The 65014-nt window shown below is 69.6% G+C and overlaps 5 protein-coding genes and 1 long non-coding RNA gene across 7 annotated transcripts; 2 read left to right on the top strand and 4 right to left on the bottom strand.

Annotated features, from left to right (window-relative positions):
- Positions 1–7570: 7570 nt before the first annotated feature.
- ELF3 (E74 like ETS transcription factor 3) lies at positions 7571–11259 on the bottom strand. The gene is given in 16 exon segments (XM_028531135.2): positions 7571–8259; positions 8666–8710; positions 8712–8812; positions 8814–8860; positions 9227–9245; positions 9247–9330; positions 9332–9345; positions 9427–9454; positions 9456–9517; positions 9674–9714; positions 9716–9791; positions 9924–9961; positions 9963–10017; positions 10158–10379; positions 10575–10741; positions 11132–11259. Coding segments are annotated over 15 exon segments (1227 nt in total). The 5' UTR covers positions 10738–10741; positions 11132–11259; the 3' UTR covers positions 7571–8027.
- A 3038-nt stretch (positions 11260–14297) lies between these two features.
- On the bottom strand, positions 14298–26005 carry LOC114512248 (arginyl aminopeptidase). Its single transcript, XM_028531115.2, has 11 exons — positions 25557–26005; positions 22566–22706; positions 21962–22110; positions 20541–20657; positions 19780–20015; positions 18297–18410; positions 17595–17707; positions 17381–17489; positions 16360–16584; positions 15497–15639; positions 14298–14816 (listed from the first exon to the last, which is right to left on the bottom strand). The coding sequence occupies exons 1-11, from the start codon at positions 25965–25967 to the stop codon at positions 14658–14660; spliced, it is 1917 nt and encodes a 638-aa protein (XP_028386916.1). The 5' UTR covers positions 25968–26005; the 3' UTR covers positions 14298–14657.
- Positions 26006–27375: 1370 nt separating this feature from the next.
- LOC118498268 lies at positions 27376–39545 on the top strand. The gene is made up of 3 exons (XR_004900792.1): positions 27376–28049; positions 39439–39444; positions 39535–39545. It is a non-coding gene; the product is annotated as an uncharacterized LOC118498268 (long non-coding RNA).
- On the bottom strand, positions 27961–35956 carry TIMM17A (translocase of inner mitochondrial membrane 17A). Of its 2 annotated transcripts, XM_028531123.2 has the most exons (6): positions 35858–35955; positions 32408–32507; positions 32248–32311; positions 30300–30428; positions 29491–29601; positions 27961–28340 (listed from the first exon to the last, which is right to left on the bottom strand). In XM_028531123.2, exons 1-6 carry the CDS (start codon positions 35881–35883, stop codon positions 28255–28257), a joined length of 516 nt encoding a protein of 171 aa, XP_028386924.1. In that variant the 5' UTR covers positions 35884–35955; the 3' UTR covers positions 27961–28254. The 2 variants fall into 2 exon arrangements, with proteins under 2 accessions (XP_028386924.1, XP_035871909.1); XM_036016016.1 differs by having other exon boundaries at positions 28066–28340; positions 32248–32507; positions 35858–35956.
- Positions 39546–40199: 654 nt separating the features above from the next.
- On the top strand, positions 40200–60061 carry LMOD1 (leiomodin 1). Its single transcript, XM_036016010.1, has 3 exons — positions 40200–40970; positions 57450–58910; positions 59488–60061. The coding sequence occupies exons 1-3, from the start codon at positions 40374–40376 to the stop codon at positions 59512–59514; spliced, it is 2085 nt and encodes a 694-aa protein (XP_035871903.1). The 5' UTR covers positions 40200–40373; the 3' UTR covers positions 59515–60061.
- Positions 60062–60738: 677 nt separating this feature from the next.
- On the bottom strand, positions 60739–64576 carry SHISA4 (shisa family member 4). Its single transcript, XM_028531124.2, has 5 exons — positions 64137–64576; positions 63638–63809; positions 63196–63329; positions 62621–62737; positions 60739–62377 (listed from the first exon to the last, which is right to left on the bottom strand). The coding sequence occupies exons 1-4, from the start codon at positions 64180–64182 to the stop codon at positions 62628–62630; spliced, it is 462 nt and encodes a 153-aa protein (XP_028386925.1). The 5' UTR covers positions 64183–64576; the 3' UTR covers positions 60739–62377; positions 62621–62627.
- Positions 64577–65014: the final 438 nt, after the last annotated feature.

The raw sequence follows: 65014 nt of genomic DNA, 5'->3' as shown, positions 1-65014 counted from the left end.
TGCACCCCGCACCTGCCCCGGCCCTCCCTTGGCCTCTCCTACCAGCCCCTGCATGCCCCGAGCCCGGCCAGCTCTCCAGAGTGAGGCCACGGTGACTGGGGCCCCCGCCAGCCCAGGATGCGCCCTTTCACCCTCAGTTATTGCTGGGGGTCTCGGCCTCGCCAGAGGCCACCGGGAGGGCACCAGCACACCCCCAGCTCTGTCCCCCCGCCAGTGACGTCACACAACACGTCACTCCCTCTCGTCTTTCACGGACCGTGGGTTCGCCGGGCTCGGCTCAGTGGTCCGCATGCTGGCCTCTCACACCCTGGCGGTCGGGCGGCGTCCGAGCTGAAGGCCCCTTGAACACTCGCTCCGGGGAGCCGTCCTCGGCATCGCCCCCCCCTCCCCGCCCCCGTCACGGCCACTCCGGCGGCAGCGGGGAGTTTGCTGGCAGCAGCCCGAGCTCCGGCTCCGTGTGTCCCTGGGGACCCCCCCAAAGCCTTTCTCCCCCGAGGGGCCATGGGCCTCGTTTCTGCCACCCCCGCCCGGGAGGCCGTGCTCCGGCCCCAGCCGACTCCTCACACGCTCTGCACCAGCACGGCCGTCTCACGCTGCTCTGCCCTCACCCACGGTGTTCTTTCTGCCTGAACGGCACCCCACTCCGAGCCTGGGGGGGTCCCCACACCTTCCCCACGCCGGGCTCCACCATGCTGCGGGTTCCAAGCCTCTGGCGCACCCTCTCTCCACACTGCTAACCCCGGTGAGTGCCCAGCATCTGCTGGCACACTCCCGGCAGCTCCCGGGGGAGGGTCCCGTTTCCATTCTTGGGGGGAGGGTCCCGTCCCCGCTCCCCCAGCACCGGTGGTGCCGCGAACAGCGGCGTCCTGGAGGCAGAGCCCCCGGCGTCCGAGTGCACCGCTCACACTTTGCTTCCTGTACCCCCTGTAACGGACGTGTGTTTTCCTTGTTTGAGTCACGAACGTGTCTTTTTCACAATAGAAAACGTGGTTGTCTCCTGTTATGTTTTAAGGGCAACACCAGCGTTTTGTAAGAGAAACTCCGGCGGCCCGGAGAGACGTGAGAACCGACAGCTCCATCCGGCGCCCACCCACGCCGCCTTGGTTGCCGGGCTTCCCCCTGGGCTGGCGCCCAGGCGCCCGGACACGGCGACTCGCCCCCACGCCACAGACCAACACGGACACACGGCTACACACTGCCGTCCAGCCGGCCTCCTGGCTGACCCGCGCGCCACAGACGGCACCCCCGGCACCAGAGACCTCGCTCCTCCTGACCGGGGAGCCGCGCTGCGGCTGCAGGTCTGTCTAACAAACCCCGTCCCCGGCACGACCTCGACGCATGAGTCTCCTTGCAGACACACCTCTGCACACTCACCTGCTCCCCCGCTCCCAACCTGCTCCCCGACGCCGAGTCCCTGGGTCCGAAACGGCCCACTTCCCACGGCCTGGCTGTGGACGGTTGTCTCAGACGCACGGGCTCTGATTCCCGGAGCGGCGGGGCCTGCGGCCGGCTCACCAACATGAGGGGGTGTTCCAGGCCGGCCCGGGCAGGCGGCTGGGAGGGTCAGCGCTGGCACATGGAAAATGCCAGCAACACCCGGCCCGAAAGAACCTCTCGATAGAGCGACTTAGTTTTAACTTTTTCCAGCACTTTATTATTTCCAAAGAGTGTGGCTGTGATGGTATCCGCACCCGCAGGAGAGTGTATCTGGAGGGAAAGGCACCGGCAAGGAGTCGGAGGCACCTGGAGGGGGAGCCCTGAATGGCAAGATTACGGGCCAAACTCCGGGCGTAAGTGCGCGCTGGCGACGGGACAGGAGGGTCGTTTCTCCAGACTGTCCGGAGGTCTGGAAGCCCCCCAAGAGCCGGTCCGCTCAGCACGGGATGGGAGGCCCCTCGCTGTGGGCGCGGAACCGAGGTGTGGGACGCTGGAAGGGGCCTCGCTCCCCCCAAAACCAAAGACGTCAGATAAACTACAGAATCACACTGTGTCTCGAACCCATCAGAGAGCTGGGGTCGCAGGGCAGCCAAGTCACCTGGGCGCCACGGAAAGGCAGGCCCCCAGAGGAGAGCTAAACTGACACCGAGGGGGGAGGGGACAGGAGCCAGCCCAGGGGGCGAGAAGCATCGAGCTGCTGTCTCTTAACAAACCCTCAACAGCTGGAGACTGGGGCGGGGGCTGGCAGGACCGGAGAGCAGGAGAGGGTCCCCGGGGGCAGCGTGGTCATGAGTGGACTTGGGAGCCTGGAGAGAGCCTCCCTGGGGGTGGAGGGGGCGGTGCCCAGGGAAGGCCGGCAGCCCCTCTCCAGAAGAAGCAGAAAGGAGGAGGGGGAGGAAGGGGGGGAGGGGGGAGGAAGCGGGGAGGAAGGGGGGAGGAAGGGGGGAGGAAGAGGGGGAGGCAAGGACCTTCAGCTGCTGGGGCAGGTGTGGCCCATGCTGGTGTCTCAAGGCCTCAGTAGGGGGCCGTGAAAGAAAAAGCTCTTCCCCCAAGGTCCCCGTAGAGCAGGGGTCCAGGGGATGGGACGTGCTGGTCCCCAGGGGACATTCTCAGTGTCACCACACGAGCAGGGGTGTGCTGTGGACCTTGGGTGGGCAGAGTCCGGAGAGGCTGCTGGGCGTCCCTCGAAGCCCAGGAGGCCCCACGGCAGACAGCGGCCCTGCCCCGGTGGCAGCGCTGGGGAGGCACCGAGAAACCCCACGGCACAGGTCTGCGGGGTGCGGACGGGCTGGGACTCTGCCCACGTGGGACCTGCCACCAACCCAGGCGGAGTGGTGCCACGGGGGAGGCACAGGGCCGCACCCTGAGACCCAGGCACCCGACGTGCCTGAGATGCAGCCTGGACCGGGGCAGGAGAACCCCGGCCTGCCCGGTAACAAGCAGCCACTGTGCGCCTCTGGCGGAGGGAGATGAGCGTGAGAGAGCCACACGCTCACACGCACACACATGCATGCTCACATACTCGTGCACGCACACCACGCACACCACACGCATGCACTGCTGGCCCAGCGGAAGAGGCATGCCCACTTCCAGCCGTGGGTACTGTTTATCTCACGCTTACTGTTCCACACAGGTGCCCAGCATTTATTTGATGAGAAATTCTGAGACATACAAAAAAATCCCACTGTCGCCCTGGCTGGTGTGGCTCAGCGGACTGAGCGCCGGCCTTTGAACCGAAGGGCCACAGGTTCGAGTCCCAGTCAGGGCACATGCCTGGGTTGCGGGCCAGGTCCCATAATTCTCCTGGGGAACGTATTTCTCAGACGTGAAATTGCTGTGTGAAAAGATACACGTGCTTTTTTTATGTAGCCATACTTTTTATTGTTTTTCCCGCTACCCTTTATCCCCCTTGCGCCCCCACATGCTTTCTAAGGCTTCTCAACAGCGCGCCGCACCGCTCTGAGCGGGGGTCTCCTAGCGCAGGCCGAGCCAGGGCACGGGCTCCGGGGCGCCCGAGCGCCTTCCCTCCCGTCCTCCGCCGCTGCAGGCGGCGAGCCGTTCCTCTCGTCCCTCCCCGTGTGATGCTCGCAGCGGCTCCCGCTGCAAACGGTTCTCCCGGACGAGCTCCCCGCCCGAGCCCAGCCCGCGGCTCTGCCTCGGGGCGGGGCGAGAAACCGCGCCCGGAGCCCAGGCCGGTGACGTCAGCGCGCCGCGTCCCAGCATGCCTTGCGAACGCACGGGGTGGGTGGTGAAGGCGGACAGAGGATCCTGGGACTTCCCCGGGTGCCGCGCCTGGGTCACGGCGGGGTGGCAGGTGTGGAGCCGGGCAGGTGAGGCCTGAGTCATGCGGGGCCGCTGGGCGTGGCCTCTTGGACCGGCTCCAGAGTTGACAGGAAGGTTCCAGTAACCGGTGGCGAGCCTGAGCCGGGCTAATTGCTGCGGCTGCTGCCCTGGCCCAGCCCTGCACGTCCCAGCAGGGGGGAGGGGACCGGGACGGGGGAGTGGGGAGGGGAGGGGGGCAGGCCCCCAGGAGACGGCTCTCTGCCGATCTCCGGAACGAAAGCCCCTCCCGCCCCCGAAGGCTCCGAGGAGCCCCCGTGAATCCAATCGACCGGGACCGGCGCCCCAGGCACATTCTGTCTGTCTGTCCGTCTGTGTGTGGGGGGGGGACTTCTCAAAGGCACCGCGGGTGCTGGGTCCCAGACGCTGGGCAGCAGGGGGCCCTGGCGCTGCCTCGCTGTGCAGAGCCCCGCGGGGCAGGGGCAGCGGCGGGGCTGAGCCGCCAGGGTTCGAGTCCAGGAGTCCTGCAGGGACCAGCTCTGACCCCCGAGCTGCTTCCCGCACCCTGCAGAGCCCCGTCCCCTCGTCCCGGAGGTCAGTGGCCTCGTGAGGAGGTCTACACGGACATCTTCAGGACGTCCCCGGCTCCGGCCGAGTCTCCCTGCCCCCTCCATGACCTCTGCCCTCCCGGCGGCCCCCCTGCACCGCAGACATGCGAGGAAGGCTCTCAGAGGGGACCGGCGGAGTGATGCTCGGTCCCTGGCCTGGCACATTGCTTGGCACCGAGCAGGGGCTCCGTGCAGGGGCCTGCGTGTGGCCTTGAGCACGTCCCCCGACCTCCTCTGAGCCTCCGTTTGCTCACCTATAAAATGGCTCCTTCGTTGGCCCCACTGGTGGTCTGACCCACAGCCCACGGGTGGACGGTAAAGGGCTGACTGCGGTCTGCCCCTCCCGCAGACAGACGGGGGAAGGAAGATGCGCAGGAAGGGCCGTCGCCCAGGTGCCCAGCTTCTGCCGAGGACGGCGGTGGCTGGATGGGACTGGGCTGGGGGCGGGTGGGCGGTGGGCCTCAGGGTCCACCAGGAGACTGCCATGCTGCGGCAGCGCCGAAGTGCCTGTGGTGGCCCCACACTGCAGGGGGCCACGGGAGTCCAGCAGGGCCGGGTGGCAGGGGCTCTGGCCCCGTCCAGCCCTCCCTGTGGAAGGGGCTGACCAGGTTCCAGGTTTCATAGTTCGAGAGAAGACCACAAATCCAAGTCATTCCCTGAGACTTTTCCTGATTTTTAAAAACGTCCGCGCCTGACTGTCCCTGTTTGGTGGCTGCCCAGGTTCCTGCAGAAGAAGGTGCTGGGGGCAGGTGGACTCAGTGAGCTCTGAAAGGCCAGCAGCCAGAGACAGCAGGCTGGCCCTCGGGGGTCAGGAGGCGGCCTGGGCCCTCACTCAGGACGTGCTCGGAGGGCCCCCGGGCCTGGTGTGCAGTTCCAGAGTTTTCATCTCTCACAGGGCTCACCACGATTTTCATGTGCACCAGGTCCTGGCAGGAGGGGTACGGCCAGGACACGGCCCCTGGGAGGGGACGAGCAGGTCAGTAAGGCCAGTGGGCCTGGGAGGAGGCTGTGTGTGTGAGTGTGCACTGTGGTGTGCCTGTGTGGTGCAGGAGTGTGTGTATAGCATGAGTCTGCGTGACTGTGGTGGTGGACTGTGAAGTGTGAGGGGTGTGTGTGAGTGTGTGCACAGGGAGAGGGTGGTAGCCGGTGGATAGCCTGTTTAACAAATATTTGCCGAGCGCTCACTCCGGGCCAGGCACTGGCGAGGGGACGGGGGTGAGCGAGCCCCGTGTGGGCCCAGCACCACGGACGGCTGGTCAGGGAGAGAGCCGGTAGGACAGGTCACTGGAATAATAGGACAGGTTGAAATAAGCCCTCACAAAATACCACCACCCTTGCCCACCTCGCCCGGGAGAGAGAGCAGGTGAAGCCAGTTTCCTGGAATTGGGTGGAGGGCTTGGGTGGGGGGGGGTAGCGGATCTCCGGGAACTGTCCCGGGAGGCCGGGGCGGGCACACCCAACCCGGGCGGGGCCCTCCCTGGGGCCTGCCCAGCAGCACCCGATTCCAGAGAAGCAAGCAGATAAGGTGACCAGCTGCTCCAGGCAGGACCGAAACAGCTCGGCCACACCCAGGGAGAGGCCGTCCCCGGAGGGGGGCCGAGCCTGTGTGAACTCCTGAGCTGGTGGCAGTTGAGACCGGGTGGCCGACGCCCAGCAGAGCGGGCACCCTGGACAGGGTGAGAAAAGCCAGCCCACAGGCGGGTGCTGGCTCAACATGGTGGCACAGGGCACCACTGAGCAGAGACACCTCAGGCAGGAGCACGTCCCCTGGGGGGGGCCGAGGACCGCCCCCCCCGTGATGCCCGGGGGCCTCAGGTCCCCTCCGGGAGCCCTGGCAAGGTGCTGCCCCTGTCTGCCCACCTGAGGCAGGAGTCCTGGGCTCCAGTCCCCTCTTCACCTGCCTGGTGACCTTGGACCGGCCCCACCGGGGACGTGGGTCCCCCTCTCCTCTGGGGCTGTGATGTGGACCGAAGCGATAACAGGGCGAGGAGAACAGCTTGTAAACTGCAACAGGACGAAGGTCGGCGGGGAGCAGGTGGCGCCTCCCTCCAGCCGATCGCCCGGACCCCGAGCCCTCCTTCCCACACAGACCCGGTGGCCTCACGCCGGCACCTCAGAGCAGACGACCAGGGACAGGGTCTGGCCAGCCGGCAGCAGGGGTGTCTGGGGCGGAGCCCACACCCTCGCCCATCATCACCTCGCCCATCGCGCTCCAGAGGGTCACGCCTCCCCGACGGCCGCAGGCGGCCCCTCTGAGCCCGTGCACCAGCCCCACTGCTCTGTCCGGCGGCTCCGTTTCTGCAGAGCGAGCCCCTCCACACGTCACACTTGTGGTCTCCTAAGAGCCCTTCCTGTCCCACATGCCTGCAGCCAGCGTCTGGCGTTTCTGAGACGACTGAGTGGCATTTCAGACTTCCGAAACCTGACAATGCAAACCTCTGGAACTTCCCCGGGAAGCCGTCCTCAGAGGGGCCTACGTGCTGGAAGGGCCTGGTGCGCAGCCTGGGGGCACTGTCTCGCTGCTCCGGGACCTGCTGAGCGTGAGGTCCCGGAGGCTGAGCCCTGAGCCGTCCCCAGGGAGCTGCAGGAGCACAAGGCTCGGCCTGTGTGGCCTTGGCAGGCCCTGGCCCCGGGCCTCCCCTCCCGCATCTGGGAAGTGGGCACAGTACAGCCCCTCGTTGCGTCCTGGGAGGACCGCCTAGGGGCCCACTGCCTGGAACACTCGAGGTTCCCAACGCCGGCACCTCCTGTCCCTCCTCCTCCTGCTGGAGTCTCCTCTGCCTGTGTTTGCTACTCCCGCGTGGGACCCTCACTCCGACTCCACCTCAGACGACAGGAACGGGTCGTGTCTCGGGCATTCAGCTCCCGGCCAGAATGTGGAAGCGCCTCATCCACTGGCTGGACATGCACACGGACCAGACATGCACACGGACCAGACACGCACACTGGGCCGTCACGACGAGCTCTGTGCCGTGACAGCCCCACTCGGCCCATGGGGCTCACGCCCCTGCCAGCGTGCAGCTGCATAGCCCCTTGGTCACCGCAGGGTCCCCCTCTCCTGTGCTCCCAGCCCCCGCCAGGGTGTTCCTAACCCCGCCTCACAGCTCCAGGATCCCCACCCTCCACGCTGGCTTCCACCCCTGCTCTGAGCCACAGGCTGACCCACAGACCTCAGTCCCTCCCCCCCCCCCCCACCCGCCCTCCCTGCCCCAAGCCCTGGCCTTATCCGATGCAGGAGCTAAGACAAGGTTACGAACAGCCCAGGAGGCACTTTATTGGAGGTAGATCTCTGCCTCCACTCGGGAGGAAGGAGCCGGAGCCCCGCCCTGAGCGTCCCGGCACCCCCTCGCCCCCCGCTGGCCCGGTCCAGGGCTGGGAATGGTCAGGGGAAGGTCCTAGAAAAAATAGATCTCTATGTACATCTGCCGTCTTTGTGGCACATAAGTTAGGGGGCGCTCTGGCCCCCGCCTGCGGAGCCCAGGCCTCGGTGGGGGGTGGAAGCCAGTCCAGCCACGAGGCGCAGGGCCTGTCCTCTCGCTCACGGCGCCCCGGGCCTCCCGGGCCTGCTGGCCTCCGTCCAGGCCCCCGTGGTTCGACGGTGGTGCCCGCAGCAGGGTCTACATCGGGCGTCAGGAGGTGCCGGAGGAGCCCCACGTGTAGCGTCGCCGGTGGGCGAGTCCCCTCGAACCCTGGGCTTGTAATTCACGGGGAGGCGGCGGCGGAGGCCGAGGAGCCCTCGCTTCCCCCACAACCCAGCGGTCCTCGCGCGAGGGGCCACCGGCCCCAAGCCCACGCATCTGTCTCGGCCCCCTCGGCCCTCAGTTCCGACTCCCCGGCCACCTCCTCCTCCTTCCAGCCACTGGAGTTCCTGCCGAACTTGTAGACCAGCCGCCGGCCGTCCACCCGCTCCAGGATCTCCCGCTTGTAGTAGTACCTGAGGGGACGTGGGGGGTCAGGGGGGTCAGAGGGGCCGCAGGCAGCCGTGCCCCCCGGGGTTCGGGCCCCACCACCCTGAGCCTGGCCCGCCGTCTGGCCTGGAGCTGTGCCGCCTCCCTGGGACCCACGTGCCTTTCCTCTCTGAGTCTCAGGCTGCGGCCCAGGGCTTGTCCCAGGGCTTGTCCCAGGGGGCTACAGGACTTCAGGGAGGGAAGGGGCCTTAGTGACCGGGAAGGGGAAACTGAGGCCAGGAGATAAGCAGCCTGACTCGGCAGGGGTGGCGGTGGGGCGTGCTGAGACGTGGTCCTTGGCCACGGACGGCCTTTGCTGGGACATCCCTGGGGCCCCCCGCTCCCCCGCCCCCCTGCCCCTGGGCAGGCCCGCGGCCCCCACTGGGCCCTCACCTCATGGCCCGGCTGAGCTTCTCGTAGGTCATGCTGCTGTTCTTTCTTCTGGCCCCACAGCTGGGCCACGGCCTCGGAGCGCAGGAACTTGAACACGCCCTCCTGCCGGTCCTCCCACTTCATCAGGCCTCATTCCGCTCGGGGGCAGGAGGAGGATGTCCCGGATGAACTCCCACAGGTGGGTGCCCCTGGGGGCTGCGGGGCCGGCCGTCAGCAGCAGCCAGGGCCGTGCCCCCGGTGCCCCGCCCCCGCCCGACAGCAGGCCCTGCCGCTCAGCACACGCCTGCGACGCCGCGTGGGGGGCCGGCTCCCGGCACAGACACGGGGCGCAGCGCGACTGCCGGTCAGTGGGGCCGCAGTCAGAAGGCAGATATGCCAACTGCTGGTGACCGTCAGCACAGGGAGCCCGGAGCCGCCAGACGGGGCCGTGTGGGAAGCACAGGCTCGGCGGGGCCTGCCCCCACGGCCCCGGTCTCTCGGGGGCGACCCGCAGCCCCCAGCCCCCAGCCTGCCCCCACCACCCGCCGGTCCCCCGGCCTCAGCCCAGGGCCCGGCGCCCACCGTGCTTGCTCTTCCTGCTGGTCCAGGCTCTCCCGGGACTCGCGGCTCAGCTTCCGGGGCCGGCCCCGCTTCCTCTTCCCGTGCTTGGGGTCCCCCTTCCTGCAGTTCAGGGAAGCCGTCTGCGGGCAACGGGAGGGTCAGGAGGGAGAGGAGTGGGGTGCGGGGAGGGCAGCGCCCCTGTGGTGACACCCCCCACTCACCCCTGGAGAAGAGCTTGCTGTCGGGGGGGGTCAAGGTCCACGTCGCTTCCCCCAGAGTCCGAGCAGGGGGAGCTCTGAGAAGCACCTGTGCCTAGGGAGGTGGGTCTCGGTGAGTCCCCGGCAGCCCCCACCGGCTGCCCACCACGGGCTGCTGGCCAGCTTCCACTCCCCCCCTCCCCCACCACCAGAGCCGGAGGCCAGGGGCCCGGTGGCGCTGGGGGTAGGCGGTGGGAAGGCGCGCCCTCACCTGTGGCGGAGGCTTCCGAGCAGCCCGGGGACGGGGCCCCTGGCCGTAGTGCCCGGGTGTAGGGGCTGGGCTGCTGCGCGGCCCTCGGGCGTCTCCTGGCTGAAGGGGCTGCCCTGGTCTGGAAGAGGAGGCGAGCACTCAGACTGGGCGGGGGCGGGGACAGCCACCCAGACGTGGGATGGAGGCCCTGCAGACCTCTCTAGCTGGGCGACAGGCGGGGCGGGGGGGGCGCGAGAACTCGGGTGCTCACCGAAGGGGCCGGGGTCCCCCAGGCTCTCCTGGAGGCGTGCTGTCCTGCTCCAGCAGGTCGATGATCCAGCTGAGCTCGTCGGGGAAGCTGGAGGCTGAGGAGGGAGCAGGAGTCGGTCGGTGGATGCCCTGCTGCCCGGCCCTCCTGGCCCTGGCCCTCAGGGGCTCCAGTCCCTCCCGCTACCTCGCTGGCCCCGGACAGCGGGGCCGAGCCGGGGCCCCGGGGCGCACTCACTGAGGTCCCACAGCTGGGCGTAGAGCTGGTCGCCCAGGGGCCCGAAGACCAGCCGCAGCTCCTCGGGGGCACAGCTGCAGAGCGCCGCCCCGTCCATGTCGCAGCGCGAGAAGTCGATGGTGCTGGCGTCGAACTTGTTCTTCTCCACCTGGTAGCTGATCCAGTCCAGAACCTGGGCCTTGGACCAGAACTGGGGCTGCTCCCGGGACCAGCTGGCCTTCTCTGGAAAGGGCCGGCACAGCGGGGTCAGCCGGCCGCAGCCGGCCCTCCGGGACCAGGCTCCCTGCCCCGCGCCCGGCGCCCAGCCCCTCGACCTCCAGCAGGTCCCCACCGGGCCCGGACCCCCTCCCGCCCGACCCCCCGGCTCCCTGGCCTCCTAGGTGCCCCTCCCCTGCCGCCGCTCCCCGGGAGACCCACCAGGGCCCTCCAGCGGCGTCTGGGCGTTGCTCAGGGACAGCACGAGGTCGTCGGCCCCAAAGGAGGCGGCGGCGGGCACGGGGGCGAGCGTGGGCTCCTCAGGGCTGTACATGGTGCTGAAGTAGTTGCTGAACACGTTGCTGATCTCGTAGGTCGCGGCCATGGGGCTGCCTGCAGGGAGAGGGGCCGATGGAGGGCCGCCGGCAGGCACTCGCCCAAAGCCACTCTGCTCCTGAGGCGGGCGGGCGTGCCCGGGGCACAGAGCTCCCCGCGTCTCCAGACTCCCCACATCTCCAGACTCCCCGCCTCTGAGACGGACCGGTCCTCAGAACCCCGGGGGCACCCCTGGCCTCCTGCTGGGCTCCCCGCTCCGGCGCCTGGGCCCTTGCGTGGGGCTGGCTGGGGCTCGGCCACCCTGTCGCTCCCAGGGACGGTCCTCGGCTCCCGGACCCTCAGGACGCCCCCATCGCCACACACCCCCGCAGGACACTTCGGAGCAGCAACCCCCGCTGCTGCAGCCGGGCCCAGGCGCGCGGCGGGGCGGCGGGGCGGGGTGCCTACCCAAGTGGCGGCGCGGGCGTGGCAGTCGAACCGGCAGGACTAAGGGGCAGCGGGCGCCAGAGACCCAGGCGGCGAGCTCTGCCTCCCCTCGCACGCCGCCCGCCCTAAATAGGCCCCGGAGCTCCTCCCGTTAGGCCTTTATAGCCGGAACCTGAGCTGGCGGCTCATTGGACGGAGGGGGTTTCCTGGCCTTCAGACTGGCTCCCAGGCCCAGGTGATTTGCATATTTTGTGCCACTTGGCCCGGGTCCTACCTGGGGTGCTGGGAAATCAGGCCCAGCTGGTTTAATGATTGTCAGATGGCCCGCCCGCACCCTCTGGGGCCGGGCACCTGGCGCTGGCCGGGGCAGGCGGCGGGAGGGCCGCTGGGCGGATGGGCCCTGTGTTTCCCACCACCCGCGGGCTCAGAAAATTCCTCCCGGGGGTGGGGGCAGGTCAGGGAGGGGCCGGCTCGGGGGAGGGTGCTGGGGGTGCGAGCACCTGGAGATCTGGGGACAAGGGGGCCTGGCGGGGAGACGACCCCGCATGCGGCCCGGGTGTCTGGGACCCTGGCTGGAGGGCTCTCCCCACGGCAACGCCCACGGGGCCTGGTCCCCCTGGTCCCCCTGGTCCCCCTGGTCCCCCAGGTCCCCGTGTACTCAGCCTTAGTCCCAGTCAGCTGGCACCTGCTGGGGTGGCAAGGTCTTGGCATTCTCTGCCCGTGGGACCTCATCCAAGCGCCAGGGTTGCCGGAGGGCCTCTGGACAGACGGGGCTCCCCACAGCGCGCCCTGCCGCCCAGGCGCTGGTGGCGTGGAAACCCACAGGCTGTGTCTGCCCCTCCATGTGGTCCGCCTGGTCCACCTGGTCTACCAGCCCTTCTCCGCTCACCGCCGCTCACCCGCGCCCCCCAGTGGTCAGAGCCCAGCTGCCTTCCAGCAAAGGGGGAGGCCCAGTGCCCACCTCCCATCTCCCACACCCGTGAACCCCGGCGAAGCCCTGCACACAGGCACGGGACCCCCACTCTGCAGACGAGACGCTGCAGCTGGAAGCCTGGGCCCCACGGGGCTGGGTGAGTGGCGGGGCGGGGGGGGGGGGGTTGGGGATGTACAGCCACTGACCACCCTGCACCTGAGTGATGTCCTCAGGACTGGGGGCCTCTCTAGGGACTCAGCCCCAAACACAGACCCTGGGGGGGGGGGGTAGGGGTAGGGACGTCTCTCTCCAACTGTGTGGTTCTGTACCTCAGTTTCCCCACCTGTACTAGCCAGGACGTCCGACTAAGCCACCCCCAGCCCCAGAGGGCTCTTCCAGACCCAAGTCCTCCTGCACTGGGGTGGAGGCCGGACGCCTGGTCTCCCCACCTCCTCGGTCAGGGCCCCGGCCCCGGGCGGCTTGCGGCCAAGGGCAGCCTCTGGCGGCGAAGTTACTGGGAGGGAAGGTGACCCCACCTCCACCCCCAGAGTCACCCCCTCTAACTCTGCAGCCCGAGGTCAGGGAGTCCAGCCCAGGGGACCTGCTTCTCACCCTTCCTGGGGTGGAAGCTGTGGGCGCCCAGGGGAGGGGCAGGGTCCGCTGCCCCCACGGGCTCCGGGTTTTCCCAGCCCCGCGGGGCCTCCCCCACGGAGCCCGCCCGGGGGCCAGACACACCCTGCACCGAGTCACTCGGCCTGGAATGCGGGAGAACCGGCTCCCAGCCCCGGCCGCTCACGTGCTCCGCGCAGGGAGGGCGGAAGGACAGAGGGAAGGAGAGGGGAACGTCGGCGCCCTTGCCTTCAAGGGGCTTCGAGGGAGAAGCCGGCTGCGGGAAGGGGCCGGATGGGCTGGCTCCCGGCCTCCGGGCACCGGCGCCTCGCCGGCCCATGTCCCGCAGCTGCGGGGGAGACGCGGGCTGGACGGCGGTCAGTGCCTCGCAGGGCAGGGCAGGGCAGGGCAGGGGGAGAAGCTCCCGGGGTGGGGGCCAGAGGAGCTGTGGGGCGGGGGCCGCACAGGACGTCTCTTTCTGGGGACAGGGACTGTTTGCAGCACGGTCCCCGCCCTGACCCGGCAGGCACAGCCAGAGGAGGGGGGCGGCCGGCCTGCCTGGGGCAGGAGACACCTCCCGGACGCCCCACTGGGACTGCAGACGCCGGGACCCGGCGCTGCCCTCAGAGGAAGAGCTTCCGTGACCCGTGACCGTGGGGCTCCCCAATACCAGAGGGTTCACACCAGCGAGGAGCCACCCTCGCAGGTCAACGGGCGGGACCCCAGTTGGGGAGCAGGGAGGAGCCCAGCCGCTGCTGCTCACCGCCCCAAGGAGGCCCAGGCCCCTCGCCTCCAGCCAGGCTGCGTGCAGGGCAGAGGCGCCGCCGGCCTGTGACGTCACGTGGCCGCACGCCTCGCTCGAGTTCGCTCGGAGTGGGAACAAGTGTGTGTGTGGGGCTGGGCTGTGCCCGCCCCTGGCAGGCAGGCCCGTGCAGGTGGCCGGGGCCAGGGACAGCTCCACAGCAGGGGACAGCGCGGGCTCAGGGCGCCCCGTGTATGAGAAAGGCAACCTATGTGTATTTAGATGTTTTTTAAAATATATTTCATTGGCCCTGGCTGGTAGGACTCACTGGTTGAGCATGGGCCTGCTCGCCAAAGGGTCGCTGGTTCGATTCCCAGTTGCAGCACAAGCCTGGGTTGCAGGCCAGGTCCCCAGCAGGGGGCGTGCAAGAGGCAACCACCTGCCTCTCGCAGGTGGAGAGGTTTCTCTCCCTTTCTCCACCCTTCCCCTCTAAGAAATGAATACAGCCTTTAAAAACATATAGCTGTGTGCTTTATTGGTCACACTATTCCAGCTGTCCCGATCGTTCCCCACAGCGGACTTGTGAGCAGCCCAGACCCCCTCACGGAGGCCAGGGCGTGCCTGGGAGCTGCACTGTGAGTGGTGTCCCAGTTTGGGGGGCGGGCGAGGCCGGGAGAAGGCCCCAGAGAGCCGGACAGAACACACCCACACTCCGCCCTGGGGAGGACGAGGGGGGAAACGGCGCCGGTCGGGTGGGCCTGTGCACACTTCTCCCCGAGGCCGTGGGGCCCGTGCCCCCTGCAGCCAGGAGCGCCCGAAGGGCAGGGCACACGCGTGCTCTGGGTGCCCGTGACCATCTCAGCACATGTGCGCGGGGGCCACCTGGGGGAGGAAGCCCGCCACTCAGTCCACGAGTCACTCCTTTCAGGTAAAAATGTTTATTAAAACAGAGATGAGACCTGAGGAGAGAACCGCCCGAGTGAGCGCAGCCGCTGGCGCCGCCCTTCAGGACGGAGCCGGGAAAGCGGAAGGACCCAGCATCCCCCAACCGACGCCCGGGTGGAGGGCAGGGCGGCCCTGCCCCACTGAGCCAGGGCTGAGGGCCGGGGTGGGGTCCCCTGCTCTGGGGGGCCCAGAGGGCTCCCGGGAGCCACAGACACCACGTGGGGGACAGGCCCCTGAGGGACGCAAGCTTGGGGAGCGGGGCGCCGGCACGTGGCCGAGCACCCCGAGAGCCTGTGCCGCGCGGAGGGACAGAGGCCAGGCCGTGGGCAGGCCCCTAGCTGCCCGTGGGCGCCAGGATCTGCTGGACGTAGCGGACCACGTTGCTGTGCAGCTGGGCGGCGGTGGCCGCGAAGGTCTCCTCCGCGAGGGCCCGGGCCGCCGGGCTGCCGGCCACCATGGCGCGGTACAGCGGCAGAGTGTACTTCTGCTTCCCCTGCAAGAGACAGGCGTGGCCCCTGCAGCCCTCCGGGGTGCGTGCAGCCCTCGCCCGGGACCGTCCCGGGGCGGTGGGCCGGTGCCCAGAGTCCCCCTGGAGGTGCCAGTGCTGCCCCGGCCCAGGGCAGGACAGGGCGCACGCCCGACGGAACAGGTGGCTCCAGCCACTCGGAAAGCCACCGGGGCTGGCCACCAGGTGTCCGCAGAGGCTCAGCGCTCAGCCAAGGACACAGAGACCCAACCGCCACTGCGCAGAAGCCAGCCCAGGCCCCCGACACGCACCCGCACGAGTCCCCCAGTCCCGGAAACCCAGAGGCTTGGCAGAGCTTCCGAGGGCTGGGACCTCCATGCTGGGGTGCTGGCCCGACCCCAGCAGGGCAGCTCCCGGGGGTGACAGGAGACACAGTGGCCGCCAGACCCTCTCCAGGGCACAGACTCCCCGGGGAGCAGGCTCCATGACCGCACGGTCACTGCGTCTCGTCCTCTGGCCGCACTCCCAGGCCAGCACCCACGTCACCCCTTCCCCAGTTCAGGGTGAGCTCCGGCTGGCCGCCCCGCCCAGGGAGGCATGGCCACACTTCCCCCGCCCTGTGCTCCGGGGACAGGTGCGAGGCCCCGCTCACCCGCACCCGCACGCAGGACCCCAGGCGGGCCGAGGACGGAGGGGGAGCCACCCACCTGGCTCTGCAGGAAGCTCTTCACCTTCCCGAAGTCCTCCTGGTAGTCGTTCTTCAGGACGATCTGGCCCCAGCGCAGCCGCAGCTCCGCGTTGCTGGCGCCCGAGATCTTCGGGTACGTCTCTCCCAGCGTCTTCACGTTCCCTGGGGGAGGAGGGGGTGGCCGTCGGGCCCACTGGCTCCCCATTTCCCGAGGACAGCAGACGTCCACTGCCTGCTCCCCGGCTGCAGCTCGGCGGCGACTGGGCGTCCGTACCCCACGCAGTGCCCCCGCCCCCGCTCCTGCCCCCCGCCCCCCGGTCGGTCTGGGACAGAGATGGCTGTCCACCACGGTGCCGGCCGAGCCCGGATCCCCGACCCGGGCGCGTGTCAGCCCCCAGCTCAGGGAGCACCTTTGGGGGGGTCCCACTGCTGCGAGGGGATCACGGTGTCCTGTCCTGGCCGTGCCCTCGTCCCCGGAGGGTGCACCCCGAGCTCCGCCCCGCCCCGCTCCTCCTGCAGCCCGAGTCTCTGCAGCCTCTCCCACGCCTCCCCCACCCGGCGTGTCAGCTCGGCCTCTCTGGCGGTCACCTGTCTGCGCCCGGGGACCAGAGTGAGGGCGCCCGCCCCCCAGAGCACGAGGACCAGCGGGTCGGCAGGCGCACCAGCAGGGAACAGCCGGCAGGGCGCGCCGCCTAGACGCACGCACGCAGGCTCAAGGCCCCGCCCCCCGCTTGAGGCCCCGCCCCCAGGGGTGCCGTGTCCACCAGCCGCCCTCCTGGACCCCTGGCTGTTCCCCGGGGCAAGAGTCCCCGCCTCTCCCCCCACCCCCGCCCCCCGCCCCCCGCAGAGCCGCGCCCTCGGGCCCCGTCCGCGCCGTCTCACCGGGCGGCAGCGGGGACTTCTGCAGGAGCTTGTCCAGGAAGTACACCAGCTGGTAGGTCTTCCAGGCGGAGACGTCCACAGCCCCGATGGCCTCCATGTCCAGCTCCTCGGCCGCCCACAGCTGGGCCAGCTCGTCCGCCGGCTTCATGAGCGAGTCCCCGGGGGACAGGTCCGGGAGGTACGGGGGCCAGCCCGGGGTGTCCAGCCACCGGTCGAACTCAAACCCTGGAGGGGAGGCCCGGTGGGAACCTCAGCGCCGCACCCGGCACACTTCCCCGCCAGCCCCCCACGGCCCCGCACCCAGCGCGGAGCACCCGAGCGCCCTGTGCTGACGGCGGGGTCAGAGGGCGGTCAGAGGGCAGTGCCCCGGTTCCACCGAGCGCCCCCTGCTGCTCGTCACCCCGAGCTGTCGCGGCCACACGGACCAGTGCGGCCACAGCCCGGGGCCGAGACCCCCGGGCTCCGGGCTGCGCCGTCCACCGCCTGGGGGCCGGGGCTCGGCGCCGCGCCGCTGGGCACCCCTGCTCCACTGGAATGGGCGCGGTGGGGAGGGGGCGCTGCACTGACACAGGCCGGGGGCCAGCACACGGCGGGGTGGACGTTACTGTTTGTGGTCATTACTCCCTCTGTTGGCTACAGAGGCTCACGGCCTCGGAGTGCGGGCCCGCGAGCCGAGCGCGGGACCAGACCCGGGAAGGGGCTCAGGGCCTGGGGCACGAAGGGAGCCGTGCCCAGCGAGCCCTCATCCGTGACGGGGTGGTCTCCACTCCCCCGGGCAGCGCTGGGGCTTCCCTTGGCTCAGAGCCGCACGAGGCGACTCTGTCCCCCCCACCCCCGCCCCCGGGGGCTCCAGGGTCCAGCCAGGGTGTGAGCCTGGGGTCCAGGTTCAAGGACGACCAGGAGGGAGGAGGCGGCGGCGGCAGCAGCGCTCTGTGGCCCGGAGCCTGGGCCCTGGGTCTGCTCCCGAGAGGCCACGCCCCCCAGCGGCCCCTCGAGCCTGGGGGCCCGCCCCTCTGCTCACCGGGAGTGGAGGCCACGCCCCTCTGCTTCAGCTCGGGGAAGTACTCCAGGTAGAAGTCCAGCAGGTCGTCCGCCAAGATACTCTGGAACTTGAACTCGTTGACGTAGGCCTGTGCGGAGGGAGGTCTCCTCAGCCCCCCCCGCCCCCCGCACCAGCACCCACCTGTGCTCGCCCCCCGCCCCTCCCCTCCCCTCCCCCGCTGGGCGGCCCATACCCTGAGAAACTCGTCAAACCGATGCTGGTCGCCCACCAGGTGGGCCAGGTAGGAGACGAAGCAGAAGCCTTTCTCGTAGGGGGTCTCGTTGTAGGTGTCGTCCGGGTCCACGCCTGGTGGCGGAGCGGACGCCCGTCACCTCCACAGCGGGCCCCCGGCCCAGGCTCACCGAGTAACGGGGGGATTGGTGCAGCTGCCCCAGGGCTGCAGGCCGGACGCTGGGCCGGCCCAGGCCTCCCTCGGGGCCCCTCCCAGGGGACTGGGCAGGAGGGCCAAGACGCCAGCCCTCCGGCTCCCCGCTCGGGACCAGGCACGGGCGCCGGCTCTGCCTCCCCAGCCCCCTGTCCGCCTGCCCTCCCGGGACGCGGGCCAGTCCCATCCAGGGGAAGTCCGCCCTTGCAGCCCGGGGCACCGAGGACCGTGAACTTCAGCTCCACTGGGGCCGGCATCGGTCCCCCGTGGGGCTGAGGGACTCGAACTCAAGCCATCGGCCAGCTCGGTGCTCACTCCTGCCCCCGCAAGGCGCGGCTGACCCCCAGTGCAGGAGCCCCGAGTGGTGGGCGTCCCCGAGGACGGATACACGGACACACGGGGACACACACACACACACTCGGAGCCGGGCGGCGGCCTCAGGGCCCACCCACCCACCAACCGCCCGCCGCCCCCTTGGGGGCGGGGCGTCGCCCAGAGCGGCCTCCGCACCTGGCTCGATCTTCACGCGCAGCTTGTTGAGGGGGTTCTCCTCGCCGCTGACGTCCATGTGCTGGCGCAGCAGCGCCCGCCCCGTGGCCGCCTCCAGGCAGGTGTACTCAGGCCCTGGGCAGAGGGAAACCGGAGGCCCCAGAACCGTCGGCACCTCGGGGCCGCTGTCCCCACAGGCGGCGCCCCCTGGTGGCCACCAGAGGAAGGACGACAGACGCCGGAGCCGGGGCCGGCCGGCCGGGGAACCCGGGACAGACCTGACCGGGCCAGCTGACCGTCCAGCTCCCACTGGACGCTCTGGGCCCTGGCCCGCAGCTCGGGCCGGGGAACCACCCCTGGTCCTGTGACGCGCACCCTCCCCTATCAGCGCACGTTATCCTCAGAGACAGTAACTGGATCTCCCGTGAGAACAGTCTCGTCACCCGACGGCCCCCCCGGACCAGAGAGGCTGTCACGGCACACTTCTCCGAGGGTTCCCTGCCTCTCGGGCTGTGGCAGCGCCGGCGGGGAGGGCGGCCGGCAGGGCACCGGTGTCGCCCTGCACGCGCTCCCAGGCCCTCCCAGCCTCAGTTTCCCCCGCCCACGCAGCGGGCCAGTCACACGCGCTTGCAGGGCCCCTGGGGTCCGGCTGAGCACGCACCGCGGGCCCCGGCTCCACGCGGCCTGGGGGAAGGAGCGGCCCTGCACCAACCCTGGGGGGGCGGGGGGGGCGCACCCCAGGAGCACCTGGAGGACGTCCGGGCGCAGGAGCTACGGCCCTCGCAGCGTGCGGGCACCGCCCGAGGGGAGCGTGTGCTCGCACCCAGGTGTCTGCCAGCACGCCCTCTCCCTGGGGACCGGGGACCACGTCGGGGCGGGGCCGCCACCGCAGGGTGTCACCAGCGAGGTAAGAGCCCTGGTGGGGGGGGGGGGCGCTGAGAGAGGTGGCGGCAGGCCTCCCGCAGGGGCTGAGGGCCCAGCGCAGAAAACCGTGCGGGTCCCGCCGGCCGCCTCCGAGCACAGAGCTCAGGCACCAACGTCTCCTCTGCCTCCCTGCACCCGCCCAGGCGGGCTGCCGTCAGAGACCGGAGAGTGACGCGTGTTATCTTTTACAGCGTCCGGCGCGTGGGGGTTTTCTGAAACGAGGCCTTGGGGGGGGGGTGTTTCACCTGCTCTCGGGCCCAGTTCAGGACCCCCCGAGCCTGCTCCGAGTCAGAACCACCCCCTCCCCCGACAACAGGCCGCTGCGACGCTGCTGGCAGGTGCGTCCCCTCCACGTGCCCCCTCCACGTGCCCCGTGCGGAGCGGCGGTGTGGGTGTGCAGGGGTGGGCGGCGGCTGGGACGGCGAGGGCTTCGCTCGGGAGTCGGAGCAGCCCCCTGGGTGCACGGCCTGGGCGCGTCCCCCCAGAGCAGCAGGTGTGGCTGCAGCCGCTCCTCCCGAGACCTCCTCCTCGTGCGCCCCTCGGACCCCGAGGCCCCGGGGGCGCCCCCCGGGCGGCTCACCGAACAGGGCGGTGGAGATCCTCCTCTGGGCGTACATGGTGAATCCCTCGTTGAGCCAGAACTCGCCCCAGTTGGCGTTGGTGACCAGGTTCCCGAACCAGCTGTGCGAGATCTCGTGGATGATGACGTCGGCCAGGGAGCGGTCCCCGGCCAGCAGGCAGGGCGTGACGAAGGTCAGGCACGGGTTCTCCATGCCCCCGAAGGGGAAGGACGGCGGCATGAAGAGCACGTCGTACCTGGGGACGGCGGAGGGTCGCAGGCCTGCCCGGCAGAGCCCGCCTCACTCCCGCCTCCCTCCCCCCCTCCCCGCCCGGAGATGGGGACACCGGACAGGCAGCCGAGGACCTGGCCAGCCGGCGCTGAGAGGGCTCCTCGGTCCCGGCCCACTCGCCGGGTCTCCCTTCCCAGGTTTGCTCCCCAAAACCTCTGTCCCCTGTTCTGCTTCCAAGCAGCACCAGTGGGTCTCCCTGGGGTCACGGAGACCCAAGGGGCCCATCTCTCTAAGGGGCCTGTGGTCTGAAGATGCCGAAGGGGACCTGGGGGTGGGCGGGGGGGGGGGGGGGCGGTGGCAGCCAGAGACGACCCCACCCAGCGAAGGTCCTGACCTCCAGCCTCAGCGACCATGGGGCCGTTCCCGTCACTTTGGTGACTGTCGCCAGGTCCCCTTCTCACCAGTGGGGAACCCGGCGGGGCTCAGGCCTCCCCCCACCCCCGGGATGGGGGGCTCTGCTCCAGGGCACAGGGGGAGACCCATGCCGCACCTCCCCCAGACGTAGGGTCCGAAAAGCTTCTCTCCCATGGCCAGGAACTCCTCGACCACGCCGTCGTACTCCTGCCTGGCGGCCTCGAGCAGGCACGGCTCGGCCCACACCCGGCTCCTGGGGACGGGCGGGCACACAGAGAGAACACCCACCTGGGTCTCGTGTTGGGGCTGGCCGGACGGCACAGTGCAGTCGGGGGACAGGAGGCTGGCCCCCGCCGGGGGACACGGAGCACAGCCGGGGGGTGGGTGCGGGGACGGGGTGGACTCTGGCTCCTGGGAGACACTGGCCACGGGCCGGAGGGGGACATGAGGCTGCGCCAGAGGCCTCAGACGGCTCGGCGCCGGGGGGCGGGGGGCGGGGGGGGTCTGTGTCTCACCAGCGGGTACTCAGCGGGAGCAGGTCAGGCCGAGGGGAACGGCCCCTGAGGTGGGGGCCGCGGCAGGCGCAGGCTGGGGCTTCGCCCAGACCCGCACCCTTGCCGGGGTCCCCAGGGAAGAGGCCAGGCTGCCGCCGCCGTCACCCATCTGACAGGTGGCCAGTGCTCGGCCGGGAGGAGACCGGGTCGTCCGTGTGGAGCGAGGGTCGGGGTTCGGGTGGAAAGTGGACAGAACGGCCCAGCCCAGCCCAGCAGAAGGAGAGTGAGGCAGAGAGCGGGCAGGGACCGGCCCTGAGCACACAGCTGCAGACCCCGGAGGGAGACCTGCGACCCCGGCGCTGCCGCGTGCCCGGCTGAGGCCTGCGACTGGCAGCAGGTCCCGCCTGGGACCCCGCCGCCGCCTCCAGGGCAGGGAGGCCGGACCAGACACAGAAAGCCGGACGAAGGGCCAGCAACGGAGCCAGCGGTGGCGTCCAAGCGCTGCTGTCCCGCCTGTGCCCCCCCAGGCCGGGAGCAGCTGGGCCACAGGCGGCAGGGCAGCCAGAGACACCCAGTCCCGCCCCGCTCCCGGGGAACTCAGAGAACCCTCCCTCGTCCGGCTGCCCCAGCTCCCTGCAGAGCCCCCCGGCACTCTCCTCCCTAGAGGGAGGGGCCGAGGTCAAGGTCGTCTGGTTCAGGAACCAAGTGCTGCAGAAAGGGGGAGCCTCGGCACAAAGATGAGGCGGTGAACGCCGCTGCTGGAAGGGACTCGGAACACGCAGGCGCAGGTGGGGGCCTCTTCAGACCTGCTGCCCCAGCCCCGCCCTCGCTCTCCGGTGACCGGGTCAGCGGCCAGGACGGGGTGGGCGGCCAGCGACCCCAAGGCAGGCACAGCGCTGGGACTGGGGGAGGGAGGCAGGGAGCAGCCGGAGCCCGGCCTCCAGCTGACGCGGGCGCCCAGCGCCGCGCCCACACCCACACTGCACCCGGCAGCACCGGGCTCGGGGCCTCCGTCGTGCCGCGGGGCTCACGCCAACCCTGCCTGCGGGGCCCCGGCTCCTACCTGGGTCCCACCTCCGCGGAGGCCAGGTCCCCGACGGCCAGAGCGATGAGGTAGCAGGGGATGGGCCGGCTCATGCGGAAGAAGAACCGGTTCGGCCCCCGCGTCTCCCAGGTGTCCGCGCTCATCACGGCCGTGAAGCCCTCCGGCACCTGGCGGCGGAGAAGGCAGAGGCTTTGGTGGCAGACCCGGCGGCGCCCGAGCTTGGAGGGCAGCAGGACCGGCGACCTGCCCGGACGGCAGTGACCCGGGTCCACCTGGGCCCCGGAGGCTGCAAAAATCCAAACCCGCGCCGGACTGATGGGCTTTAGCGCAGAGGGAGTATCTGTTGCGTATTTGTTGTTTAGACCCTCGCGGAGGATGTGTTTGCTGGTTTCAGAGGAGAGACCAGGGAGCTGCCCCGCCCCCTCCCAGCGCACGCCCCGCCCCCTCCCAGCGCACGCCCCGCCGGGGTGCGAACCCGCAACCTCCCGGTGTACGGGCCGATGCTCCAACCCACGGAGCCACCCGGCCGGGGCCGGAGGAGATTTCCTGGATGGATGTCACCGTTCACCACCCGAGAGCAACACGCCCGGCCCCCCGGGCGGGCGCCCGGCGCGCCCCGTACCTGCACCGAGGCCGAGTAGGTGCTCTTGACGGCGGGCGTGTCGAAGCAGGGGAAGAAGGCCCGGTTCAGCACCGCCTGCCCCTGCGTGTACACGAAGGGCTTCTCCTTCCCGGCCGTCTGCTCGGGCGCCAGCCAGCACACCTGCGGGACGGACGCTTCAGAGACGGCCCCTCGCGCCAGCTCGGCCCCCGTGGGGGTGGGGGGGGCCTGAGAGGCTCAGGGTCACCCCCACGATGTCTGCCCACCGGTCCGGCTCTGCCGGGCCAGCCTCTCCCGCACGCCCCGGTGTGGCGTCCACTTCACCGGGCAGACACCCCAGCGGGCCCGCCCCTCCCCACTGCAGACTGGCCTCCGACCCTGTCACCCTGTGTCCCTCCCTCGCAGTTTCTCGTCAGATAAGGAAAACCGAAGTAGCCGCACATGAACTTGTGAGCGAAGACCCAGAACAGCAGGACCTGAGTGGGAGGAGCCCGCGGCTCCTGCGAGATCGCCGCTCCGCAGGCGCCCGCCCTCCCAGAGCAGACGCTCCTCACGCCCTGGGCACTGGCTGCCCCCTCCTCGCTCTCTGAGAGCCCCTCCCTCCCCCGGCAGACCGACCGGAATGGCCACAGCGAGACTGAGTTCACACACAACACGGACACAGGTAGCTGTGGGGGCGGGCGCGGGGGGCATGCCAGCCCCAAATGCCGTCCAGAGTTCAGGAGAGGGCTGAATTCCAGGAAGTTCTCAGGGAAGGTAAAACCCCGGGGCTGCGCCTCCACCCGGAGCCGGGCTCGGGACCGGGAGAGGAAGGGAGAGCCCTTCTAGGCAGCTCCACGTGCAAAGGCCTGGAGGGAAGTGGGCTCTGGGCACTGGGGTGGTCACGGCGGAGCCGGGCGCCTGCCTGGGCATGCAGGCCCTGGGGGCCTCAGGACACCAGGCAGGGCTGCCGGGCTTTTCTCTGCTGGAGTGCTTGTTTCAGCGCACGTGACAATTTCAGTGCGCCTCCCTGCAGAGTCTGGCACAGACGGACAGAGGGGGGTGAGCAAGGTCAGAGCAGAGAAACCGGTCGGCCCTCCTCCCGCCCAGTGACCAGGTCGGCACCAGCCACCGGCCATGCTCACACCGTGTCCCCTCCACGTGATGGGACGCACTCTACCGTATACAATTCCACCCAGTCTTGTCGTAAACCTGCAACTGCTCTAAAAGATTGCCTGTCTTCTCAAACCAAAACCCACAACCCAGTCCAGCCACGAGAAGAACATCAGGCAAATCCCCAGAGGGGGGCGCCCTGCCATACACCTGACCGATGCGCCTTCAGGCTGTCACGGCCGCCCAAAACCAGGGAAGTCTGGGAAACCGTGCCGGCAAGCACAGCAGCCAAACGCACTGTGGCTCCTGGGGCAGCGATGGACACTAAGTAACATGTCCCCCACCGAGGCAGCTGCAGCCTCCCGCTGGCAACAACGTATCCGCGCTGGAGCCCCGACTGGGCCAAACGGACCACGCTGGCCCACAGCTCAGAGGCGAAACTGTGTGGAGCGGGTATGTGCAAACTACGTCTGCTCCATTTTTCTGTTCATCTAAACTGTTTCATTTTTTTCAAAAAGTAAGTAAACCCTATTAATGACACAACGGAAGGAGCTGACCCCACAAGCTCAGGCCGAGCACCCAGTGGGAACGGACAGAGACGACCCACGGAACCGCCCCCTCTCGGCACTCGGACTGGGCCCTGGCACATGGCGCAAAGGTGGGCGCCCACCCCTCCCGCCTCGTCTTTGCCGGCGTGTTTTCAGTGACACCACGAAAGGGAACGAAGGAGCAGGCCTCGCTCGCACTATGAGAAGAGCCTGCCGTGGGTCCGTGTGGGAGGGGCACCGCCCAGGAGCTGCGGGGGGGGGGGGGGGGGGAGGGGCCTCTCTGGGAGTAAACAAACACAATTGCTGCCCTTGGGGGCCCCCTGGTGCTGCCGAGGGGGGTCCTTCACGAAGCAGGGGAGCGCAAATCTCGGTCCCTTATGGCATTTCATTTTGACATGTAATCCCAGGTGCCACTCTCAGTAGGTGAATTCAGGGAGGGTTTACTTCTTCTAGCTCCCCTGTTTGATGTCTGGTTCCTGCCAGGAACCAGGAGCAGAATGCAAAAGAGAAACCAAACTCGTTCCTGGAGTGATGTTATCGCATGAGGGGGCGGGGGTGGGGGGGGCCTGGACTTTCCCTTTGCCAGGGAGGTCGGTTTGCCTTGCTTTGGAGTTTCATTTTTAAAACAAGTTGTAGCATCAAGTTCATTCACTCCCCAGGCGATTCGAGCCAGTTCTAAGAGCGAAAGGCACAGGGCTCGTGGGGCGAACCCACTTCAGGCAGCGGCCAGCATGGTCTGCAGAACTCGGGGCCCACCCATTCTAGGAAAGGGCTCTCTGCTTCCGCTGGGGTTTCTGGCTCTCACGGCCCTCGGCCACGTGACTTTCTGTCACCCTCTGATTTCCTGGACTGGCCCCCACCTTTGAGATCTAGGGGTCAACCAGGGGTGAGAAGGCTGTGTTAGTATGATGCCTCCTGCACTCTGACTACGGTTCTGACTTTTACTGAGATTCTTCTCTTAATCACAACCCAACAAACGGAACCATCTGGGCTCAGAGCTGGTGCCGCGGGTCCCACGAAGGACGCACGGAACAAAGGCCCCGGTCGGCCTGGGGCTAATCCACCTGTCGCCATAAATCACAGAAATCGATCGGACTTGGGCCTCAAGGTCCCGGAACACTCAGTTCAATTTACGGAGTTCAGATTGTGCCCACAGCCGCGCAGGGCACGGTCCCCTCCTCCGGCAGAAAGGGGAACCAGACACGTGGGTCCCGGGAGGAAGTGGGACCGAGGGACCATCTGGACGGGTCACTGCCATCGCCGGGAGGAGAGGGGCGCGCGGTGCACCGGGGCTCCGGGCCTTGGGGGAAGGGTGGCGGGGAGCTGCTCCTCTCCCTCCGCTGGGGACACCCGGCGACACCCCAGCACTCACCGCGGGCCCCTCGCCGACGCGGTAGGTGAGCAGCACCTGGAAGCGCTCGCCCGCGGGCCGGGGCTGCGGGAAGCACAGGCACAGCGCGCAGCCGTAGCGCGCGAAGGGCTGCGTGTGGAAGCTCACGGGCTCGTCGGGGCCGGAGGGGCCCCGCCGCAGCGCCGCCGCGGTGACCTGCAGGCACGGGTGCGAGTCCAGCCGCAGCTCGGCCGCGCCCGCGGGCGCCAGGCAGCGCAGATCCAGGGTCGCCGTGCCGCTCAGAGCGCGGCTCGCGAACTCGATCCGCAGGTCCAGGTGCAGGTGCAGCACCTCGAAGTCCCGGAAGTTGGACGCCGAGGCCACGTCCACCGCCCGCGCGGAGTGCAGGGCCCGCGGGGCCGCGCCGCCGGCCGGAGCCCCTCCGCCGGCCATGGCTCCTGCCGACTGCCGGGAGGCCCGCCCGCCCGCCGGCTAGCGCTGGGCCAGGCCCCGCCCCCAGCGCAGGCCACACCCCGAGCGTTTTGCGCTGCTCGAGGCCCCGCCCCCGGACGGGCCCCGCCCCCGGACAGGCCCCGCCCAGCTCCCGAAACCCGAGCGGGCCCCCCCCCCCAGCCCTGGAATGCTTCCAAAGAGGAGAGAGCAGCCCGGTATGCGTCCCTAGTTTTGCAGCGTTAAAATACTTTTTATTTGATGAAATGCTTGTTTTTTTAAAACTCCATATATGGTCAGTCTCCCTTCTCTTCTGCCTTCCTGGTTACGAAATCCGAAAGCGGGAAAACCCCTTTCCCCTTTCCCGTGGCGGGAGCACCGGGGTGGGCACCTCCCAGCGCGGCCCCCAGCCCGGCCCCCAGCCGCCGGGCGGGGCGCTCCGTCCCGCACAGTCTGCGCTCCTGGGCCCAGGGTCCGGACAGCTCCGGGGCTCGAGTGGCCCGGATGAGCAGAGTGCAACGGGGACGCAGGGCGGGACACCCGCCGGTCTTCCCCGTTACGGTTGCAGGAGGAAGGGGCCTTTGTCCTTGGCTGTGGGGCGGAACGTTTCTGAGTTGGGCTTCTCCTCGTCCGGCGTCACCTTCCTCCCGGGAACACCAGTGGCCTCGCCCCCTCATTCCCACTGGGCTTCCCGTGGGGCCGCGCCCCGGCCACTCACCCGTGGGCCCCAGGGGAACCCTCTCATGGCAGAAAGGAGAGCTGTGACCCCCACCGCCTCTGCCCCACAGGGCTTTCGTTACTACTGACTTCTGAGTGCTCAGAACGTGACACCCCTGGGAGACCGCACAATACTGGCTGGAGGCCTCCCCGCGCTGGTGACAAGCACGGGTCCATGGAGACTTCAGGGCACAAGGCCGCTATATGAAAACCAACCGTGTTTCTACTCACTGATCGACAAACTTGAAAACGATGCCGCTTAGCTAGCACTCTTGAAAATGAAACACCTAGGCTTAAGCCTAACAAACCATTACACACAGGATCTTTGTGCTAAAAAGATGGAAACTTCCAGGCATCCCAGTAAAAACCCCAGCAGGTCTCTCTGCAGACAGCAGACAGCTCCTTGTGAAGTGTGCAGGCACAGGGCAAGGGACTGGAGGGGCCACAGCGGTGGTGAGAACGCCGGACGACACACAATGGGCAGGGGCAGGGGGGATGGGGATGGGAGAGTCGCCACCGGGCTCAGGGGCGTGACCCCCATGTAGGAGCTCGAGGGATCCCAACCAGACTCATGTGCACGCCGCGCCAGGGTGGCAGGCAGCCTCTGACGCCAGGAAGGGAAGGGCGAGGTGGGTGGGCCCTTCCTGAGGGGGTATCAGCGGGACAGGGAGGGACCCACCCCGGAGGGGCCCTGGGGTCTGCTTGTCTCCCCAGGCACTTCCTTCAGGGAGTAAAACCAGCTGCCTACTTCGCCTTCGTCCTGGGCTCTACTCCAGCACACCAAAGTCAGCTTTAGAATACTCACTAAACATTGTACGTTTGCACTTTTAGGAAAATATTTACTAGACTCTAAACTATCGTTTTCTGTTATTTGCTAACTTAAGATCAGTGGAATCTAAGTGGTGGATTAAGAGTTTTCGCAGTAAAACTCAAACTTACAGGTTGAAACTTTTCATTGAAAAAACGTCAGGAAAAAGGGGGGGAGGTGAAAAACCACACAATGCGAAGCAAATGGCCACCCCCACACTGCAGGCTGACCCCCCTCCACTGCAGGCTGACGGAGGGCGGGGAGGAGGCCAAGGCCGAGCCGGGAGGCTCCAGGAGCGTCCTCCGTTCCGCGTGCCGGGGTGTCTGGCTTCAGTCCACCGAGCATCCACCAGGGGCCCCCACACACCACCCACCCACTTCCGGGGCGGTGGGCTGAGCACAGAACTCGCGCCTTCCCACAGGCCGGCCGGCGGGTCCAGTGGGCTCAAGGAGGAAGTGCAGAGTCTACGGCTCATCTTAAAAGAAGGAGCGAGTCCCAGGAGTTTTATTGTTTGGCCGCAGAACACGAAAGCAGGCGGGGCCCCCCGGTGAGAGCGGCCTGTGTCTCCTCGGCACGGCGTCTTCGTGAGGACACCGACCTCGCTCTGACCTCGGGTGCAGTCCTCGGGTAAATAAATACACGGCGGTCTCCTACGCCCCGCCCCATGCTCCTCCAAATAGAAAAAGTGCTAAATGTCTCTGCGTGGCCTGTTGGCCTCGGTCTCCCGCTCACGGTGTCAGGAACTCCGGCGCCCCTCGGAGGCGCCTACTGGTACTGCCGGTAGTCCCCGAAGGGCGAGGGGGGCAGCGGGGCCGCGGGGAGCTGCGAGGGGTCTTCGGCAAACTGCGGGCCTGCGGTGAAGAGAAAAGAGCTTCAAGAACCACTTGGAGGTTGGACGACCCAGGACAACCTCCGCAGAAAGCACGGCAGCCAGCTCGGTGAAAACACTGTGTCCGCCGGAGCTGGGACCCGGATTTCCTCACAAACCCGCCGAACCCCCACGAGGCGCCTCCGACTCGGGGTGAGCAGGGCTCCCCCTGTGGCCAGAGCCCACAGCTCTGCCGTGGTAAAAGTAAGGCAGCGGAGTGGCCAGCGTAACCGAGTCGGACCTCCGAAGTGACGGCTGCAGGGGGGTGGGGTGGGGGGACAGACCAGGTGTGCAGGGGGCCCAGCCCCCACCCACTCCACGGGCACCAACAGGCGGGGGGGCTGAACCTTGCCTGAAAGACACAGACTCTCTGGCGAGGCGCCCTGGGGAAATCGAGTCAGACTGGGCGCTGTGACCTGCTCCCAGCTCCATGTGAAGCTCCGCCAAGCCCCAGAACTCACTCTCGGCCGTCTCGCTGCTGGGCACGCTGCCCTCCCCGGGGGCCGGGTCTGGGTTTCGCTGCTGCACTCCTGCCCCCCCCCCCCACATCTGGGACATTCTCACCGAGACAGCCGAGGCGTCCACAGCTACAAGGGACTGACCCTCGTTCCACGACCACGCAAGGACGGCTCAGCACTCAGTGGGACTCGCCCCGGTGCCCCGGGTGAGAGGGACCACGAGCAGCAGAAGGCCTGTCCCTGAGACCCCGAGTGACCTCCCCAACAGGGGTCACTTCCCACCACCCTTGGGAGCAAGGGACACAGTCACACAGCCCCATCTGGCCCTGAACCTGGTGCTCTGTCCCCCTCCACCGCGGCGTCCCAGCACCTAGAGCAGGGCCCGGCCGGCACGCGGACAGCGGCGCCTTGTGGGCTGACCACCATTCTTGTGGCACGTCCTCCAGGCCCTTCCTCCCAGCACCTCTGAGACGAGCAGCAGCTTCTCGGGGTGAGCGAGTGAGCGCTGGCCGCCGAGAGCTCCGGGGGAGATCGGCAGGAAGTCACCCAACCAGCGAGCTCCGGGGACCGGGGTCGGCCCTGACAGAGCCCGCGCCCCGAGTCTCCAGCGGGACCCGGGCCTGTGCTGACCCTCGCAGCCCACCCACAGTGACCGCAGGGCGCAGACAGACTCACCGTTGGGAAACTGCGCGGAGGCAAACCTCGTGAGCAAGATGCCGGCCCCTTCGATGAGAGCCAGGAGGATGCCGCCCATCGCGGCCGAGCCGACCATGGCCACCGGTCCGTCTGGGTGCGGGAAGACAGAGCTCGTTAACAGAAACTGGGTTCAGCACAACACACAGCCAAGGGAAGAGCTGCCCGCGTGCCTACGGCCGCCGCCCCCCAAACCCTCTCTCTCGCTGGCTGAGACCGGGGTCCACAGACCGCGGCCCCAGGCCAGACGCAGCCCACGGCCCGCTCACGGCCCCAGGGCTCCGCCGGCACAGCCGTGCTCGCCCGCACACGCGCCGTCCGTGGCTGCTCTCCTGCCATGGTGGCCGGGCTGGGGAGCCGTGACCGGGACCCCATGACCCACGAGGCCCGACGCATGTGCTGCCTGGCCCTTTACAAAGTGTCTGCCACTCCGGGCGCCGCCACCACCAAGCCCAGAGGAATCCCGGCTGCCCTCGGTCCCAACGACCCAGAAGGTGGTTCTGTGAGCTTTATCCGTGACGCCTGCTCGGGACAGGCGTGACGACTAGTCCCAGAGGGCCGGGACACACACACACACACACACACACACACACACACACACGTGTGCAGCAAGCTTGCAGGGTGCCCGGGGACCTGGGGCTCGCAGGCTCCTAGCCACGGTAGTGCGCAGGGTGGAACGCCAGCCCTCGCCCTCGGAACCCCCACCGACCCTCCTGCCCCCCCCCCACAGGCACCCCAGGAGCCTACAAGCTGAGACAGAGGAGGTTCCCTCGGGAAACGATCGCACTCACTTCTGGCGGCCAGAACGGCTCCCGTGAGGGCCCCACTGGTGATGGAGTTCCAGGGGTCCTCCTTGCCTCGCACCTGGACCAGGCTGCAGTCGATCATGGAGAACAGGCCTCCCCAGACGGCGAAGCTCCCTGTTTTAACGAAGACAACACAGGTGTCAGTTTGCCACTCTACTCTTCACGTGCTACCGTAAGAAATAAGCTTGTGCCCTGGCTGGCGTAGCTCAGTGGGTTGAGCGCGGGCTGCGAACCAAAGCATCGCAGGTTCGATTCCCAGTCAGGGCACATGCCTGGGTTGCAGGCCATATTTCCAGTGGGGGCCACATGAGAGGCAACCACACATTGACGTTTCTCTCCCTCTCTTTCTCCCTCCCTCCCCCTCTAAAAATAAATAAATCTTTTAAAAAAACAAAGAAGCTTAAATAACACTACATTCTCAAAACTCCCCCCTCCCCAAACACTCGCACGCACGGTCTGGACGAGCACAGAGGTCGGGAGACCCCCCCACCCTTGCCGACGAAGCCCTGGGAACGCCCAAGCTGATGCCAACCGTGGGGCTCTGCCAGCACCGCTCCCCGCCCTGCCCCCCGACAGCTCCACCCACCTCCACCTGCCCTGTCCTGCACGAGTGTCCCTGAGCACCCGCCCCAGGAGAACCACCGTCGGGGACCCGAGAGGCCCAGCTCTCCTGGGGTGTGCCGGCCAGTGCACGCCAGCGGGCATGGGATGGCGCAGCGGGAGTGACAGAGAGCCCCACGGGGAAAGGGGCCACTGTTCCTTCTCCGCCCCACCCCCCCGCCCCGCACCCGTGAAACCAGAACAAGTCTGCATCAGGCCACTCTGCTCCCGGAGCAGACTCTCCTGAGACACGGAGACCACCGGGCCCCCCCACCCCCACCGTCCCCCGGGGCATCTGCCACACGGCCGGTGACCGTGACCCGCTCCAGCCCGCGCTGCACGCACAGCACCTCGGCTTCTGCCCCAGGGGCCACCCCCAGGGGGTCCTCCTGTCCCCTCAGGCTCCCCTGGGCCGTGACCGCTGCCTGGCCGTCCTCCACTCGCTGAAAATGCCACATGCCGGGCGCAGCCTCTCAGGAGACAGGCAGGAACCCGCCTGACCCGTGTGACCTCTGTGCACTCGAGGGGCTCGGGGTGACGTGCACTCTGACACCAACCCCGCTCCCGGCCCGCCGAGTCGGAGGGAAACCAGCCACTGCTTCCTCCCCTGTGCGCACGATTATTGCAGAGGGAAGGACAGGGAAACGGCGCCACACTGCAACCCTCGGGCCCCATTTCCGAGTCGGCAAAGCGGGGTGCCAGCACCCCCCTGGGGGGCAGCGCTGCCGGGGGCGCCCAGCAGCAGCACGGCACACCGCTGGCACTCGGTCCAGGGTGGCGTCAGCTGCCGTCTCTGCCAGGATGCTCGAGGACAAAGAGAAGACCGCCCTCTCGGACGCACGGAGTGTCTGAGGGCCGGCGGGAGGTGGCGGTGCTCCCCCAGCGTGGCTGCGTCTCTGTGAACGGACACAACTCCCGGCTTCCGGGCACACAACTGGGAACCCTGCACTGCCCCGCGGTGTCCCCCGGCCCCGGGGGGAGCCCGTCCGGCCAGTCGGGGTCTCCCTCGAAACCCCGCCCTCACCACACGCCCTCTTCAGCCTTGTCGCCCCGGCAGCGGTCCCTCCCGACCGGCGCAGCCCTGCCCCAAAGCCCACCGCTGTCCTCTGGACAGGAGGGGGGCTAAACAGGCCACTGAGCACGCGGGGGGCAGAGTCGAGATTTCCGACTGATGCGACGACTCCAGTTCCTTCTCGGGTAAGCCACCGGCCCAGGGATCCCCACTTGTGGTCACCCGGCTGCCGGGCGAACTGGCGCGGGGGCTGGTGTGATCTGAGGGGGGAGGAAGCGGAGCCCCCTCCGAGCGAACGGGAAGCGCGTCCGCGGCACGAACCTCCCAGCTGCGGGGCCCGGGTCTTCACGGCTGTCAGGCTCCCTCGCAGCCTGTGGCTGACGCCCTGTGAAGACGCAAGCAGAAACGTGTCACCGGCACCGTCACCCCCACCCGCGACCGGCCCGCGTGACCTGAGCAGACCCACAGGCCGCCCACTCACCACTGGAGAATTGCGGAAGCCTTTGATCGCCTGGAAGACTCCACCCCCGATGGTGCCCATGGTGAAGGCCCCGCCACAGTCGTCCACGATGCGCCAGGGGCTGCGAGCAGGGAGGGAGGGGCCTTATTTTCCGTCCATACACCGCAAACCCAGCGCCAGCCCCGCGCCGGGAGCAACAGGCCCCGGGCAGGGTCCTCTGCAACCAGCACACACGTGGCCCAGGACAGGCAGGCAAAGCTGCGGGGCTCCGCCTCCATCCTGGGCACTGGGCGCTGGGGGGGGGGGGGTGCGCTGCAGACCGGGCCGGCGCAGAGGACAGACGAGTCTGGGACGCTGCACTGTCACCACGAGTGTCACCCCGTCTCCCGGGGATCAAGGTGACCTTTCCAGCTGCAGGGACAGTTAAAGCGGAAGGAAGACTCAGCAGGGGCAAGGAAGACCGATCTGTGAGGCTCCTTAGGGTCTGAAACTCTCCCGGGGTTAGGGTTAGAGTCCAGTCGACGTTCAGAGCCTCAGCCCGTATCAGGTCAGTTTCACTCTCGCGGACTCCGATGCCCAGTGCCTGGAGGTTAGACCTGCACCCCGCTCCCACAGGCAGCGCCCTAACTTACGCGACACGCCGACACCCAGTACACTGACCAGGAGGCTAGTGCGACTCGTCTGACAATCTGGCCCACAAAAAAGTCTGAACACTTAAGTTCGTTTTCAATCCATTCTTTTTAAAGATTTTATTTATTTTACATTTAGAGAGAGGGGGAGAAAGGGAGAAACAGAGGAAGAGAAACATCCATGTGTGGTTGCTCTCAGGCGCCCCCTCCTGGGGACGTGGTGCACACCCCAGGCCCGTGCCCCAACTGGGAACTGAACCGGTGACCCTTTGGTTCACAGGCCTGTGCTCAATCCACTGAGCCACACCAACTGGGGCCATTTTCAATCCATTTCAAATGCAAGATTCTTCTTTCATCTAGTGTCAAGGGTTGAACGCTATAACGAGCTAGGGACGATCCACCTGCTCAGGTAAACTTGTGAATTTGGTGTATTCATGCTGCTGGGGAATTTGGATAAGGAGTAGTTTCTGGTTTCCCCAGACAGGGAAACCTTGCCGTCAAAACACCGCGTCCTCTTCCGGTACAGCACAGCTCAGGGCCTCACGCAGAAGGACCACCGCAGGCGGCAGGGCCCGCCTCTGGGGTCCTGAGAACACCCGTGGCCCCACCCGGGCCCCGCTGATCAGGGTCCACAGGCAACCTGACTGCACTTTAACAGTTTGAAAACTGGGCCACTCCTCCGGAGTGGTGGGGACGTCACTGGGAAGTAAAGGGGAGGACAGCACGAGTCCGAGGCTCCCTCCCTGGGCGCTGGGGCTGCCATGAACGAGCACCATGATCTCCCAGAGGGGTGCCCGGAGCGCATGTCCCAGGAGAGGGCGACCAACACGAGGCAGATGGGCAGACGGACGGCCCCTGACCAGGGAGCAGCCACGTCAGAATGCCCCTGCGGGGCCGTCGGTGAGGGCTGCACACAAGGGTCAAGCCAGAGCCTCCCAGGGCGGAGGCGCCAGACAAGCCCAGCTCAGAGCGCCGGGACGGTACCGGGGCCACAGGCCGTCATTTAACAGGTCCCGGCTGTCTTAGGTGCCTCGTCATGCAAACAAAGCCTACGACTTTCAAGAAAGCGAGGCTGTTCCCCATAGAGCACCTAATCTTCTAGCTTCCCAAGAGCTCTCGTCTCCTCTCCGTTTCACAGCCAAGGCTCAGAGGTGAAGGACCTGGCCCAGGAAGGGCCAGGGGAGCAACTGCGGCGCAGACCCAGCACGGCCAGGGCCCCGGACCCCTCCCACTGCAGCACAGACTGGGGGCTTCTAACGATGACGAAGTGTTCAGGGTGTCACCTCCATCTGGTGTCCCAAGAGGGGCTGGAGGGGAGGAAGGCAGCCAGGAAGCTGCGGTAAGAGGCATGGGGACCCCAGGGAAGACCCCAGCGATAGCAACTGGGAGGCAGAGGTTCCGGGGGACGGCTCAGACTGCACCGGGCGGGGAGGGCTGTGGAGGGGGGGCGGTGGGAGCCTGGGCGGGAGATGCTCCCCCGGACAGGGCCACGCAGGCCGTCCGAGCGTTCACCCACCGACGGCAGGGTTGACCGCACACCCACTGCTCTGCTTCGAAGCCAGCGAGTGCGCCCGGGGAGAGAGCCAAGGGGCACCCGGCGAGTCAGGTGAGCACTCGTCACTCCTGGGACGTCCTTCTTTCCGTGTGTGCCGGGAGGACACTGGTTAACGAAGTCCTCCAGGGTTCCGGTGCGCAGTCTGTGCCGATGCACCATCTGTGCACTGGGCCGTGCGTTCACCAGCCCAGGTCGGGCCTCCTCCCAGCACCATTTGTCCCCCCTTCACCCCCCCACCCCCGTCCCTCAGGCGGTCACCATGCTGTCTTGTTGTCTGTGTCCCTGAGGTTTCCCACCCAGCCCCCAGCGCCCGCCTCGCTGAGAGCTCTCTGTCTGTCCTCTGTATCGGGGAGTCTGTTCTCGCAACGTCTTTAACCCACAGAAGCCAGAGGACTGCCCCTCCTGCCCGCCTGTACAGGTGTGAGGGCAACCACGGGTGAGCGCAGGCGGCGCCTCGGAGCGCACTCCGGGACGGGGGCGCAGCTCCCCGGAGAACGGAAGTTCAGAGAGCTCCGAGGCACCGAAGACAGGTAGTAGCCTGCACCCCGCTTCTGGGGCGGGGGCTCAGCACAACTGAAAACAGCTTGTTTCTGCTGACGCAGGCGATCAACCCCAGTAACGAGGTCTGCCGTTTCGGCCGATGACCCCAGAAGCCTGAAAGTCGGGCCCCCGAGACCTCCGCCCGCAGCCCTGCCCTTTACCACGACCCGCACGACCCGTCTGTGGGCCCGGCTTGTGCTCCTACCGCCCGAGCCCTCCCTCCCTCCCTCAGCCGGCGCTCCACGAACGCGCGAACCGACTCCTCCCGTCCACGGCTCCGGGAGCACGCTCCCCGGACAGCTCCTGCCTCCCGCCCCCCAGGATCCGAGCACGGAAACGGGCCCCCGCCTGCGGCAGCTTCCCCACACCCGCCGGGTACCATCGCGCCCGCTCGTCACGGACGCTCCGCCCGGCGCACGCCGCGGAAAGGGCACCCGGGGGCCGGGCTTCCCCTCCTCGACGCGGGCGGCGGGCGGCGGGGGCGATGCCTGGCTCGCACAAGGTCGGGGCGCGGGCCGGCGCTGCGGGGGCAGGTCCGGGGCCGCTTCCAGCCCGAGCCCGGACCTGTCACCGTCCACGGCAAGGTCACGGGGGGCCGGGTGCGGGAGGCCGGCGCCGGGGGCCGCCGGGCCGCCGAGGCCCGCACCGCCCGCGGCCACCGCGCCCGCGTCCACGCCCTCGGGGCCTGGAGGCCGGGGAGAGCGAGGGCGGGCGGGCGGGACGGGCGACGGCGCCGCTCACACTCACCAGGGCTCCCGCGCGTACTCCTCCATCTTGCCTCCAGCGCGCGAGAGACGCCGGGCGGCGGGGCGGGGCCTGACCCGGAGGCGGAAGTCGCCCAAGAGGAGGGCGTTGGGGTCGGTGGCGATTGGCTCCCCGCTTCCGCCCACAGCCAATGGAGGCCCGACAGCGCGAGGCTGGCCTCGCCCCGCCCCCCGGGGGCGGGCCCGGCCGACGGGGCCGGGGGCTGCAGGCGGGAGGGGTCCCCGCCCCCGCCCCCGAGGCGCGGTGCCCCGCGAGGGTCCTGGTGTCGTCCCGCCGGGGTCCCCAAGTTCCCCAGGCACGCTCCTCCTCCTCCGTGCTCTGTCTGGGCTACTAACTGATGCCGCCCGGCCCGACACGACCGGGAAGCTCTCCGCGGCGACACGTGGCCCTTGGGTCCCGGCGCCTGGCTCGTGGGGGGAGGCCCCACGGACGCGGGGGAGGGGCGGGGACGGGACGGGCAGCGACCCCACCTCCCTCAGTGCCCCCAGAGGGTCTGAGCCGCCCCCCTCCGGGACGCCCTTGGGAAATGGACCGCTGCAGACGCCCGGGTTCGCCCGCACCGACTCCGGGCGTGACTGCGGCTCTGCCCCTCCCCCGCCGCCCACCACCTCTCTGTCGACAGGGCGGGCGGGCACGGCCCCCGAGCCCCCGCACGGCGGCGCTCCTCCAGTGAAGGAGCCAGGGAACGGGGAGTGTTACATGAAGCCCATCGGGAAGGGGGGACACATGTGCAGTCCTGTTCGTGTCTGTTGATACCGCGGGTTCCGTCGTCCGGAGGCGACGCCTCCATCAATGTTGCCTAGAGGAACGTGCTGGAAAACCAACCTTAAGTGACTGGAGGACCAGGAATTTCCCCCCACCCGCCCTGGGAGCAGGGGGCGTGGTCGTTTGGGACTCCGCCCCTCTGAACCTTGTCCTTCTGCCCTGCAGGTCCCCTGACCCAAGGGCACTGGGGGCCCAGAGAGGCTCCAAATCCCCGGTCCCACCTGGCCCTCTCGCCCAAAGCCCCGACTGTCGTGGGCAGATAAGGCGCATCCCACAGCCAGCTCTAGGGCCTGGGGCCCGGCTGTGTGTCTGGGGCTGTTTGCTGGGCAGGGGCTTCGGAGCAATCTCTCTTCTGCTCTCCTCACTTTGCTGTCCAGCCTTTCCGTTCCTCGGCCGGGGCTCGGTGTCAGAGCTCTCTGCCCGTGTCCACTCTTCCAGGAGGCGGGGCAGACAGCCGCTCTGTGCAGAGAAACTTCCCGCCCCACCCCCAGAAGGGAACCAGTGGGGCTCCGTTCCCAGAGGGCGCGGTGTGCCTGGTGCTGGGTTCCGCCCGGGGCACGTGCTCGCCCGCTCAACGCCTCCACTCCCGTGGGGCGTCGGTCCTCTTCTCCTCTGGGTGGGAAGGCGCCACGTCCTGGCTGCCCGTTACCGAAGACACAGAGAGGCTCCCTGAGGGGCTCACGGTCACACCTCAAGTCCTAGTCCTTGTCATGTGACTCCAGAGCCTGTGGCCTTATTTGCCACCTTGTGTTCCCGGAAATGTGACTTACCTGAGGGCGTTTAGCCCAGCGGAGAACCTCCCACAGCGGTAGCTCCCCACAGGAGCTGCGCTGCGGCTGGAGCGCGGGGTCTCCCCCCAACCCCTGTCTCCCCGACCCCGTAGCACAACAGCGCCAGCGTCTCTCTCTGTGGAGCGGGCCGTGCCAGCAACTCCTGGCCCCCAAGATGCGCCTGTTTCGGGTGGGAGTGGGGTCTGAGCTCAGATGACCTCTGCCCCTCATTGCAGGGGCTGGGAGGTGGGCATACTCCTGGGCTCCGGGCGCCCGAGCTGTCCATCCCACCATGATGGGCGTCCCTGGCGTGGTGACCGCTGAGGCCAGAAGACTCGGAGGGAAATCACAGGTGCAGAGGCTGCGGGGGGGGGGAATTGGGACAAGTCAGGCCCTGGCTCCTCTTCAGGAGGATTGAACACGTTTGGCCAAAGTCCTGAGAAGGAAGAGTCCTTGGAGGCCAGGGCGGGAGCTGTTCTCAGCTGAGAGGGAACTAGAGGTTGGGTGGGGCGGCCCCGGAGCCAGGGGCCCGGGGATGCCTCTTGTAGGAAGCTCCCCTGGGCGGGAGGGAGGCTGAGGAGGGGTGGGAGCAGGGGTTTGGTTCGGGGAACAGCAGGGGTGCAGGGAGGAGCAGGGGTGTGGGGAGCACGGGACACCCTCCGCCCAGCATGCCGAAGCCCGCTGCAGGCCAGCTCCCCCCAGAGCTCTGTGGCCCCCCCGAACTCTCACCAACAGCTTCTAGCCCTCCTGCTTCACCTGGACGTCAGTGGGATTGTTTTCACCGCACAGATCACACACTTAAAAGACAACAACCAGCCCTGACCAGTGTGGGGGGCCTGGGTGTAATCCAGCAAGACGAACGGTCACTGGTTCAATCCCTGGTCTCAGCACACGCCCGGGTTTGGTCCCCGGTCCAGGCATGTGACGACGAGAGGCGATCGGCCGCCGCTTCTCTCCCTCGCTTTCTCCCTGCCTTCCCCTCTGTCTCTAAAAATAAATAAGTAAAACCTTTAAAAATAAGGAAATAAAAGACCATGACCACGGTGTCACCACTTTTGTATCTGTCTCCCCATGGTGTGTGGCAGGGTGCTGTGCACCCACGGCGGTCTCGGAATCAGCACGGCGTGAGTGAGCGAGAGCCAGGAGAGAGCCTAGGTGTGCGAGTGCACGGAGGGTAGAGGCAAATGAGGGACAGAAGGCGGGGGTGGGGCAGGGAGGTGGGGCAGGGGCCGGGGCGAGAGCAGGTGGAGATAGTCGGGATAACCTCTGAGGACTGCCGAGTGTCTGCTGGCGTCAGGTATAACTACGACGAGTTTCCCGTGAACGCTCAGATGTAACCTTCCTCACCACCGTGCCAGGTGGGCACACCTGCTGTTCACACTCCACAGCCCGTGAGGCCGAGTCACACAGGAGACGGAGCCTGGCCCAGAGTCTCCGGGCCGGCGAGTCGCAGGGGGAGGAGCCCACACGGGCCTGTCGGCCTGGAGAGCCCAGGCCACTGCTTCTTGTCCCGTCGAGATTGGCGTGTGCGATTACACACCCCTCCGGTGTGCAACACTGTGTGTAATTCGGTGTGTGTGTCCTCTCTGAACGGCGTCCACCATCCCTCCGTGGGTCCTGCCTGCCGCCCACTTCTCCCTCCCACAGCCTCGCCCCCCGCCGCCTGTTCCCCGAATCCGCACGCCGGTCAGACTCCATGCACGTGCTCCCCCACGCGCCTGTCTCCAGGGGGCTTCCAGGCTTTGGTGACTTTTGTGACGTTGCTGGTCGGTTGACTGTCCCCAGCGCTCGCAGGCCGAGCCACGCAGACTTTCGGATCTGGTGCAGCCCCGGCCGTCGGAGCGGGGCTGCCGCTCGGTGATTCCACTTCCAGACTCGGGGCACACGTGCCGTGGAAGCCCTCCCCCCACCCCCCCACGCGTCCCCCCAGCCCCCCCCCCCCGCCTGGTCCCCATGCTGCAGGCCCACCTGCCCGCGCCCTCCCCGAGGAGCCTGCCCCCCGGAGCTGGCCGGGGGCTCGAAACACAGGGCCCAGTCTTGTCCCAGATGATCCCTGGACGCGGCCGGTGCTGATCAAGTGACCGCCTCTGGCCCGGGGTGGACAGATGCCAGGAAAGATCGAAGCGTCTGCCCCGATGGGTTACACCAGGGCTCCGCGCAGCGGCGGCGCGGCGGCGGGCGGGAGGGGCCGGAGATCGAGTGTCCTGCGTCTGTGCGGCGGCGTGCCGGGCCGGCGGCGGGAGGCCCTCGATGGACACACACGCCCGAGCCGCCGCGCCAGCCTGCCCCCCGAGGCCCGGAGTCACGTTTCCCTGGAGGCTTGGGGATCGTGCTCTGGACCGGGATGCCCGCGGCCGCCCGCCGGCTGCCCCCCCCCCCCCTCCGTGCTCCGCGCTCCCCGCCCAACACTGGAAGACCCAGACGCGGGGGGAGGGAGCGAGGGAGCGAGGGAGGGAGGGAGGCTCGAACTCCCTTCCCAGGAGCCTGGGTGCTTCCTGGGCACGGGCAGCCCCTCAGGACTTCCCCGGCTGCCCCCCAGCCCACCTTCCTCCCGATCAGCCAGCCAGCTCCGGGCTCCAGACAGGGGCTCAAGTCCCCAGAGGCCGAGGTGCTCAGCGCCAGGCTCCCAGGGGCGCAGCCCTCACTGGTGACGTGTTTCCTGGGCTGTGAAGGGCTGGAAGCCCCCCACCCCATCCCCCACCGCAGGGCCAAACACAGGAGAAAGGGGTCAGCGGCCACGCACGGGCCACAGGACGCACGGGGAGGGGCTGGGGTGGGGGTGAGGTTTGCACTTGGACCGGCACCGACCCGGGCCGCCCGGCTCCCCTGGCTCTGCCTGGCTCCCATCCGCTGCCGCGGCCTCTGCATTTTTGCGTCTTTTTCTCATCGCGTGGCCCCTTGTCTTTAAAAGGCTAAATGCTCTGCACTAAATTTGGTCACACCGCGCTCCAAGATTCCCTGGAATGTCCTCAAGTTTCAAGCCACTCAGACGGCGGGGGCAGACCCGCCCCCGCTGGGGGATTGGCTTCTCCTCTCGGGGCCGGGCAGCGGCTCCGTCTTATTGGCCGTCGGGCGGACCGGCCGGGCCCACTAGCCCCGCGCCTGGGGAGGCCTCGCTCCCAGTCCACAGCCCAGCACCTGCGGCGCTCGCGGGCCCGGGAGCCCGTCCTCAGCAGCCGAGGGTCGGGGTTGCTCCCAAGCCCACTGAGCCGCGTCCACACCCGCCCGTCCCTCCCCCTGCCCCCACCGGCCAGGACCGCCGCAGCCCCTGCCGGAGCCGCAGCCGCTGCTTCGCCAAGATGTCCAAGGTAGCCAAGTACCGCCGGCAGGTGAGCGAGGACCCCGACATCGACAGCCTGCTGTCCACCCTGTCGCCCGAGGAGATGGAGGAGCTGGAGAAGGAGCTGGACGTGGTGGACCCCGACAGCAGCGTCCCCGTGGGGCTGCGGCAGCGGAACCAGACGGAGAAGCCGTCCACCGGCGCCTACAACCGGGAGGCCATGCTCAGCTTCTGCGAAAAGGAGACCAAGAAGCTCCTGCAGAAGGAGCTCTCCCTGGACGTGAGTGAGCGGGCCTGGAGGGCCTGGGGGGTGGCAGCCGGGGCTCATGCCTCCCGGGACCGGGGCGGGGACCCGACTCCCTGCCCGAGCCGGCGCTGTGCCCGTGTCCCCCAGTTTCTGGTGGGAGCAGGCTGAGAGACGCTGGCGGGACGCAGGTCAGAGGGGCCGGCTGTGGGCAGACCAGGGGGCCGGGAGCAAGGACGAGGATGCTCCCCGTCTCGGGCAGCCAGGCAGGGAGGGAGGGCGGTGCCCGCCCCACAGAGAGCGGCTCGTGTCCAGTCCCTCCGGCTCTCCGCTCTCGGAGGGTGCTGGGGCCGGCGGGTCTCCCGCGGCAGTGGGAGGCGGGAGGGTGCAGCCTCAGGTCATTCCCAGGAGTGGGGGCTGCGCCCTGGGGGAGCCTCCAGAGGAGCGCCCCCCCCCACCCCACAGTCAGGGCTCCATCAGCCCCAGGGCCCCTCTGCTGGTCCAGGCAGCATGTCCCCCAGGAGGGGGTGGCCACTGGCTGGTGGGCTCAAGCAGAGCCGGTCCCCATCATCCGGGGCTGGTGTGCGGTTCTCTTTCTCCGTCCGCCTGTGACATTTCCGGGGACGCCAGGCTCGCTCCGCCTGGGGGGGAGGACTCTGCAGGGCCCCCTGTCCTCAGGGCGACTGTCCCTCAGGGCGCTGGCCCCCGGTCTCGGCGCCGGTCCCCCACTCAGCACCTGCCGCCCGCCCCTCGCACGCTGCCCGTCGCTTGTGAATTCCGGCCGGAAAACGTTCAGCCTGCTCCGTTCTCACGGAGGCTCCGAGCTTCGGCGGCAGTCCGCCCTCACGCAGACACTGAGAGGGACCACGTCTTCCGTGGAACGTCTGTGTGGGCACGAGACTCGGACCCGGACCCTCGCCGCCCAGCAGGCTGTGGCCGCAGCCCCGGGCTCCGAGCGCGCGTAGAGATGGGGGAGTGAGTGGGGGGAGGGGAGGGAGAGGGCCCGGGCTCTGACTCTGAGCCCCCCCCCACCGGCCCCACCCTGGCTAGGGTTAAGCCAGGAAGTGGGGAGACTGGGGAGCTAGGAGCCCCTGTCCTCCGGGCGAGGCGGCTGCCTCTGAACACAGCGAGTGGACCCTAGAGGAGCCGGGCAGTGAGCAGGGTGGGGCCCTGCTGCGGGGGCCTGGTCAGCGAACTCGGGGAGGGAGGGAAACGCACCCAAAGGCCTCGCCGTGCTCCGGACGCCCCGCGGGGACCCCGTGCTCCCTCTGCAGCGGGGCCCTGGCTCCCCCCCACCCCCCGTCCTCGGCTCTGTGCCTGACCCCGCGGGCCCAGGGCCTTCCAGTCCCACAGGGGTGCCCCCCAGACCGAAGGCAAGCAGCCGTCACCCCTTCCCAGCGCGAGAGCCGGGGAGGGACTCCGACCTTCTGCAGGCCCCCCCCCACAAGTCTCTCTCCTGAGCCAGGCAGGACCCTGGCTCTCCACTCCTCCTGCCTGCCCTCCTCGCCGCCCACCCAGGCACACATTTGTCTGTGCGGACTGCCCGGGGCAGGGGCCTGGGGGGGTGCCCATCTGTGCAGGGAGCTGGGGGGGTACCCGTGTGTGCAGGGAGCTGGGGGGGTGCCCGTCTGTGCAGGGAGCTGGGGGGGTACCCGTGTGTGCAGGGAGCTGGGGGGGGGGTACCCGTGTGTGCAGGGAGCTGGGGAGGGGGAGTACCCGTGTGTGCAGGGAGCTGGGGGGGGTACCTGTGTGTGCAGGGAGCTGGGGAGGGGGGTACCCGTGTGTGCAGGGAGCTGGGGAGGGGGGTACCCGTGTGTGCAGGGAGCTGGGGGGGGGTACCCGTGTGTGCAGGGAGCTGGGGAGGGGGGTACCTGTGTGTGCAGGGAGCTGGGGAGGGGGGTACCCGTGTGTGCAGGGAGCTGGGGAGGGGGGTACCCGTGTGTGCACACACGTGGGGGCACCCTCCGAAGGAGAAGACACCCTCAGGGCCACTTTCCCCTCGTGGCAGCGGGCTGCCCTCCCCCCGTCCGAGGGTCCAGGAGGCAGCGAGGCTGGGGGTGCAGGGCGTGTCCGGAGCCACAGGCCTGAGACTCATCTCTGCGAAACGGTTACAACGATTAGGAGCAGGTGCGGATCAGGGGAGCGAGTCCTGCCTGGGTGCCGGGGACTGTGGTCAGCCCCTCGCAGGCCCGAGAAGGCCAGGGGGGTGCTGCACCTCGTGATGGACCCTCCTCTTGCAGACAGGACACTGCCCCGTCCCTGGGACGCCGAGGGGACTGGGGCTCGGCTGTGGGTGGGCTGGGGCCGGGGGAGGGGCCTGTCCCCTGCTGGGGGTGGGCAGGGCGGGGAAACAGGCCACTGTCCCCACTCCCTGGGTGTCTGACACTCTCTGTGCTCCCTCTTACACAGACTTCATGTGTTTACGTTAGACAGAGGGGCAGGGAGGGAGAGGGAGAGGGAGGGAAACATCCATGTGTGGCTGCCTCTCGTGCGCCCCCTACTGGGGACCTGGCCTGCAACCCAGGCATGAGCCCCGACTGGGAGTCGAACCAGCGACCCTTGGTTCCCAGACCGGCACGCAGTCCCCTGAGCCCCACCGGCCAGGGCTGTTTGCGAGTTCTTTTATAAACAGAAACCAGTGTGTGTCCTAGGCCCTGGGTCTCCCTGGGGAGGGGGACCCCCGAGTTTCATGCTCCAGCTCTGGGGTGGCGGTGGGACCTCTGTCGTGAATACGTGCCCCCCCATCCCCACCCTGGGTGCCCCCGGATCAATGCCTCTCTGTCCTTGGGGTCTCAGGCCCCGCTTCCTCCCCAAGGGTCAGGACTACACCTGTCCTGAGGGCTCCCACGCCACCTGTCCCACCCACCGGGCACGAGCCTGTCACCTCTGCTTTCGTGCTCAGCCTCTTCGGGGCCTGAAGGGCAGCAGGGGTCTAGGTGGGGCGGGGTGGGGCCTGGCAGGGCTGGCCCCTGGCTCCCCTCCCCCCTTTAAAGGGGCAGCACTCTCGCCTCGGGGCAGCGGCCGCTCCACCAGGGCCCCCCCCTTGGGTGGAAGGCGGAGACACAGGGCAGGTGTGCAGCCGACGGTGCCGCCGTGAAACCCTGTCCTTGGCTCGGGTTTCGGGAACCGGATCCCCTTCGGGTCAACTCGTGTGTCCTCGTTCCTCCCCTGCCCGCCTCCCCGAGCTCCTCCCGCAGCCCTGGGGTGCAGGGGGCACTTCTGGGTGCTCCCGGGGTGAACTGGAGAAGCTCGCCAGGAGCACCCCTCCGCTCGCTGGCCTTCGGAGCCTCACCCCACCTCCCCTCCTGTCCCAGGTCCTGGCCCGGCGAACAAGGGCTCTCCGCGGGGACAGGGAGGCTGGGGAGGCCAAGGCTGCCACCTGAGCCCTCCCTCCGACCGCCCTTCGCAGGGCTGGGCCTGTGGGCGGTTGCCCGGGCAGCTCAGCCCCGACCAAGGGGATTAGCCCGGCTGGTTCACACCCACAGCGGCGCTGGAGGCCCTGGGGAGGGCAGAGAGGGTTTGCAAACTGGGGAGGCAGAAGCGGGGGCCCCGCAAGGGCCCACGTGCAGAGAGAGGGAGGCCGTGCAGGTGGAGAGGGGCGAGGACGGGGCTCACCTGGGAGGGGGCTGTCGGCGGTCGGGGGTCTGGTCTGCCTCCCACTGCATCTCGCAGGCTGGGGGCTTCGGGGTCTCCGGGCTGAGGCGGGAAGAGGCATCTGAGCAGACCCCAGGGGGGACAAAGCCCTCAGCCAGCCTGTCTGCCCGACCTTGGCCCCTCTCCTGGGAGACCGGGGTGCCTGCTGGTGGCGGAGCCTGCAGGCCGTGCCGGGAGGCCCAGAAGGGGGGCGGGGGCAGGGCTGCCGTGGTGCTGGTGAGGTCTGCACGCGTGAGCCCGAGTGGAGGGGACACGGACAGAGCCCGGGGCAGGGTGTGGGGCCAGATGCTGGCACTGGGGTGCCCGCCCGGGCAGACGGCCAGCGAGGTCCTGGGCTGTAACTCCCGGGCCCGTCCGGCTGGCCGGCTGTCCTGTTGGTCGGAGGGGAGGGTCTGGATGCAGAGCCTCCCTCGGGGCGGCGAGCGCCTGCGGTGTGGCCACCAAAAGCCCAGGGTCCAGGCCGCCTGCTGCCAGCCCTCCCTGAGCCCGCGAGCATGGGTGGGGGGGACTGTGAGTGTCTCTGGAGCCGCCCCAGGGCGGGCGGAGCTGCGGGCTCCTGGGACCCGGGACGGGGCCTGCGAGTGGGGGAAGGGTCACCGACGGTGACACTGGGGGGGAGTGGACACAAGGTTCCCGCTGCAGCCTCTGCACCTGCGTCCGCGCCAGCCGGCCGTGGTGACGGCCTCTCCGGGGGGAGAACAGTGGGACGGACGAGGGGACGCGGAGGCCGAGGAGGTGGGGGGGCCCACCCGGGGCGGGCCCTCCCCTGGCCGCACCTTCTGTGAGAGGCAGCGCCCGGCTGGCAGGCCGCTGGCCCGTGGTCCCTGGGGCCTGCTGCAGGCAGGACAGCCGGCCGTCGTCAGGGCACTGTTTACAAACAGCCGGATGGACAGACGGCCTCCTGCTTGCACAGCCCGCCCCGCCCCGCCCCTCCCCCGCCCCCTCCCCCCTCCCAGAGCCCCGGGCTCCTCAGCCTGCTGGGTCTTCAGCCCTTGCTTCTGGGGCAAGTGGGACCCCTGCCCCGGGACCCCCAAGGGAGCCAGAGGCAGAACGGGGGTGGGGGTCGGGCAGAACCCCCACGGAGCTCTGGGTGGGGATGCACCAAGTCCGGTGCTCGGAATAGTGGCCTCAGAGCCCAGGGGACCTGGGTCCGGCCCGCCCCACTGGCTGCCGGCTGTGTGACCCAAACAGGTCACTGCGCCTCCCAGAGATCCCGCGTGGCCCATGCACATGTGACACGCGTGTGTCACGAAGAAGGAGCTCGCGGTTGTGGCAGAGGGCACAGGTGGTCCGGGGGGACGCTGCCAAGTGCTGGAGCCAGGCCAGGGCCCGAGGAGCCGGCTGCCAGTCGGGCCGAGGGGACAGCAGACACAGAAGCCTCGGGGGGGGGGGCAAGGAGTGGGGTGCAGGTTTGCTCGGTCCGAGGAGGGGCCAGGCCGGCGTGGCCCCAGCCGGTGGGCCCAGGGGAGGGTTGAGGAGCTGCGGCCCCCGGGGGGCAAGCAAGGCTCAGCGATGTGGGTCTTGGGGCAGCGCGGCCGCGGGGGGGATGTTGGGGGAGGGGTCCGAGCAGGGCCCGTGTGACCCGCCAGGCCCGGAGGAGGGGGCGCAGGTGGGAGCCCAGGGAGGCCCGAGGGGTGCTCAGGTGAGGACACTCTCCTCGGGCGGGTGGGCGGGCACCCAGGCAGGCCTGGCTGACACCTGGGGCTCGAGGAGCGGGGCCCCCACCCGCCCGCCCGGGACTCCTGGAGAATCGGACGCCATCTGCTGAGGGCGGAAGCGGCAGGGGAGGGTGGGTCGGAGGAGATGAGAGCCCTGATCGGAGCGAGGGCAGCTCCCCCGAGGGCGCAGTTTGGCCCAGGGAGGCCGCAAGCCTGGGGCTCAGCAGGGAGGCCGGGCTGGAGGCTCCCGTGGGCGTTTGAGGCCCACGGGAGACTGGGCTGGGGCGAGATTGTGGGTGCCGGGGGCCGGGTCTCACTGAGGTGCTGAACCAGGCGGGGACAGGCCCCCAGCCACGTGGGTGGGAAGGGGGGGACCCTGGGACCTGAGGGACAGGGACCCGCCGAGGTGAGGTGCGACCTGGGGACGCGGGAGCCGGACAGACCAGCCTTCGTCTGAGCCTCGTCCTGGGACGCAGAGGAGTCGGGGGGGCCCAGAGGAGAGGGTGGCATCAGCAGCATTTTCACACACACACACACACACACACACACACATGTGCACACACACACGTGTGCTGGCGGGGCGAGGCAGGGCAGGGCAGCACGGAGGGAGCCCCAGCCTCCTCTCTGGCGACTCCCAGTGCCGACTCCGGCAAAGACACAAGGACCCACCCGCCCACCTTCCTGTCCAGCTCCGTCCCAGCCTCAGCCGGGCGCTCAGGCCCTGCCCCTCCAGCTGCAGGTCACGCCTGGACAGATGCCACTGTGCCTTCCGGCCCGGGCCGCCCACAAAGCCCGAGCAGGCCCCTCTCTCCCTCCCTGGGTCCCACGGGCTCCGCCGCCACCCTGAGCAGAGGCCCAGGTGCCCTGTTACACGGGGAAACCTGAGGCCCTCAGGTGAGAAGACCTTCCCGAGGCTCTTCTGCTACCCGGGAGCGGATAGGCTTCCGTGGGGCTGGCTCCCCGCCCCCTCTCGTCTCACGGAGGGGCAGCCCCCGCCCCCCCCCCGCCCCAGGCTGCCCACCGCAGGCCCCCACCCACCCCTCGAGGACTGGCGTCGGCCTGGGCCGGTGTCCGAGGACCTCACTCTCGCTGCACCCAGGGGACCCCCGTCGGTCTCCGCCTGCAGGCCGGCTCCTCCATCTCCAGCACTTCCCCCGTCTCCTCTCTCAGGGCCGCCCTCCCTCTGACCCCGAACCTGGCTGTGCGCCAGGGCCGCGCCCTCCGGCCCACGCTCAGCGGCCACCGCCACGTGCTCGCTGCCTCTGGCCTAGGTCTCTGTTGCGAGTTCTAGATCGTTCCCTCGCCTCCTGGAACCCCCGAGAGTCTCAGATTCAGCTCATCTGGAAACAAGGCAGCCGTCACCCCACCCCCACCCCCAGCCCCCCAGCCCCCCGGCCGGCTTCCCCTGCCCCTGCCCCTGCCCCCGCACCGTGGGGAGGAGAGGTTCAGCGGCGGAGGGCCCAGGCCACCACCTGGACGAACCCGCTCCGGCCCCCCCCCCAGGCTCCCCGGACTCTCCAGGTAACTGTGCCCTGACACCAGCCCTGCTCTGCGTCCCGGCTCCGTCACCGGCATCCTCTGCCCCCTGGAAGAAACCCCCGGCCCCCAGCGCCCCGCTCCACCTTGACCCAGGCTCCCCACCGCAGCCGGCGCCTCGTCCCCGAGCCTCGTGCTGGCCTTCAGCCGCCCACCAGCCCCTCGGCACGGCCGGGGGGGGGGGCCTTGCCGCTGGACGCGCCTCTCTAGCTCCTGGTCCCCTGGGCCCGGCCCTCGGCGGCTCTCTGGGCCCCCCCCCGCCTCCCCCCCCCACCCCGTGCTTCATCTCGCTCCCTCGCGCCTCCGCCCCGCCGTCCCCCCCCCCCCCCCGGGCTCCCCCTGTCGTGCCGCACGTGCTCAGCACGCTGTCTGTGCTCTCTCCACGCGAGTTGAGCGCCGGCCCGCCCGTGTCCTCCCAGGGCCCTGTGGCGAGCGTGGCGCCCGGCGCCGTGGGTGTCTGTGGAACGGACGGGGGGTGAGCAGGGGCCAGCGCCGCTCTGGTCCCGCCGGGTCGACCCCGCGGGAGTTGTGGCGTCGCCGACGCTCTTCCGAGCCTGTTTGGGACGAGGGTGTACCCAGACCCCCCAGGGGAGGCCCAGCTGGCCGGTGCCTCTGTCCGGGTCGTGGACAGCCTGTGAGGCCGGGACAAAGGCTCCCGCCAGGACCTGGTGGCCGGCCCCCCGCTGTCCGTCCAGGACGGGAGGGGCCCGCAGCACACCAGCTTGGACGGGCTCTGTCTCCCCCCTCTCCTCTGGCGCCCGTGCCCCCAGTGGTCCGGGGGCCTGAGGCCGCGGGCTGGCGTTTCCAGCCTGGCCCACGCCGGCTTGCTCTCTGGGGCCACCGCCGACGCGCCCTCAGCCAGATATTCGTAACCTGCCGAGGCCGCCGGTTCCCATCAGCTGGGTCCTCCCCCCAAATGCAGGAGACGTCCGGCAGCCTCGCCTCCAGACCTGCCAGAGGAGCACGGCCCCCTCGGGGGCCTTCCTGTGAGCAGACCCCGTGGGAGGCCGGTGCTGGAAGGGCGGGCGCGGCGGCCCACCCAGAGGCCTGCACAGGCCGGTTCCACACCCGCTGCAGCCAGAGCAGCGAGGCCGGAGGGGCCAGGGCCAAGCCCCCCACCCCCAGGGCCCTGCAGGAGCCTTAGCCCCAGACAAAGCCGCTGGGGTGACCCTCTCCTCCGTTCCCCCAAAGATGCTGACCAGCGGGTGGGTCCCAGGCCGGACAAACAGGAAGGAGGTGAATGCAGCCCCTACGCGGGCGCCTGCAGGCACCGAGGGCTCGGCGTCTCCCCGGGGCCCCCGCTGACCGGGGCCCACAGTGGAGCAGCGGTGCTCCCCCATTCTGTGCGGTGCTGGCCGGCCTGTGCCTGCCCCGTCCCTGCTCTGGGAGCAGCTGCCCCTCCTCAGTCCCCGGAGCTCGGAGCAGGCCAGTGCCCCGGGGGTCAAGGACCTTGCCGGTGGGGGGACTTCCTGCTGACCGGGACACGCGGCGCCAGGGCGGCTGCCTCAGAACTCCCCGCGGCCGCCGAGGACTCGGGCTCGTCTGGACCGCACGCCGGGCACCGGTCGGCCTCACTCGCCGGGACGCGCCGTGCGCTCCTGGGTCGGCCTCTCCTCCGAGGCCGAGACGCACGCACTCACGTCGCGTACATTTTGTCTCTTACTTTCTGGAACACCGAGTCACGGTCCTCTTCCCGTGTCCCCAAAAGCCCTCGCCAGGCACCGCGGTCAGGGGACGCTGCCGCAGCCGGGGCAGGGCTGGGTCGAGCCCTCGGCCCATATTTGGACACGGCCGGGGCTCCCAGCGGAGTGGCTGCCCGAGGCCCCGACAGACCCGCAGTGCCAGGCCCCTGGCGCCGGTCCCCGGAGAGGGAGCCGGCCCGGCCCGGGCGGGGTGAACAGAGCCCTCGGCACAGTGGCCCCCACCCAGGCGCACGGACGGGGGGGGGTGGGGGGGGAGAGACATCGACTGGACCCGGAAACGAGGAGGCGGGCGGTCACGCACCGGCCAGAGACCCCCACCCCCCGCCCAGGGCCCAGTTCCTGACGGGGGAGGGTCTGCCTGCCTCCCCCCCCCGCCCCCCTGTGGCTCCAGGAACGGTCAGTCTGTGCGGCCTTGGCCACAATGGACCGGACGTTCCTGGGTCCTTGGGGAGGGAAGAACCGGCACCACCTACGGAGAGAGCGGGCTGCGGCCCCGGGGACCCTCAGGCTCCTCCTTGAGGGGCCCCGGGGGCCTCCCTGCCCCAGCCCAGGCCCTCGCCGCCGCCGCCCTCGGCTCCCTGCACGGCCTGGGCCCAGCACCTCAGCGCCTCTCGCCTGGGCCTCGGCCGTGGCCTCCAGCAGCAGCCTCCTTCCCTCCCCCCCACCGGCCGGACACGGGTCCGTGCCCTGGACGCGCCAGGGCTCACTGTCAAGCCCAAGGCTGACGCCCGTGCTCCGGCTAAGGGCCTGGGCCGCCCCTCGGCCGTCGGCCCGCGGCAGGCCGTCCGTGGTCGCGGGCTCCCTCTCCGCCGCCCCCTCAGCCCTGGGGGACAGAGAGCTTCTCCGGCCCCGTGTGCGGCGCTCCTGGAAGTGACATGTTTCCCCCCTTCGTGCCCTCTGCCCTCGGGGGCTCCGCTGAGCCCCAGCGTCCCCGACACCCCAGGGGCAGAGGCCCCCGAGCAGGGAAGGGAAGGGCACCTGCATGCCCAGGGCCCCAGGGGCTGGGCCGGGAGCCGGAGGGGGGCCTCTGAGGCTTCGTGAACGGGGGGAGCTGAGCTCCCTGTCACCGGACGGACGCATGCAGGTGGCACAGCTGCCCCCCCACGAGTGGGGTCGTCGGGACTGACACGGTGTCACCACACACACCCCGGCAAGCTCTTGTTCCATGCACCACGCTCTGCCAGGCCCGGCGCTGGGGATGGAGGCGGGGGGGCTGGCTCCAGGCCGCAGGCCGCTCACTGTCGAGTCCAGGATGATGGGCGTGTCGCCGGCGACCAGCACACACAGGTGGCGGGGGGGGGGGGGCAGAGGGAGGGGGAGCTCCTGCTGCTGCGAGCCCATGAGGCCCCGTGAGGAGGGGCTGCCAGGAGGACTCACTCATTTTCTGGGTGACAGAACAGTGTGGCCGCTGTTGTTGGAAAACACAGAAACAGAAACAGAACAAACCCACGGGGAAGCGGTCGGGCCCAAAGGACCTGCCTGGGGCCGCAGGCCGCGGGGACGGGCAGGCCCGGGCTCGGGAGCGGGCAGCAGGGTGGCAGGCACCCCGAGGCGAGGGGACGGTGGCTGTTTCCCACGGCAGCCGGGCAGTGGAGGGGGAGCCGCTTGTTCTAAAGGCCTGAGCCACGTGTGGCCTCGAGGCAGCGAGGCGGAGGGGTGGGTGCGTGTTCCTCGTGTGACAGGACCGAGTGTGCGTGGGGGAGGCAGGGCTGCAGAGGCTGGCGCAGGCGAGGCGGGGGGGACCCCCGTGCGTGCCAGCCCTCAGGTCTGGGCTCTGTCCAGGTCAGACAGAGCGGGCGTCCCAGGAAGATCCTCTGGCTGCAGGGTGCAGACAGCCCGGAGGGAGGCAGGACAGGGGGCCAGAGGGGCGGTGGCCAGGCCAGCGGTGGCCCGGGCTGCTGAGGGGGGATCTGAGGGCGCTGGGCAGGTGGCCCAGGGGCCGGGGTGCAGAAGCAGGGAGTCAGGACCGAGTCGTCTTGGGGCCGGGCCTGGGGCTCGGGCGCCCTTTCTGAGGGGCAGGCGCTGCCGGGCAGAGGTGGGCTCCGCCCTGGCCCCCCGCTGCTGTGTCTCTAGGCCCGGGGCAGCCACAGGACCGTCGGGGCCCTGGCTCAGGGGCTGGCAGCATATTCGGCGATGACCACAGCGAGCGCAGGCCCTTTCAGCCGGGGCGGCGGGAGAGGCCGGGCAGCCCCCCGGCCTGGAGCCGGCAGAGACGGTCAGTGGCGGGGCCAGGCCTCCGCCGCAGCCCACTCGGCGCCAGCGTGAGGACGGCGCGTTCCTCCCGCCACCCGGGGACCTTGCGGACCCGGCCCTGGGGACACACGGCGTCCCCGTACGTGGCTCCTCGGGGTGGCCCGTGGCTTCTCCGAGGACGGGCACGAGCAGCAGGGAGAGGCGGCAGGCAGCCGGGGCCACAGTGCTAACGTGACTTGTTTGTTTCTGCAAAGAGATTTCCCGGTTTCTCCAAAAATGGTTTGTGCGAGCGTCCCGGGATGAGTCACCGGCCGCTGTCCCGGGATGAGTCACCGGCCGCTGGCTGCAGGGACCGCCGCCAGGCGCCCGAGCCACTGCCTGGACGCCAGCGGGTGCCCCAGAACCTCCAGGCTGGCCAGCGGCGTGGCCGGGCCTGACCACACCTCGGGCGGCGTTAGGGCCCCCTCCCACCCGGCGTTGGGGCAGCGAGGACCACACGGCGCTCCCGCGGCCAGGCGTCCCCCCCATTTGTTGGGTCCAGGCCCCCCTTTGAGTCCTCAAAGACTCAGGGGGTCTGGCTGCTGAGACGTTTCATGCCAGGGCCTCGCAGCCCAGCACACCCCCTCCCCCACTTACACTGACGTGGACGGCGTTTGCCCCCCGCGGGGGCTGGCCCGAGGACGGCACCGAAAACACCCTGGTGTCCCAGGGTCGCTGCCACCGGCCTTCTCTCGGCCGCCCCTCCGCCCCGGAGCCGGAGCCAGTCCTGGGCCGGAATGGTGGACGGGGCGTCGCAGGCCCGGCCCGAGACCCTCCAGCCTCCTGCTCGGTGCCGACACGCACCACCCGGCGCCCGGGGCCGGTGGATCCCGCCTGCCTGCCTGCCTGTCTGTCTGTCCGTCCGGGGTGTCTGTTTACTCCCGGGAAGCAGGCAGAGGGGCCGGTGCTGTGGGGCCTGGGGCACCAGGTCCGAGGGGCAGGGACAGAGCCGTGAGCGGCTGACCTCCCTGCATCCGCCTGGGGCCACGCTGCCCGCGGAGCCCTGGCCGGAGCCTGGGGGGGGGGGCGGTGGCCCCACGTGCGCCTCAGCACAAAGCCCTGGACCCGGCCTCCGGCCACCGCGGCACCGGCACCGGCGAAGGAGTGGCGTGGTCTGCCCTCGGCGGGCCGGCGGGCCGGGCTCCCACCAGTGCAGGCGCCGCCCAGGGTCGGAGGGGGAGCGGCCAGGGCGGGGTGCAGACCAGTCACCGCCGAGGACACACGGCGTTCCGTCCCGCGGGGCCCCCAACGGACAGGTCACGAGTGCACAGCCCGTCACGACGCCGTGGGTCCTGACTGCCGGACACGGGGGCGGCCCCTCGTCTATCGGTCCGTCCGTCCGAGGACGAGTGGGCCCCTGAGCCGGGGCCGTCTGCCCGCTGGCCCGCCAGCCTGCCGTGGAGAGGAAGGGCGCTCTGAGGGTGCCCCTCGGGGAGTGCGTGCACCCACAGTGACGCCGGCCGTGGTGCCGGGCGTGGGACCTGCTCGCGCATGCACCCCTCCCCCCCCCGCAGCAGGGGGCCCCGGTGACCTGGGGAGCCTGGGGGCCCGGCCTCAGTCTCTGAGGTTTCCCGGCGGCTCGGAGAGGGGCGGTGAGAGGGCCGCACCGTGCAGCGGCAGGTCTGGGGTCGCCGCTCGGGGCCTGGGCGGGAGGCAGAAGGACGGGCACTCAGCGGCCACCTGCGGCTGGTGCTCGCCGGTCAGGCCCAGGGGGGTCTCTCCACGGGCCGCCGCCTCCCCGGGCCAGCCCCGCCCCCAGCCCCCGGCGGCCACCCCACTCTGGGCTTGCCCCCCCGCACCCCGATGGCAGCGAGGCGGCGTCTCCCCACCTTTATCCCACTGGTGTCCCCCAGCCCTTTGGGGGATACACAGGCCCTTCTCTCCCTTCCTCCCTTGTTTAATTTTTTAAAAAGATTTTATTTATTTATTTCTAGGGAAATGAGAAGGGAGGGAGAAAGAGGGAGAGAAACATCCATGTGCGGTTGCCTCTTGAGCGCCCCCTACTGGGGACCCAACCCGAAACCCAGGCCTGTGCCCTGACTGGGAATCAAACCGGCGACCTTCCGCTTTGCTGGGTGATGCCCAGCCCCCCCAAGCCGCTCCACCCCGGGCCCACCAGGCCCTCTTCCGTCGAGAGTCTGTGCCAAGCCCCGTGGGAAGCTGGCGTGGGAACTCTGTGCCGCCGTGGCAGGGCCCCGTGGCAGGGCGCCGCGGCAGGGCCCCGTGGCAGGGCTGAGGAGGGAGCCCCCTGGAACGTCTGTGGGGAGCGCCTGGCGCCCCGGCGGCGGGTCCCACAAGCCCTGGGCCTCCCGCCTGTCCAGCCTGGCGAGGGGGCTGCTCTCCCAGGGACCTCGCAGAGCCAGGACCCCGGCACGCCTCAGGAGGTCCCCGGGCGGCTGCAGGGAGCGTGGCCCCGGCCCCGGCCCCGGCCCTCCTCAGAGGAGAAGCAGCAGCACGTGGTCCCGTGATGAGTTGTCTGGGGACGCCCTGGGCGGTCAGTGTCTGCAGGGACTTCAGCCGAGGTCTGGGGACGGCCCCTGCCCCTGGGCTGGGACATTCTGGCCACCTGCAGACAGGATGCTGCGGGCCCTGAGCACCCCAGTGGCACCCCCTCGGCCTCGCGCTGGGGGAAGGGCAGACACGGTCCCCTCCCCCAGGCTCTGTCCCTCCGAGCCTGTGTGGTCTCGGTGCTGCCTCCGGGAGGCGGGGTCCCCTTGCGGACCCCCAGGGCAGGCTCCCCGGCAGAGACCTTGGCTGCCACAGCGGGTCCGGCACACAGGAGAGGGACCGGTGTGGCCTGGTGTGGCCTGGTGTGGCCTGAGGCCGCAGGGCCAGTGCTTGTGGTCTGGGGACTTGGGTGGGCGGCAGTCCCTCTCCTCCGCCCCTTTGCGATGCAGGCGGTGAACGCCCTCTGGGCGGTCCGTAGACTCACGGAGCGGGTGGCCCCGGCGGCCCAAGGCCGGAAGGCCGGGCTCTGTTTCTCAGAACCTGCCAGACCCTTCCCATGGATCCCGACCCTCAGACAGATGCAGAGCCACGCCACGTGGCCACGTGGCCTGGAGGAGATGGGGAGGGCGCACAGGCCGAGGGAGGTCCCCAGGGGTCATCTCTGCACCCCCTTCAGGAGGGGCTCCGGACCCCCCGCGCTGCCCCAGCCCGGTGCCCCCCCAAGGGGAGCCCACGGCTGCTGCCTCATCTCGGCCGGAGGCCCCCGCTCCTCCGTGGAGGCCCTCAGAAGCGTCTGAGTGAGCCCCTCTCGCCACAAGGGCGAGCTGCCAGTGAGCCTGGAGGCTGGAGCCCAGGCCAAGAGCAACCTCTGGGGGCCAGCAGGACGCACCCTGGTTCTGGAGGCAGGGCCGTTGGCCCAGACTCCCGCTGGGAGGGGGAGGAGGCAGCCCCCCTCTGCTCTGCTCTGCTCCGCTCCGGACGGACGGACGGGCTGCGTCTCCTTTTAAGGCAACGTGGCCCGGCTGCAGCAGCCCCCCCGCCCCCGCCCGGCTCGCCCCGCCGTTCTGTTCTGGCTCGGAGGAGACCGATTCATCAGCCCCCCCCCCCCCCCCCCCCCCCCCCCAGCCTGTTTTCCACGAGGTTGTTTTTAAGGGCCTGGCACTGGTTCCCAAGCGCAGGCACGTGGCGGATCCCGCAGGGCCGGGGTGCACCCTGAGGGAGTGGGGGGTGGGGACCCTGCAGGGAGCCCCTCTGATGTCGGAGGGGCCGGGCTGGGGGCCCTGGAGGGAGGCAGGGCAAGGTCAGAGGAGACGGCTTGGCTGCTGCTGGTGGCAGAGGCTGAAGCAGCCCAGGTGTCCCTGAGCCTGCGGGCGGGACCAGCGAAGTTCTCGTCTCTCCGGGTCCCGGGTTCCTCTGCGCGAGGCCCGGGAGTGGCGTGGGAACTGTGCAGAGGTCGCCGGGCAGGGCGCAGGGGCCAGGGAGGCCTCGCCGCATGCGCACTGGGGACCCGGGCGAGGCAGAGCAGGGACGGCGTGGCCGGACCTGCTTGGGGGCCACTGCACCCAGCCTCCACCTCCGAGCTCCCTCAGGGCCCTGTGCCGCGACCCAGGGATGGGGAATGGGGGGGTCTGCTGGCCAGACTGCACACGGGGCCGAGGCATGTCCTGGCCTGAGAGGTGACCGGCCCCTCAGGTTCCCGTGACGGTGCGTGTCCTGTCTTCCTCGCCTTCTCTGGAGCCACGGTTCAGTCGAGCCACCGCCCCTCCTGCCCTGCGCGCCCCCTGCCGCTGCCTGCCCGGCCCAGGGGGCAGGAGGGGCGGGCACATTCCAAGGGCCTGTCTCACCAGGCCCTGTGCCCCTTGGCCGTCTGCTGGGACTCCGGCTGGGGAGCCAAGGACTTTTGCTGCTGAATAACCCCAGGCTGGTCCCAGCTGCCTGCTCTGTGCTGCAGGCACAAACTCTTCCCATGAGCCCGACCGGCACCCACCCTGTCTGGGGGCAGGGGTGTGGGGGTCCCCTATTCCCCAGCACCCCAGAAAACAGAACGCCTTCCTGACACCCGGGCCACAGCCTCTCCTCTCACCGACCTTGGGGGGAGGGCGTGCAGAGCTCCCGAGACCCCGGCTGTGCCGGGTGCTGCATCGCCTGTGGGTTCTTCTCTCCTCTGCCGTCCCTGGGGCCAGCGCCCCCGCCTCCTCCAGAGCTGGGGAGCAAGCACCGTCTGCCCGAGGCCCTGACCTCTGCACCGTCCAGTGGAGAAGTGGCCCGGGGGGTGCGGATCTGCTGCACCCCCCCACCCCCCGCCCGCGGCATGGCTCCTCAGCGAGTGTGTGTGTGTGTGTGTGTGTGTGACAGCAGTGCGGCCCTGGGACCCCAGGCCCGAGGTCGGCCGGCCCCGCCCGCTCCAGGCTCCTCACGGGCGGGTCCGGGCCTGAGCGAAGTTTCTCCTGAGGAACCAGGGAGGGTGCCGTGGGTGGTCAGACAGCCCCGTGCGCACTCGGGGTCCAGGCCTGCCGTCACTCCCGGTTTCAGCGCGGTGGGGACGGCCGACAGAGCGTAAAAACACCCTCAGGGGCAGAATAAAATGCCAGCAGTTCCGTATGCTTTCTAGAGATTTTATTTATGTGTTTTCAGAGAGAAGGGAAGGGAGGGAAAAAGAGAGAGAGAAAATCATCCATGTGTGGTGCCTCTCCTGCGCCCCCTACTGGGGACCTGGCCTGCAACCCAGTCCTGTGCCCTGACTGGGAATGGAACCGGCGGCCCTTTGGTTTGCAGGCCGGTGCTCAGTCCACTGAGCTGCACCAGCCAGGGCAAAAGTCAGCAGTTTTAGGTCAGTCCCTCCGACCTTCGTCCCCGCTCTGAAAAGGGACTGGCGTCCAGGCCGCGAGTCTGAGGACCGCGGACCTCCCTGGCAGGCAGGGCGGGGCCCAGGACGCCAGGGGCGCCGGGAAGCGTCGGGGCCGAGACGAGTGGTGTTTTCACGACAGTTGGGAGAAAACCCAACGTGATGCTGAAAGCCCCGGCGAACACAACTTCGGAGTCGTGAACAGAGACGGGTCTGGGCTCGCTGGGCCTTCCTCTCGCCCCGGGTCCCAGCCCGGCTCAGCAGGGCCTACCTGGACACACTGTGTGCGCACCGGGCTCCCCCGCCTGAGCCCGCCCCCTCTCCTGAGCCCCCCACCCCCGGGGCGGGTGCACAGGCGGGTGCCCCCAGGCCGGTCCCACCCTCGCTGCTGTCGCCTGGGGCCGCCCCTCACGTCTGCTCTTCTCTCCCAAACTCTCAGGAGACCGAGCGCCCAGAGACCAGGACGGACGCCAAGGGCGGCCGGGAGAAGGGCGGCGACGCCGGCGGAGAGGCCCCGGGCCCCCGGCGGGACCTGGGCCTGGGGCGGGAGCCCCGGCGGGGCGCCCTGAAGAAGAGCTTCTCCCGAGACCGGGAGGACACCGAGGGCAGAGGCGCCCAGCAGCCCAGGGAGGAGAAGCTGCTGAGGGGCATCGACAGGGGCCGCGTCAGGGCTGCCGTGGACAAGACGGAGGCCGGGGGGGCCGGGCGGGGGGACAGCAGGGCGGCCCCCAGGCAGGAGGACGAGCCGAGAGGCAGGGACAAGGACAAGGACAAGAAGACAGAGGGCGGGAAGGGGAAGGGCGGGGTCGAGCGCCCCAAGGCCGCCAGGCAGGAGGGCCAGGAGCTGAGACCGGAGAGCAGGGGGGCAGAGCCGGGCAAGGCCAGTGACGACGTCCAGCAGGGGGCGTCCAGCAGGGGGCGCCCTCGGGGGCCCGCAGAGAAGGAGCCCGCGGCCGCGGTCTCGGAGGAGCAGGCCCCCCGCAGCCCCGCCCAGCCCCCCGAGGCGCCAGCCCTAGCCCCGGCCACGGCCACAGCCCCGGCCCCCTCGGAGGAGGAGGCTGCGCCCAGCATCTTCGACGAGCCCCTGGAGAGAGTGCGGAGCAACGACCCCGGCATGACCGAGGTCAACGTCAACAACTCCGACTGCATCACCAACGAGATCCTGGTGCGCTTCGCCGAGGCCCTGGAGTTCAACACCACGGTGCGCGCCTTCGCCCTGGCCAACACGCGCGCCGACGACCACGTGGCCTTCGCCATCGCCATGATGCTCAGGGGCAACAGGGCCATCACCAGCCTCAACCTGGACTCCAACCACATCACGGGCAAGGGCATCCTGGCCCTCTTCCGCGCCCTGCTGCAGAACAGTACGCTGACCGAGCTGCGCTTCCACAACCAGCGGCACATCTGCGGCGGCAAGACGGAGATGGAGATCGCCCGGCTGCTCAAGGACAACACCACGCTGCTCAAGCTGGGCTACCACTTCGAGCTGGCCGGGCCCCGCATGACCGTCACCAACCTGCTCAGCCGCAACATGGACCGGCAGCGCCAGCGGCGCCTGCAGGAGCGGCAGGCGCAGGAGGCCGCCGCCGCCGCGGAGAAAAAGGGGCTGCTGGGGGTGCCCAAGGCCGGGGCGCCGGCCAAGGGCTCCCCCGGGCCCTCTCCCCAGCCGTCTCCAAAGGCCTCTCCCAAGAACTCGCCCAAGAGAGGGGCTGCCCCGGCCGCCCCGCCCCCGCCGCCACCCCCCCTGGCGCCGCCCCTCATGGTGGAGAACCTGAGGAACTCGCTGTCGCCGGCCACCCAGAGGAAGATGGGCGACAAGGCCCTCCCCGCCCAGGAGAAGAACTCCCGCGACCAGCTGCTGGCGGCCATCCGCTCCAGCAACCTGAAGCAGCTCAAGAAGTTAAGTGGCGGGGCGTGCCGAGGGGGCGGAGACCCGGAGGGGGCAGGCAGGGGGGGCCGGTCAGGCTGCAGGCGTCACGCGGATGCCCAGGGTCATCTGTGTGCCCCCTGCCTCCAGACAGCACCTCTGTCCCTTAGAGGGGACTGTCCTTCCTTCAAGGGGCTGCACCTCCTCCCAGAAGCCACACGCAGTCTCTCCATGGGGTGCCAGCCTCAGCCCTTCTCCCTGCCCCCGCACCTTCCAACCCCCTCTCAGGGCCGGCCCAGCTGCCCTGCCCCAAAGCTCTGGGCCCTCCACCCACAGAGCCTCCCTGTGACGTGCAGGGCCGGGACACCAGCCGCCCGGCCCCTCTGCTCCCCGGGGACCGGGGCATGGCACCGGGTCCTGCCCCACAATGTTGCCAGGGACTGGACGGCCGGAGAGACAAGACAGACTCGCTAGGGTCCCCGATGGCTGGCACCTGCTTTTCCTGAAAGGGGGACCGCCCCGGGCCCTCCCCCTCAGACCCAGCTGCAGTGCCTGCTTCCGGCCCCACTGAGCCGTCCCCTGACCCTTTGCTTTGTCCTTGTCCTTGCAGGTGGAGGTGCCCAAACTGCTGCAGTAGCTCCCGGCTGCCGGGCACGCCCCCTGCTGCCCTGGCTGACCTGCCGCCAGGCCCGGGTCTGCAGGGCCCTGGGGGCCCGGGCCACACCTGCTCGTCCCAGCATCTCCTCTGCACCCGGAGTGGATGCTTCCGGACAAGCAGAGTCCTTCCTGCACGTCCCTCAGAAGACGGCACGCTGGTGGGGTCCAGGGTGTCCCCTGGGGTCTACATCACAGCCCAGCCCCCGCCCCCCGGGGCCAGGATCCAGGCTTCTGAGGAGCCCCGGGCAAAGCTGCTGGGCTGGGGGCATTCTGTGCGGGGCAGGGGCAGAAGGTGGAGGGGGAAGGGGCAAGGGGCTGGGGGCACCCCGCTAATCAGGGCACGTGGTGTGGGGCAGCTGGCCTGGAGGGACGTGCCTGGGGGCAGGGGGAGACAGACAGACAGACAGCAGCCGGACCTGAGGGTTCGGTGCCAAAGCAGACATTTCGCTACACCCACCTGCTGCTGTTGTGAACGGCTGTGTCTTTTCCATAAGATTTTGATAATATATACAAGCCTTCAGCTTTGAGAGGTTGTGTCCACCTCTATCCTGTGCCCTGGGCCCCGACGAGATGCCCACCTGGACTCCCTGGGGGTCCCCAGCCACGCCATCCCAGTGGCCGGAGCCCAGCTCCCAGAGTCAGGATGGACGGTGTGGGGGCAGCCTCCCCGCCGAGCCAGCTGTCCAGCCAAGCGGCCAGGCCTTGGCCAGCTGGGCCACTCCTGTACTGTGTCAGGGGTAGGCCAAGGGGGCCCAGGACCGGGACCTGCATTCGGTATGTTCACACCCTGACGCTCCCTGAATACGGGGGCACGCCGCCAGCTCCTCACCACGCCCATGGCCCCCGGCCCAGGAAGCAGCCCCTGCCCTGGCTGCGGGCTGTCCAGGCTTGAGGGGACCCCAGGCCCTCCACCGGGGTGCGTCAGGGGCATCCCTGTGGTTCCATGGCTGAACGGGGCCTCCCTGGCACTGTGCGGCTGCGCGTGGGTCTGCGGCTCGGCAGGGGGCAGTAAGTTTCCCCAACTTTGGGGTGCGGGCGGGGTCTCTGCTCGGTCCAGCCGAGAGCAGAGGGCAGGCTGGCCCGGCAAGTGGAGCTGGGGCCCCAGACTCCCGCCCCCCCCACCCTGTGGCCCGCTACGCCCCAGGCGCCAGGGAGGGACCTCCAGGGCGCCCGTGGTCATCCCTTAGTCTTGGTCGGGGGCCGATGCTGCGTTCCGACGCAGGCGCCGGCAGCACCCCGGCTCCGCAGGGAGCTTTGCAGAGAAGGTTCGGCCCGAGAGCGTGAACCGCGCCCGCTGAGAAGCGAGCGCCCGCACCGGCCCTGCACACGCGGGCCGGGCCCCACGGCAGCTCCGCCCTCCAGGTCTGAGGCTCCCTCCGTCCCGGCCGGCGTGCGCAGCCTCCCGCCAAACCAGACACGAGGCTTGGCCGCACTAAGGACCTCTCGGTCCACCAGGCCCAGGGCAGCCTGCGGGCTCTTCCTCCGGCCTCTGGGCGCGGCCCGGCCCAGCCCGTGGGACGTCGCCTCTGGGCGCGGGAGCGCAGCGCCGCCTGGTGGCGGGTCTCGTGCAGCGTCCCGGCCCCTGTGACGTCACTCGCACCCGCGCAGCGGCCGAAGCTGGGGAGCGCAGCGCCACCTAGAGGCGGGCCCTCGCGCAGCGCCCCGCCCGTGCGACGTCACCTCCCGGCGCCCGCCCGCCCGCGGGGCCCCCCGCGGGAACACCCAGGTGCCGGCACCGGAACGGGTCGTCCTGCTCCGCGCCAGCCTTTGGCGGCGGAGACCGTGGGTTCTCCTGCCGACGAGCACGCCCTCCGCGCCCCGCCCCATCCCCTCGTGCCCAAGGGCACAGTGCGTGGGTCTGATGTGGAATCTCCATCACTGCGCCCGGCACTCCCATAGGGCCCTGCGGACACCCCGGGAGACCCCAGAACCCGAGGGTCCCTGCTGCTCCCCCCGCCACCTGCTTTTCCGGAGCCCCCACCGCAGGCTGCGGCCAGAGCCTCCCCGCGGTCTAGGGCGTCAGGGGCGGGCGGGTTCGGGCCGAGGCTTGGGCAGCTCCGGGGGCGAGGGAACCGGCGTGGGCCCGGGGGAGCCGGCAAGCACCGTGCGCCCGTCTCCCCGCTCGGCTCCTGGTCCTGCGCCCTCTGATCAGCTGGGAGGGGCAGCTTCAGCCCCGTGACAGTCCCCGCCGATGAGCCGAGGCTCGGGCGCCTTCGCGGGCCGAGCGAGGACCTTCGGGAGCCCGGAGAGAAGGGACGCCTGTGCACCTGGTGGGGCTGGCCGGGCGCAGGGGCGCGGCACGGTGGGAAAGCTCTGTCACCCACGCGGGCGCGCCTTCCTCGCTCCGCAGAGCTCATCTGGTGGCTCCGCCCGAGGAGGGCTTGGTGGTGCTGCGCCGCCCGGCCCCTCGCAGCCCGGGTCCCGGCGCAGGACGCGTCTCTGGACGGGGAGGACGCCGGGCCACGTGCGCTCCCGCTTTATTCCAGCAGCCCGGCGGGTCGCGCCCCAGCCCACAGGGGCAAACAGGGAGGCCCGGGGTTCGAGGGACTGCAGGAATCCAGGGACCCGTGACCCACGCTGGCACGTCCTTCCCTGGCCCCCAATAAAAACAGTACAGCACCCAGGCCCCGCCCTTGCCTTCAGTCTCCACCCCAACTTCCCGGGGGTCTGTCCCCTGCAGGACCAGGGCGTGGCTTGGTCCCGGACCTGACCAGTGGAGGATCCCTGCCCACCGGCAGGTCCAGACGCAGGGACAGGAGGGGCATCTGCAGAGGGACCGCAGAGAGCCCGGGCCCCTCAGGCTCCCGGGAAGGTGGACTGTGGCGGCACTTGAGAGGGAAGAGCTGAAAGCCAAGGAGACGGGATGAGGGTGGGGCCCGGGAGCACGTGAAGTGCCCCTCGCCGGGGCTGGCGGGTGTGGGGAGAGCCAGACTGGCGTCGGGGCCTCAGCCCCGGGCAGAGGGAGTTGGACAGGGACCCAGGGTGAGATGGGGAATGAGGAGGGAGGGCCTGGTGCAGGCCGCAGGGGCGTGGGCGGGGGAGGGCGGTGGCAGGAGCAAGGGCTGCAGACAGCTCAGCTCGCTCACCTGCAGGCTAGAGAGGAGGCCGGGGAGGACCCACGGAGCTGGGCGGCGGGGGCAGGGGGCCTGAGGGGTGCAGGCACACAGGCTGCAGCAGATAGCCTCTCAGCGGGATCTCCTGGCCTAGGTGGGAGGCACGGGTCAGTGGGGGGCTCCTCTCCCACAGGCACCGTTGCCTCCTGCCTGGCACCACGGCTGGCTGGCCTCCAGACCTTGCTGATTAGAGAGGGGTGGGCTGGCGGGACAGGGCCATCTGGGCTTGGCTGGCTGACGCCCCCTACTCCCGCTAGCTTCCGGGACCTCAGGGGTCTGCCAGCCCTCCCCTCCCCACACCGACCTCCCAGGCCCATCCCCCATCTCAGGGAGAGCGTCAGCGCTCCCAACTCCAGAGCCCAGCGCTCAGCGGGCGCCCTGTGCCTGCAGGGCCCACGCAGCACACGCCCCACCGACCGGCGGCAACCTGGGCATGCCTGAGGCCGAGGGCCGGTGCTCACGTGCCCCTGGCAGGCGTGTGGAGGGGCTCACACCCCCGGAGCTCCGGCTGCCCCTGTCCGGCCCTCGCGTGCCAGCACTGACCATACCTGCAAAGGGGCTCTGCAGCCGCTGGCGGCGGCGGGACAGGTAGCGGCAGGTGCAGAGGAAGCAGCAGAGGCTGGTGGCCACCCCGGCCACAAACAGGATCAGGGCCGAGGCAACGCCTGCCACCACCTTGTGACTTGAGACAACAGCGTGTCCTCACACCCTGTAGCACCCCCCGGGGGGGCACGACAGGCGGGGGCGGCACAGGCTGCGTGCGGAGGCCACCCCGCATGTGAGCAGCGGACCTGGGGGTCAGACCCGCCCCCTCCTTCGGGCCACACCTCCCTCCACAATGCTGCCCCGTAGCCCGGGTGTGCCCCCGGCCTCCCTCCGTGGATTCAAGGGTGCCCTAGCCCCAGCCCACAGGGAGAGGCCGCTGTGGGGAGCCCGGGCGTTGGCTCTGGACGGGGAGGGGGGGGGCGGGTAGGCAGGCGGCCAGCCCACCTGAGGCGCAGGCACTGCTTCTGCTGAGACTCGGAAATGGCCAAGCTCGGGTCCCTGCAGCAGAACCGGCGGTGGCAGGTCCCGCAGCAGAAGCTGAAGGGCTGGCAGCCAAACCCCGGGTGCCAGGTGTCGTTCTCGTCCAGGTGTCCCAGGCAGCTCGTGCCAGCCAGCGCTGCGGGCAGGGTGGGGCGCCCGGGGGCTGCCAGACCCGTCCTCTACCTGCCCTCGGCATCCCCCTACGTGCCCCCCACCCTGTGACCTCTGTCCAATGGTCCCCCTAGCCCCAGGGGTGCCCCCAGTGAGCCCCAGGACCTGGTGGTCCCCAGCCTGCCAGTGCCAGCAGCCTGCGAGCTGCCCCTTGTTTCTCCCTGAGGCGCTCAGCCCCTGACCCCAGGTCAGCTTCCCAGGGCCCAGACTCCATCCCCTTCACCGGCAGCTCCCTGCCGACTGCCGGCACTCCCAGGGTCTCAGGGCCCCACTCCTGGCTCCCTGCCCTTACCCAGGGGAGCCCCCAGCAGCAGGAGGGAGAAGGCTGGGAGCAGCATGGCAGAACAGGGTTGCCAGGGGACCGGAGCTGCTGGGGGGCTGCTTGCTGCCTGGTGCTGTTGTGGTGGCCAGACTGGCCGAGGCTGGACCCCAGTGACACCGCCTGCCAGCCACACCCCTGGCCTCAGCTTGTGCCCTCCCTCCAGGGCGGCCCCTGCCGTCTGCCCCAGGCACGTGGGCAGACCCTGGAGGGGAAGGGCCGGACCTTCTTTGGGGCCATGTCCAGCCCAGGGCACCCAGCGGAGGGAGCAAGAAGAGGCTGGGCACCCCCCACCCCCACTCCCGGAACACAGGCCCCACTGACAAGCGGCTCAGAGCAGCTGTGTCCACAGCTGCGCGAGGGCCCCACCCCCGCCAGGGGACGGGGCTGGTGCACCCGGGCGGGCCTTGCCTGGATGGCACCGGGTAGAGGCCCCTCCCTCTCCCAGCCGCCTGCGGAGGCGTCGCCTGGCCGGGGCTTGGGAGGGCACAACCCACTGAGTGCAGTTTTTGGGGTCCATGAGCCCCACAGGTGTACAGAGTGCTGGGGCCTGCACCCATGCTTCGTGGGTGCCCTGACCGGGGGCCGCAGGCCAGGCGAGGGAGAGCACCTCACCAGGCACGTGGACCCAGGCCACGCTGGAGACCCGCGGTTCTGCGGACTCAGGGAGGCTGACAGGCGTTGTCAGGGACACCGGCGGCCCAGGGCCACGCCCCGGTCACCCAGGGAACAGCAGGGCAACAGTGGGACCCCACCCCCGAGAGTGGACAGGGTGGACGGTGTTCTGAGGTGAGGGGATCAGGGAGGGGCCACGGGAGCTCCGTCCTGGCCCCCAGGAAAGACAGACACCG

Source organism: Phyllostomus discolor, chromosome 15 (assembly GCF_004126475.2).
Source record: "Phyllostomus discolor isolate MPI-MPIP mPhyDis1 chromosome 15, mPhyDis1.pri.v3, whole genome shotgun sequence".
In the NCBI taxonomy this organism is placed as follows: domain Eukaryota; kingdom Metazoa; phylum Chordata; class Mammalia; order Chiroptera; family Phyllostomidae; genus Phyllostomus; species Phyllostomus discolor.
Note: the sequence above shows the minus strand (reverse complement) of the source record. Positions and strands in the feature narration are given on the sequence as shown.

What these genes read in the sequence shown, in the direction of transcription:
- LMOD1 (XM_036016010.1), top strand. Translation starts at nt 40,374, where the DNA reads ATGTCCTCAAGTTTCAAGCCACTCAGACGGCGGGGGCAGACCCGCCCC. An exon ending in AGAAGGAGCTCTCCCTGGAC is followed by an intron (nt 40,971 to 57,449) that starts GTGAGTGAGCGG and finishes CCAAACTCTCAG; the next exon opens with GAGACCGAGCGCCCAGAGAC. An exon ending in ACCTGAAGCAGCTCAAGAAG is followed by an intron (nt 58,911 to 59,487) that starts TTAAGTGGCGGG and finishes TTGTCCTTGCAG; the next exon opens with GTGGAGGTGCCCAAACTGCT.
- SHISA4 (XM_028531124.2), bottom strand. Translation starts at nt 64,182, where the DNA reads ATGCTGCTCCCAGCCTTCTCCCTCCTGCTGCTGGGGGCTCCCCTGG. An exon ending in GCTGCTGGGGGCTCCCCTGG is followed by an intron (nt 63,810 to 64,136) that starts GTAAGGGCAGGG and finishes CCCTGCCCGCAG; the next exon opens with CGCTGGCTGGCACGAGCTGC. An exon ending in AAGCAGTGCCTGCGCCTCAG is followed by an intron (nt 63,330 to 63,637) that starts GTGGGCTGGCCG and finishes TGTTGTCTCAAG; the next exon opens with TCACAAGGTGGTGGCAGGCG.
- LOC114512248 (XM_028531115.2), bottom strand. Translation starts at nt 25,967, where the DNA reads ATGGCCGGCGGAGGGGCTCCGGCCGGCGGCGCGGCCCCGCGGGCCCTG. An exon ending in CCTACTCGGCCTCGGTGCAG is followed by an intron (nt 22,111 to 22,565) that starts GTACGGGGCGCG and finishes CTCCGCCGCCAG; the next exon opens with GTGCCGGAGGGCTTCACGGC. An exon ending in GAAGTCCCCGCTGCCGCCCG is followed by an intron (nt 15,640 to 16,359) that starts GTGAGACGGCGC and finishes CTCCTCCCCCAG; the next exon opens with GGAACGTGAAGACGCTGGGA.
- TIMM17A (XM_036016016.1), bottom strand. Translation starts at nt 35,883, where the DNA reads ATGGAGGAGTACGCGCGGGAGCCCTG. An exon ending in GAGTACGCGCGGGAGCCCTG is followed by an intron (nt 32,508 to 35,857) that starts GTGAGTGTGAGC and finishes CCCTGCTCGCAG; the next exon opens with CCCCTGGCGCATCGTGGACG. An exon ending in CCGGGCCCCGCAGCTGGGAG is followed by an intron (nt 30,429 to 32,247) that starts GTTCGTGCCGCG and finishes TCGTTAAAACAG; the next exon opens with GGAGCTTCGCCGTCTGGGGA.